A 60,948-nucleotide genomic window follows, 5' to 3' on the forward strand; every position below is an offset into this window, starting at 1 on the left:
GAGGAACTGGCTAAGGGCTTTATCCGACCCTCCACTTCTCCGGCAGCAGCCGGTTTTTTCTTTGTAAACAAAAAAGATGGCTCTCTTCGCCCTTGTATCGATTATCGTGGCCTGAACGATGTCACCACAAAATTCCGGTACCCCTACCACTCGTTCCCTCTGCCCTAGAACAACTGAGATCGGCAAAGTTTTACACCAAACTGGACTTACGAAGTGCCTATAACCTGATTCGCATTCGGGAGGGGGACGAGTGGAAGACCACGTTTTCTACCACCTGTGGCCACTATGAATATTTGGTCATGCTGTTTGGCCTTTCCAACAGCCCCTCAGTGTTCCAGTCCTACATCAACGACGTCTTCCGGGACATGCTCATGAGGTGTCTGATCGTGTATATCAATGACATCCTTATTTACTCCGACTCCCTTGAGGAACACATTTCCCAAGTCAGAACGGTACTGAAACGCTTGATCCAGCATCAGCTATACGCCAAGGCAGAGAAGTGTGAATTTCACTTAAGGGCAGTCGCCTTCCTCGGCTACGTCATCAGCCCGGAAGGGGTAGCCATGGATAGCAGCAAGGTCCAAGCCGTGTTAAACTGGCCTCAACCTAATACGGTTAAGGAGCTCCAATGTTTCCTGGGATTTGCCAACTTCTATCGGAGGTTCATCAGGAACTTCGGCACTGTCGCCTCACCACTCACTGCTTTGGTAAAAGGGGGACAGACCAAATTTCACTGGTCCTCCGATTCTCTTCAAGCCTTCAACCAATTAAAGGAACGTTTTATCTCCCCTCCCATCTTGCACCACCCCGACCCTGATATACCGTTTGTAGTAGAGGTTGACGCCTCCAACACTGGCATTGGGGCCATCCTTTCCCAGCGGCAGGGTAATCCTCCCAAGTTATTCCCCTGCGCCTTTTACTCCCGCAAACTTTCTTCATCCGAGCAGAACTACGACGTCGGCAACCGTGAGCTCCTGGCTATGAAAGCCGCCCTAGAGGAATGGCGACACTGGTTGGAGGGGGCCAGACACCCATTTCAGGTCTTTACCGATCATGGCAATCTTGAATATCTTCGCTCTGCCAAGAGACTCAACCCCAGACAGGCCAGATGGGCCTTGTTCTTCACCCGCTTCGACTTCTCGATTTCCTACCTACCCGGCTCCAAGAATGTCAAGGCTGACTGTCTCTCTCGACAGCACGAAGCCATGCCACAAAGCTCCACCGACGAAACCATAATTCCTCCCGGGCTGGTCCTTGCTCCTATTCAGTGGGACATCATGTCAGACATCACCCATGCCCACACCTCCGCCCCCCCTCCTCCCGAATGCCCATCCAACCGAACATTTGTACCTCACAGTCTGCGGGAGAGGGTAATTCGCTGGGTACATGACGCTCCACATTCCAGGCACCCAGGCACCACAGCCACTGTTCGCCTGCTACGGAACCGCTTCTGGTGGGAGACTCTGTCGGAGGACACGACCGACTTCGTAAGCAGATGTCAGACCTGCAACATTGCCAAGACCCCCAAACAGTCACCAGCTGGCCTGCTTCAGCCACTACCCATACCTTGACGTCCCTGGTCACATATCGCTGTGGACTTTGTCACTGACCTGCCCAGTTCTCAACATCACACCACAATCCTCACTGTCATCGATCGGTTCTCCAAGGCCTGCCATCTCATTCCACTACCCAAGCTACCCACAGCCCTCGAGACTGCTGAACAACTATTCCAGTACGTCTTTCGCTATTACGGCCTTCCAGAGGACATCGTTTCGGACCGGGGTCCCCAGTTCACGTCCAGGGTATGGAAAGCCTTCTTCCGGCTCCTAAACGTCAATGTCAGCCTCACCTCGGGTTACCACCCGCAGTCCAAAGGCCAGACGAAACGCTTGAATCAAGAAATAACCAAATTTCTCCGTACATATTGCCACCATAACCAGACGGATTGGAGTCGGTACCTCCCGTGGGCAGAATATGCCCAAAACTCGCTACTTAAACCATCTACCAACCTGACTCCCTTCAAATGTATCCTGGGATACCAGCCCCCCCTGTTTCCTTGGTCCGGCGAACCTTCGGAGGTCCCCGCAGTGAACGATTGGCTTCAACGCAGTGAGGCGGTATGGGACCAGGCCCACGTCCACCTACAACGGGCGGTGAATCGTTTCAAGGAACAAGCCGACCGTCATCGTCGCCCCGGTCCCAACTGCGCTCCTGGCCAATGGGTCTGGCTCTCCACCCGGGATCTCCGTCTTCGCCTCCCCTGCAAAAAACTCTGTCCTAGGTATGTGGGTCCCTTTAAAATCCTCAGACAAATTAATCCAGTTTCTTTCCGTTTACAACTTCCCGCTAACTATCGCATTTCTCCCACTTTTCATGTCTCCCTGCTCAAACCGGCTGATGGTCCGAGGGCTGAGGATGAGGTGTGTTCCGGGCCCCCTCCCATGATTGTGGGTGGCGAGGAAGCCTTCTTGGTGCGTTCCCTGCTAGACTCCAGACGACACCGGGGTCAGATCCAATATCTGGTGGATTGGGAGGGGTACGGTCCGGAGGAAAGATCCTGGGTAAATGCTAATGACATCCTCGATCCTAATCTCACAGCAGAGTTCCACCGAACCAATCCGGAGAGATCGGCCCCTCAACCCCAGGGAAGACCTCGCAGGTCGCATCTTCGCATCCGGAGCCGCTCACGGGGGGGGGCTCTGTCATGAACATGGAGAGCGCCTCCCCCCTTTCCCCATTCGCCGGAGTATTGACTATAGACTACATTTCCCATAAGACCACATACCTAGGTCTGATTGCTCCACAGCTGTTCCCTGTTTCCCCTCCACTATTTAATGAACTCTCATTCACACAATCTTTGCGAAGTCTTGTTTTGCTCCGGCTACAATTCGAAGCGTTTATCCTGTTTCCTGTTCTGTCTATCGTGTATCGACCTTGCTTTGTCTCAGTACCTCGTTTGTTTGCCGCCTGCCCTGTATTACTATTGCCAGTTCTAGTTTATCGATTGTTTGCTGCCTGCCCCGATTCTCTGCCTGCCCTCACTCTGATTCTGCCTGCCTCTTACATATCTGTTTACCTGTGCTTGACCATTGCCTGTACGACTACTGAGTGTTTATCATTAAACTGCTTATGGATCCCAACCTGCCTGAGTCTTCGTTACAAAAACAAAACAAAACAGCAGTGTCAGATGTTCAGCCCTGCAGCTTCAACGTAGAAGTTTATTTCACCTATAAAATGGACAAATAAGTTAGCGGCTAATGTACCAGAGCCAAGCGGTTAGCGGCTATCCGACAACAGCAAAATACCTTTGGAGCAGAAGTGTCCGATACCGGAAAGGGGGTGGTAATTTGACCGTGATGCGTGTGTCTAAGTGGTACATACAAATGTACCCCACGAATACACACTGATAGGTCACAACTAATGTCATTGTCATGACAACACAATCAAGCCACTAATCCAGGGAGGGTTCACCTACCTGGATGACATTTAAAACAGCGACAGCTGTTACTTGACATACTGATGACATCATATAAACTGATATAATGTAGAAATTGATGCAACTAAAATGATGAAAAGTGAAATAAGAAATCAATACACTCTTGTGTGTTAAGTCATTCAGTATGTGTAGGGTGTATGGGGTCCAGAGTGATTCTACCTGCACGTTTCCTCACTCTGGAGACGTACAGGTCTTGGAGGGTGGGCAGAGGGGCACCAATAATCCTCTCAGCAGTCCTGACTGCCTGTTGTAGTTTCCTTCTGTTTGATTTGGTGGCTGAACCAAACCAGACAGTTATAGATGTACTGTACACAGGACAGACTCAATGATGGCTGAGTATAACTGTGTCCTGTGGGAGGTTGAGCTTCCTCAGCTGGTGAAGGAAATACAACCTCTGCTGGGCCTTCTTCAAAATGGAGTTTATGTGGGTGTCCCACTTAAGGTTTGTAAGGTTCTCCTGATGTCCACTATCATCTCCACTGTTTTGAGCATGTTCAGCTCAAGGTTGTTGTGACTGCACCAGACAGGCAGATGATCAACCACTTGACTGTATGCAGACTTGTCACCATCACGGATGAGTCCAATGACCATGGTGTCATCTGCAAACTTCAGGAGCTTGACAGTGGGGTCCTTTTCAGGGCAGTCATTCATGAACAAGCAAATTATCGACATAAGCTTAATTAACATTGTGAGTTATTACATACAAACATACATAGCATTAGTATATTCCAGTAAAAAAAATAATAATATGAAGCACACTTATTCTTTCAATTAAATATTGTCCATACAAGCTTGAGCAATTATGAGAGAAGTTCTCTAGCGTTAATGAAGCACCTATTTACAAACTACCCAGTTTATCCAGCAGTGCATATTGTGTACTGCTCTGTGCTGTGCTTATTATTATTGCACAAAGATCACACCAAACTTTAAGAATTCTGAACAGCAATTAAATAATTGTTGTTGCATGTTGTGCACATTCAGTCAATCCCTGGTTCCACACCTATATGATTTCTTCTAGGGAACACAAAAGGAGATGTAATGCAGAATGTTTAATCTCAGTCACCATTCACTTTCATTGCATATTATTTTCCATATAATAATACTGAATGGTGACTGAGGCTAACATTCTGCTAAAAATCTCTTATTGTGTTTCACAGAAGAAAGTTATATGGGTTAACTTTGGAACAACATGAGGGTGAATAAATGATGACTAATTAACTTTCATTTTTAGATTAACTGTTCCTTTAAGTGACTTCAGATCATTTAAAAAACGCACATTCATGAGTGTGCATGAGAAGCTCGGGCACACTGGCTCATGCTTAAACCTTGCACATTCACATTTTCATGCAAACAATTGTATTATTATTATTACACAGATGTGTGTATTAATTGAGTAAAGAACCAATGTCCCATTTTTCTCTGAATTGAATGTAAACATTTAAAACAAATGAACAGATGTGGAAGGAAGATAATTTTCTTGTCATCATGTTGCTCTGTTTTGTTTTGGAAAATTCAATCCCACAGGTGCCCCAGGCATGGTGGGCGAATAGACCTTTAGTATTCTTCCACATTATCTTCCTATCTCTGGCTAAATGGAATGGCAGGCTGAAGGCTGGATAGCAGCTCAGTGATTGACAGTGTTGTAAATCACATGTTTCTTCAATCAAGTTTTAATGGAATTGTCCAGACCACAATTCTGTCATAATTAACCCATATAACTTTCTTTCATATTTAGAATGTAAAAGGATCATAGTGTTACGGTAAAATGATGGATCCAAAACAGAGATGACAGAAATAACAGTCTTTAATGGAGTGATAACAAACAAAGGCAGTCTCTTGTAAAAGCACACAGAGCTGGATGAGTAACTTAAAGAGGAGCGCTGCCTCTAGTCGCGATGAGAAACAGAACAGGGCTCCCTTGGGGCAGACTTGATGATCAGGGGTAGAAGTCTCAGCCAGAGAGAGAGAACCGCATAGGTTCACATGCAGCAGCAACAGCAGGGCACGGACGCTACTTTGAAGCGAGGCTGATCCAGAAAAACAGGACAAGACAGGGTAAGCACTTAACTGTGATGACATGAAGGTCGCGGAAATAGTAACGTGTAACATGCAACAATAATCCGACAAAGAATCTACCAGAACAAACACCAGATAAAGAGTGCGCACTTAGGGAAAGTGGAAACAGGTGTCAAAGCAAATCAGCGCAGCGCTGATCGCAATGACTGACAGGTGTGAGAGGAGAGGAAGGCCTGCAGAACGAAGCAGAAGAGAGAAAGAGAGTGTGTGTGGGTGAGTGTCTGCGTGTGTGTACGAGAAACAAAAGGGAAGAAAAACCTGACTCATGACAGTACCCCTCCCTCAACGAGCCTCTAGGCTCGAGGAAGGAGCCTGACGGGACCGGTAGAAGTCATCAATCAGCGAGCGGTCCAGGATGTCCCGGGCTGGAATCCACCGCTCTCCTCAGGACCATACCCTCCCAGTCCACCAAAAACTGGTGACCACGCCCCGAGGACCGAACGTCGAGGAGCCTCGCGAACTCTGTAGATAGAGGCCCCTCGTCAATAGGAGGAGGGGGAAGAGGGGGGCGGGCGGGCGCACGAATGACGGGTTTAATGCAGGAGACATGAAAGACCGGATGGACGCGCCGCATCTGACCGGACAGTCTAAGCTTAACAGCGACTGGACTAATGACCTTCACAATAGAAAAGGGTCCAACAAAACGGGCATGAGCTTACGAGACGTCTCTTGAATGGGTAAATTGCGGGTGGATAACCACACCCTCTGGCCGCAAACATATCTGGGAGATCTAACTCTGCGGCGATTGGCGGCTCGACGAGTACGTTTCCTAGTTTGACATAAGGCGGATCTCACCCTCCTCCAAGTGCGTTTGCACCTCTGAATGAAAGCCTCGACAGACGGAACAGAGGCCTGAGACTCCTGCGTAGAGAAAACAGGCGGTTGGTAACCGAGGCAACCCTCAAACGGAGATAACCCAGTAGCGGACGATGGAAGAGAATTATGGGCATATTCGCCCAGGGTAACTGATCGCACCATGACACGGGATTCTGAGAGATGAGGCTACGTAACATGCGACCAAGAATCTGATTGGTCCTTTCGGCTTGCCCATTGGTCTGTGGATGGAATCCTGACGACAGACTGGGGAAGCCCCTATCTGGTGACAGAATTCCCTCCAGAACTGAGAGGTGAATTGAGGACCTCTGTCAGACACAATGTCCGAAGGAAGACCATGGATCTTGAATACGTGGTCCACCATAATCTGGGCGGTCTCCTGCGCCGACGGTAATTTAGGAGCCGGAATAAAATGCGCGGCCTTGGAAAAACGGTCCACGACGGTGAGAATGACCGTATTACCAGCCGAAAGAGGAAGCCCGGTAACGAAATCCAACGCGATATGAGACCAGGGACGCGAAGGAATGGGGAGAGGTCTGAGAAGACCCGCCGGAGGACTGTTACTAGACTTGGTCTGGGCGCAGATAGAACAAGCGGAAACAAAACGCCGAATATCGCGCTCACGAGTGGGCCACCAAAATCTCTGACGGATAACAGCTAGCGTACCTCTTACCCCGGGGTGCGCGACTAATTTAGACGAATGCCCCCAGCGAAGAACCGTCGAACGAACGGCCTCGGTACATACAAAGCTCCCTCAGGGGCGCGGGGGTCTCGTAGTGCGCAAAAGAGCACGCTTAACCGCTTGTTCCACTCCCCAGACGGCTGCCCCGACCACACAGCTGGAGGTAAAACCCTCTCATCGGTCGAGGCACCCTCTGACGAGTCGAACTGCCGAGAAAGAGCGTCTGGTTTGAGGTTCTTGGAACCGGTCTAAAGGAAATAGAAAAATCAAAGCGATCGAAAAATAATGCCCAGCGGGCCTGACGAAGCGTTAAGACGCCTAGCAGAGCCGAATGTACTCCAGATTGCGATGATCCGCCCAGACAATGAATGGTACACTGGCTCCTTCAAGCCAGTGTCGCCACTCACCGACGCCAGACGGATCGCCAGGAGTTCTCGGTTACCAACGTCGTAGTTGAGCTCCGCTGGCTAAAGACGGTGGGAGTAAAACGCGCACGGATGAACCCGGTTATCCTGGGAAGAGCGCTAGCGACAAGATAGCTCCTACTCCAATGTCGGAGGCATCGACCTCAACGATAAACTGACGTACAGGGTCAGGGGTGACCAGGATGGGCGCGGAGGTAAAGAGCCTCTTTAGGCAGTCAAACGCATCCTGAGCCTCCTCTGACCAAGCAAACCTGGTCTTGGACGAGGTGAGAGCGGTGAGGGGAGCGGCAACCTGGCTAAAGTTACGAATAAAGCGCCGGTAAAAATTTGCAAACCCCAGAAATCGTTGGAGCGAGACTCGGAATCGGGACAGCCCAATCGAGAACTGCTCGAACCTTGTCAGGGTCCATACTAATCCCTCCGCAGAAACAACCGAACCGAGAAAAGTAACCGATTAGGCGTGAAACGCCGCATTTCTCAGCTTTAACAAAAGGCGATTCTCTAATAAACGCTGCAAAACACGGCTAACGTGTTGAACGTGTACCTGGAGAGATGGTGAGAAAATTAGGATGTCATCCAAGTAAACTGAAAACAAAAGCGTTAAGCATGTCTCTCAAGACATCGCTTACTAAGGCTTGAAAAACAGCGGGCGTTGACCAGACCGAACGGTAAAACCCGATATTCAAAGTGCCCGACAGGAGTGTTAAACGCGGTCTTCCACTCGCCTCCTCGTTGATACGCGACCAAATGGTAAGCGTTGCGCAAGTCTAATTTAGTAAATATCTTTGCACCCTGTAGGATCTCAAAAGCAGACGACATAAGAGGCAAGGGATAACGGTTCTTGACTGTTATGTCGTTGAGCCCTCGATAGTCGATACAAGGGCGCAAAGACCCATCCTTCTTCTTAACAAAGAAAAACCCAGCACCGGCGGGGGACGAAGAAGGAACAATGATCCCCGCGTCGAGGGACTCTGTGAGATATTTCTCCAGAGCCTCTCGTTCGGGTGCCGAAAGAGAGTACAGCCTACCGCGAGGAGGCATGGTGTCAGGTAGGAGTTCGATGGAGCAGTCGTACGGACGGTGAGGCGGTAAAGAAACCGCCCGGGAGCGACTGAAAACCGCCCGCAGATCATGGTACTCCTCCGGGACTCCAGACAAATCATCAGGCTCCTCCTGAAACACAGGAACAGAAGACATGGGGGAGACAGCAGATACCAGACAATTTACATGACAAGATAAATTCCATGAATGAATAGACCCCTTAACCCAGTCAATCTGAGGATTATGTTGGATAAGCCAGGGATGTCCTAAAACAACGGGGGTAAAGGGGGACTGAAAAACATAAAAAGAAATAGTCTCTTGATGATTGCCGGAGACCGTGAGACTAACCGGACTGGTGACGCCGACGAACTGAAGTGAGTTCTCTGCCATCCAGGGCAAAGACAGAAGCAGTCTGAGTCAAATCGACCAAAGGAATCTTGTGCTCACGGGCCCACCCTTCATCGATAAAATTGCCCTCAGCACCTGAGTCGATGAGAGCAAGACCAGTCGCAGAGAACCCAGCCCGACGGATAACAGCAGAGATCGTAGTTCGAGACCTGGGGGATGAGGAGATGACAGACACGCTCACCAGTACTCCTCCGTCTACTGGCGAGCCTTGGCTTTTAAACTGCAGGACGAAACAAAGTGACCAGCCGTACCACAGTAGAGACAGAGACGGTTCTTTATTCGCCGCTGGCGTTCCTCCGAGGAGATGCGCACGCCCCCAACCTGCATGGGCTCAACATCAGGCTGGTACAGGACGGGAACAGTAGCAGAAGAAAACTCATCACCTGATGTGGAAATGGGAGAACAAACTCGTCGCCTCTGCTCGAAACACTTGTCCAGGCGAATGGCCAGATCGATGAGCTGATCGAGCTGAGTTGGCGACCCCCGTGCGTAAATCTCCTCCTTAAGGTCTAAATTCAACCCTTCAAGAAAGCGAGCGATTAGTGCAGGTTCATTCCACTCACAAGTAGTAGCTAGAGTACGGAACTCAATAGCGAAGTCGGCCACAGATCTTCTGCCCTGACGTAGAACAGCAAGAAGACGTGAGGCTTCACTGCCGAAGACGGATCTATCAAAGACCTTTATCATCTCATCCTTGAACGACCCGAACCTGCTACAGCATGTTGATTGTGCCTCCCAGACGGACGTCCCCCACTCGCGTGCACGTCCCGTGAGGAGAGAGAGAACATATGCAATGCGAGCCCGATCCTCCGCATACGTCTGGGGCTGAAGAGAAAAAACAATCTCACATTGAATGAGAAAGGCTCTGCACTCAGTAGGCTCACCAGCATAACAGGATGGATTGTTGATTCGCGGCTCTGGGGGCAGCTGTCGGTTGTGAGACAAGGAAGACTCCTGGAGAAGTAAACGAGCAGACAAATCAGACACCTGAGCTGCAAGACTCCTCACGGCCTGATGAGCGGCGGCCAACTCCTCCTCGTGTCTGCCGAGCATAGTTCCCTGGAGCCCGACCGCCGCCCGGACGGGCATCTCATCTGCCGGATCCATGTCTGGTCGGATTATTCTGTTACGGTAAAATGATGGATCCAAAACAGAGATGACAGAAATAACAGTCTTTAATGGAGTGATAACAAACAAAGGCAGTCTCTTGTAAAAGCACACAGAGCTGGATGAGTAACTTAAAGAGGAGCGCTGCCTCTAGTCGCGATGAGAAACAGAACAGGGCTCCCTTGGGGCAGACTTGATGATCAGGGGTAGAAGTCTCAGCCAGAGAGAGAGAACCGCATAGGTTCACATGCAGCAGCAACAGCAGGGCACGGACGCTACTTTGAAGCGAGGCTGATCCAGAAAAACAGGACAAGACAGGGTAAGCACTTAACTGTGATGACATGAAGGTCGCGGAAATAGTAACGTGTAACATGCAACAATAATCCGACAAAGAATCTACCAGAACAAACACCAGATAAAGAGTGCGCACTTAGGGGAAAGTGGAAACAGGTGTCAAAGCAAATCAGCGCGAGCGCTGATCGCAATGACTGACAGGTGTGAGAGGAGAGGAAGGCCTGCAGAACGAAGCAGAAGAGAGAAAGAGAGTGTGTGTGGGTGAGTGTCTGCGTGTGTGTACGAGAAACAAAAGGGAAGAAAAACCTGACTCATGACACATAGCCCATCTTTTCAATGCAATAGCAGTGGATAGTGACTCACTTTACAGATTAAAAGGGCCCAAAAGTATCATAAAAGTAGTCCAATGTGGCTTTTGCATTAGATTTCAAATCTTTTGAAGGCATACAATGTTTTTTTTGGCTGAAGATCAATTAATTATTTTATTTCTTTAATTGACACTTTATTGTACTTGTTCACTGGGATTGGTCTTTGATCAACAAATTCACAATACAAGGCATATTTAAAAATCTTGAGGAACATTTTGTGTGCCTTTAAATAATTCTGGATGTATTTCAAGGATAAAGTAGAATAAAAGGCATATTTAAAATTCTTCAGGAACATTTTGTGTGCCTTTAAATTATTTTGGATGTATTTCAAGGATAAAGTAGAATATGGAGAGAGAGAGAGAGAGAGAGAGAGAGAGAGAGAGAGAGAGAGAGAGAGACGAGAGAGAGAGAGAGAGAGAGAGAGAGAGAGAGAGATTTTGCTCAGTGACTGTAGAGTGATAAGATTTTGATTTTTAAATACCCTTTTTATTACAAAATATTCACATGTCACAAATCAAACAAGATAAATAAATACAATACTGAACAATTCCAAAAAAACAACTAAAAAAAACCACCAAAAACAAAAACATGTTACTTAAAAAGGAAAATATAACTTTTCTTCAACAATTTCACAAATGACCCCGTTTAAACACCAATTTGCTTCAAAAGTTGAAAGATCATGCATTAATCTGTAATAATGATAGTCAATTAAAACTCTTGATTTGACTAATAAAAACAGCTTCTATACTACTAAAGACATTCTGTTCCACCTTCTCCTTCCTTGTAGTATATATTGCCATTTTAGCCTGACCCAGCAGGAAATTTAACAAAAGAGACTTCTGACTGTGTTTTTTAACATATTTAACACCACAAATAAACACTTTCATTGAAAAAATTACATTAAAAGAAATAAAAAACATATCCAGGATATTAAAAGAGGTTGTAACCGGTCACAGTGCAAAACGCATGAAAAATCGTCTCTTTTGTGAACAAAAGGGACAAGCTTCAGTAACATCAGTTAATCAAAGAAATAAAAGCATTAACAGCAATGGCACCATGTAACAATCTCCACTGTAAATCTCCAATTTTCTTGACCAATGGTGATTTATATAATACTCTCCATTCAGGTTTTTCATTAACAACAAGATTAAGAACCTTACGCCATGGAGTGTCACATTTGTTATTTAAAAATGTTTTGTTAAAAGCCTTCACACAACATTTGTACATGTCCTTACCCAGTGCAGAGTTTGGACCCACAACTATGAACTCTTCACACTCTAACAGTACACCACTGCACTCCCTAACCTGGGGACAGACTCAAATTGGGAAAAGGATCTTTACATTCAGGATGAATAGATCCCTTAGAGTATAAATCCAATAGTTCTGTTTCCTCTCCAGTGAGGGCTGATCTCCATTTCTCAACTGCTCTAGTAACAGTTCGGTGTGATTTAATACCGAGACACTCAGCGATGGCAGTCACATTTTTAAAAGCAGGGCCCGTTATTTGATGCAAGTGTTCAATTTGTACCACCTTTGCATTACACAAAGTCCTTTCAGGAATGGCAAAAGGCATCTCACGCATTAAGTCCAGTCGTGAGCCAATGACCAAAGGCTCCTGTAGTAGCCAAAACAAGGAGGATGAGTTGTTTTCTCTGCTTATTTGAAATAGAGACCATACTTTGAAAAGGTTACGGTAGAAAATTGGAGAATCACGCAGTTTAAGTCTCTGAGGATCTGACCAGAATAAGACTTTATCCAGTCCTAGTCCATCAATATTCCGAAGGATTGCACAGGCAGCACCAGTCCAACTTGAATCATCGGAGTACTTTAAGAGTCTTTGTACAAACTGCAGGCGAAAGGCAGCTGTTCTGCTCTGCAGGTGTATTAGTCCAAGTCCCCCTTCGTCTTTAGACAGGTACAGCACACTTTTTGGTATCCAATGCATTCTGTCCCAGAAAAAGTCAATTAAAAGGGACTGGATTTTTATTAAAACTTCAACTGGGGGGTCTATACAGGCCAAACAGTGCCAAAGTGCAGAGGCGACCAGATTATTAATTATCAAGATACGTCCTTTATAGGACATTTTAGGGAGCAGAAACTTCCACTTATCTAGTCGCCCTTTGACTTTTTCAATGACACCTTCAAAATTCTTTTTCACATAATTATCATCACCCAGAAAAACTCCTAAATATTTGAAACCATTCCTGGTCCAATTCAATCCATCAGGAAGCCTTGGCTCAAACTCTGACCATTTTCCAACTAAAATGGCTTCACTTTTTCCCCAATTCACCTTTGCAGAAGACAGAGACTTAAAATCATTTAAAATCTTCAACATCACACTGATATCATTACAATCACTGATTAAAACAATGACATCATCAGCTGAAATTTTAAAAGTATTGTCACAGTTGGGAATACACAGTCCATGTACATTAGCTCTTAGCTTGTTCAACAAGGGTTCTATGGCAAGGGTATACAGCATGCCTGAGAGTGCACAACCCTGTCTTACACCCCTATTCACCCTAAATGGAGAGCATAAATCACCATTGATCTTCAATAACGCCACAATACATAACTTTTAACATAGAAATAAAATCCGAATTAAAACCAAAAGCTTCTAAAACACTCCATAAATAGATATGTTCAACTCTGTCGAAAGCTTTTTCTTGATCAATTGATATCATTCCAAAATCCAAATCAAAGAGTTTTCCACAGTCTAAAATGTCTCTAATAAATGAAACATTATCAAAAATGTTCCTACCTGGCACACAATACGACTGATCAGGGTGAACTATGGACTCAAGCACTTCCCCTAGTCTAATTGCTAGGGCTTTGGAGAGAATTTTATAGTCATTACACAAAAGACTTACAGGCCTCCAGTTTTTTATATCATTTAGGTCCCCTTTTTTTGGTAGCAGAGTAATGATTGCTCTCCGGCAGCTTTGTGGCAGTTGTCCTTTTTCCAAACTCTCATTAAAAACTGCTACCAATTCTGGACCCAACTCGAACCAAAAAGATTTGTAAAAATCTATTGAGATCCCGTCAATGCCCGGTACTTTCCCACTCTCCATTCTTTTAAGTGCATCCTCAAATTCTCTTAAACTCAAAGCTCTACCAATCTCTTTATTGGCATTTTCAGTAACTTGCGGCAAATTTAAAAAAAAAAAAAAAAAACTTTCATCATTTAACTCTAAAATTTCATTTTTATACAAGTCTTTATAAAATTTGACTGCTCTTTTTCTGATCTCTATAGGTTTTGACAATAAGACACCAGTTTCAGACTTCAGACTGTGAATGAACTTTTTCTGCCCATTCTTCTTTTCCAGATTAAAAAAGAATTTTGAGGGAGCATCCATTAAATTAGCACTCTAAAACCGGGATCTAGTTATTGCACCTTGCGTTGTCAAACCCAAAATAACATTTAAAAATTTATTCTTCTTTTTGATGCACTCCAAAAAAGTGACATCTTTTGTGGAGTCTGCAAGCCCTTGCAACCTCATTAAATCTTCTTCTAAAACCCTCATTGACTTATTTATGTCTCTTGTAGCGTTGCGAGTGTATTGTTGACACAACTGTTTTATTTGAACCTTTGTAAAATCCCACCACTGCTGCAATGACAAGAAAGACGATTTCAAAGCTTTGGCGTTTTTCCAAAACTCTTTAAAAATATCTCTAAAACAAGAATCACCCAATAAATTATTGTTAAAATGCCAATATGCACTTTTAGATTTAACATGGTTTTTTTGCCACAATACATTTGACCAAACTATGGTCTGAGAAACTTACTGGAACTATTGAGCATTCCCTGAACATACATAGTTGATGCTTAAAACCATAAAATCTATCAAGCCTTGCCATTGATAGCTGGTTATTAAAAGCCTCTGCGTGCCATGGAAATTCCTCCATATATCAATAATACTGTGGGATTTCATTAAATGAATTAAAGTTTTTCTTGATTGCATGTGAGGTTCAACATGATTTCTGTCAATGCCATTTTCAGTACAGTTAAAATCCCCTCCCACAAATAAAAACTCATCAGCATTGCAATCATTTAAAACATTACCCAAAGTATTTAAAAAATGTATTCTCTCTAAAGCCGCAGTTGGAGCATATACACAGATAAAAATAAAAGTGCTATTTTCAAAAAAAGCTTTTACTTTCAAGAGCCTTCCTTTTATTACTTCTTCAATAGTGTAAGAATAAGGAGTGAAATTCCTTGAAAATAAAACTCCAACTCCGCCACTTAGAGAAGTGGAATGACTTAAAAACACTAAGCCATCGAACTCCTTAGCCCAATCTGCAGCATTTAAGACATCACTGTGTGTTTCTTGTACAAAAAACACATCAATAGTTTTACACCTCAAAATCTCGTATATTTGTGCTCTCTTCCTATAATCTCTTGCTCCGTTAACATTTAAAGAGGCGAGATTTATTTCCTCCATTAAAAGGAGAAGAAAAGAGCAACCAAAGCAATAAAGCCAAAAAGAATATCTTATGTTATCCATTTAACTTTGTGAGGATTTTCTTTAACCGGAAAACATCTTGCTCAGTGAACTCGTTTTTGCTTCTGAAAACTTTTACTTTCTAAATGAACTGTTTTATGTCAGGGAAATATTCCGCTATTTTTACTCCCCTCATATTTTTTGTCACATCTAGAAAGTTTTGTATTTCCTCAACAGTATATTCTCTGCTAGAGAAACCACTTAGGGGTAAACTAGCGCTAATGCTGCATTCAGACATCTCAGTTTCATTCTCACTATTTTTTCCAGTCCGGATGTCACAATTATCATCTAGTCGTTTAGCTTGTTTGACATTGTGACATCTCAACAATTTCCTTTTTTGGGGAGTCTTGAGAAAAACCTCTTTGTCTTCCATCTCAGGACTCTCCATTCCTTGTATCACCTTCACAATATTCATAGCTTCAACCTCACTGTTGCTGTCATCAGACTCACAAAGCTCTTTTTCAGCTCCCAACACATTTCTGATTTTTTCCTCCTCAGCCACAACTTTTCCTTCTGTTTCAGCTGTTTTATCTGTAGGAAACTCAGAACGATTTTCCAAACTTTTTGAGAACTCAGGCGCCCTGCTTGGGCCTCTCCTCATTAACTGCAACAATCTCCTGTACTTCAGCTACTTTCTCAGTTGTGACATTAACAACAGTTTCAGTTTGCTTATTTGCACTTTTTGGACATGCATGAACAAGAAGTCCATTTTCACCACAACCAAAACATTTCATATTGTTAGTTGTAGCGTAGATTACATAATTAAACCCTTCGTGACTAAAATTAAGGGTCAGATCAATTTCATTAACATTCTCTTTCAGGACCATATAAACAAATCGTCTAAAAGACACCACGTGTTTGAATAAAGATGATTTACTTCCTATTGGAATCATCTTTATTGGAGAGACCATTTTACCATATCTGGCGAGCATTCCAACAAGAACATCATTTTTAATAAATGGCGGAACATTGGACAGAGTCACTCTTTTGGACGGAGTGGAGAGAGGGAGTACACTTGCGGTAGTGTGAGAGAGAGAGAGAGAGAGAGAGAGAGAGAGAGAGAGAGAGAGAGAGAGAGAGAGAGAGAGAGAGAGAGAGAGAGAGAGAGAGAGAGAGAGAGAGAGAGAGATTTTGCTCAGTGACTGTAGAGTGATAAGAGGGAGAGCTGCACACGGAGAAGTGCACAGCTGAGAGACATACTACTGGACACGGGGTGAGTCGGGCATATTTCTATATTTGTTTTTATTTTTTATTTCTTTATTTCTAATGCCTCAACTTCTCAGTAAGGATTTGATGATTTTTGATAACAACTGTGTAGCCAAATAAAGCCGACCCTTTGTTTATTTACAATTGATGACATGGTTTCATGCCTGATTACCCACCAGCATTGAGCTCTGAATTCATTTGATTAGTGTTGGAACTGATTTCTATTCTTCTCATAATTGGGGATGTTTGCAGTCATTTAAAGTATATGTAACGACCAAATGCAACTGCACAATGTGACCAAATATCATAGGATTTTGTACATCAAAGCATGAGAGACATCCTTGCATTGTGGGAAAACAACGAAAATGTAAAAAACGTTTAGAGAATAGCTCTGAAATTATTCCAACCACTTAGTGTTGGTTGAGAAAGATTTCTGAATTTGAGTTTGAGGAAGCAGGTTGTATTTGTTAATTGGTTCAATTAAATTTAGAAATATATTATTGTCCATTGATAGTTAATAATGCATTCACCAATGGTAATGTTTAATGTTAATCCATTAATGTTTAATGTTAATCCATCCATCGATCGTCAACCGCTTATCCTGTGTACAGGGTCGCGGGGGGCTGGAGCCTATCCCAGCTAACATTGGGCGAAAGGCGGGGGACACCCTGGACAGGTCGCCAGTCCATCGCAGTAAATTAACATCAACAAAGTTAATTAAGAAAGTATTCTTTATTGTTAGTTCATGTAAAGAATTGCTAATGCCATCTATTAAATAATGTTAACATAAACAACCTTATTTTAAGTGTCACCAAAATGTTTTCCAATAAGGTCATAAACTGCAACTTTAAAATAAACGTCTCAGCAGTAAATTGTCAGAAAGGCTCCATTACGGCCACTTTAAATGAGCTAAATTTTTTTGAAATTCCTGTCAGACAGAGAGTCTCTCACTGACCTGATATGGTCATACTGGCTTCCTAAGGAGAAATGGTGCACAGTATGGTCTTGCAGTAATGCACTCGCACATTCTCACAAAGACAATTGCTGCTTTTTGTCAGTCATCTGTTAACAATCATCCCTGACTAAGATCGCTGTGATTTGGCCCAATGTTGTCCAAGAAGAGCAGAAAGTATTTAAAAAACGAAATGTGTATTTGGGCAGGAGGAGAGTATGGTAACTAAAATGACAAAACACTAAGGCATGGCACTGATTACTCCATTATAGTCTCTTAGCAACTTCATTTTTGAGCATTGTACCACAGCATGTCATTTTGTTCATTGTAAAAAAAGAATGAGTTGAAGAAATACTGCCCTTTGAAGTCTCAGAAGTCCATTTTCTCAGTGTGAAACCCCAATATAGACTTCTGTTCCCATTATCTCATATTAGTCTGGTTGAAAGAGGAAACTGGCATTGTCAGTATCTGATGAATGACCCGAAAGTGTCAGGTGCTGTTGGACAAGCTTGGGCAGCATTTTCATTTAGAGCAAGGGGAATACTATGACATTTTATAGTGATTTTGTCAAAGCCCTGCTATTAATAATAAGACTGCGGGATGCCAAATGTTCCAGTCTCAATTACCTCAAAGTCTTTAAGACCCCATCAAATCGAAATTGGAGGCTTGTGGCTTTCGTCCATGTCTACAAGCTTTGGGGTCATATTTTTATGCTAGAGTAGTACTTTAAGGAATAGTTCTTATAAGTAGTAAATAAAATATATTTTGTAATATTTAAAGAGACCCTTTTGTTCTACAGAAAGTAAATTGGCAATTTGAACTATCACCCATAATAACACCTGCACATTATTCTATTATGTAAACACAATTTCAAGCCTCGAATTCATATGCATATGCTGCGTTGCTTAGTGGTTAACGCACTCTACCATTAAATTAAAATTTCTCTCTGATCATTTATTCACCCTTTTTCCATCCCAGATGTGTATGATGTTCTTTCTTCTGCTAAACTCACATGAAGAATTTCTTAGCTATTTCAGACCATACAATGCAAGTGAATGGTGACCAAAACTTTGAAGCTCCGAAACTCAAACAAGTCAGCCCTAAATAAATCCACACGACTCCAGTTCTTAAATTCATGTATTCTGAATGGATATGAGTGGAACAGATCAATATTTAAGTACTTTTTATTATAAATTCTCCTCCCTGCTCAGTCAATCTCCACTTTAACTTTCACTTTCACATTCTTGTTCTTTTGTTTTTGGTGATTCATATTTTTCATTTGCCTACTGAGCAGGGAGAATAATTTCTAGGAAAAAAGTACTTACATATTGAACTGTTTCTCACCCACACCTATCATATCACTTCTGAAGACATAGATTAAACCACTGGAGTCTTGTGGATTACTTCCCATTGCATTTACATTCCTATGACCAGCAGATATCCTCATGTGTGGTGTTTGGAGTGCTTCGAATCATTTTGCAACACAACATTAAAGTTTCAATTATTTTACAAGTTACACAACAGAGGAGTTACCAAATTTCTAGTGAGAATTCTGGCATTTTGGTATGCTCATCAGTCAATGCATGAAAATGGGGTAACTCTGTGTCTGCTCCATTCAATGTATGTAATGGAGTTAGACAGGGAAGCATTTTGTCTCCCTTTCTCTTTAATATGTATATGGACGATTTATCGAAGCTGCTAAACGGCTGTGGAAAGGGTTGTATGGTTAGTAACACTATCATCAAGCACTTCATGTATGCAGATGATTTGGTGATTTTTTTTGTCCATATAGTGCTGGCCTTCAACAGTTACTGAGGGTTTGTTCTCAATATGGCTCAGACTTTGATATTAAATGCAATGCTAAGTAGAGTAATATTATGATTGTTAGGAGTATGAAGGACAGGAAACTGTCATTTCCGGATTTCTCTCTGTCTGGTATTGTCCTTAAAATATGTGATGAGGCTAAATACTTACGGCATTATATAACAGATGACCTGTCTGATGATAGGGACATTTACAGACAGTGTCGTATGATGTATGCACAAGCTAATATGTTGATTTGCAAATTTAGAAAATACTCAGGATCTGTGAAGACTACACTTTTTAGAGCATAGAGTACCCCTATGTATACTGCCCATTTGTGGCAGTGCTACAGCTAGAGCAGCATGCAGAAACTCAATGTAGCTTATAATGATGGAATGAGGCTGCTGCTTAAGGTGCCACGATGGAGCAGTGCAAGACAAATGTGTGTCAGTGTAGGCGTGCCCACCTTCTCTGCTGTGCTGCGCAATATCATGTACAGATGTATGTGTAGGTTATCAGATTCTAAGTTCAGTAAGGTTCTTTTCCAGTATGTGGAACCATTGTTGTTTTAGCCTATATGTAAATAGGTGATATTGTGGACCATGTCTGTTTTTGTTTTTTTGTTTTTTGTGCTTTGGACTGTGTGTGTCTTTAATAAAGCTTTGATTGATTGATTGATTGATTGATTGATTGATTGATTGATTGATTGATTGATTGATTGATTGATTTGCATATAATGTGATCCCTTTCCTCATGTAAACTCTCACTGTGGAATCAGAAGCCAGTCATTTTGACTGGTATTTTACTGGTATTTGTTCCAACTACTGAAATTTGCTGTCATGACAACCCCATTGTGGAGTGATATAAGTGCTGTTTATGACACAGCTTAAACAAGACATTGGCTTTGTCTACAAATTCTGCTCCAACACTCCAGAATCCAGAAAAGCACCACACCTCACTTTGATCCTCCAGTGTTACTAGGACCTTCTCAACACTCTGCTGCTCTTCTTCTGCTATGTATCTAATGAACAACATAGCCAAGGGAGAATATCCACTTGCCGAGCCACTAATAGAAATTAGAACTGAACAATTTATAAAAAGATTTTAAATATATGTACAGTACGTTACCTACGGCATTATCATGTCCTTGCACCATTCTAAAATTCGAATGCACAGTTTTTGCATTTGAATATAGATTTATTTAAGTTTGAATTTTAATTTGACAGCACCACCAGCCACATCTAAAGAAGGTGAAGGACATCTTACAAACTTGTGGGAATGATTTGAGCAAGTCTTTGTTGGTGATATAAGGCACAATTTACCCATCCGGTTTTCTGCAGCCTTTCCGGACGTGGCTGGACTATGAATAATCAATGATTATACACATTTTCCCAACAAACTAAGCATAACTTTTGTAAAACAGAAACAGGGAGACTTTTCAGGATTAGTAAAAATTGCCTTTTTTTTAACCAAATTTAATAACAGGATTGCAGCAGCAATCATGTCTTGGCCTTGAAGCACTGGGCTAAAGTGCATCGTAATTTTTGGCTTATTAGAATAGCCTTATACTGGAATGTGGAAGATATCTTCAGTCGATCAAGGCTGATCATCAGAACGTAGAGGGTGGGAAACAACCAGTTTGTCAATGGCTTTAGTGCCTAGGGTCACACACTCAATCAGGAAGGCAAATTCGACTGGACTGATCCTAAAATATTGAGATATTATTTCAATACAGTCAGTATCACCTATCATTTTATCTTCGTATGGTCCTGCACTGGCACTACTGATTGAACTACAGTATTTTATTTGTTCCAAAGCTGTCCAATAAAAATGTGAATGATAAATAATAATGCAATTACAGTTTATCAAACAGCATAAACATACTTACAATGGAATCTTCAACACAGAGCATGATGACCACCTCTATTTTCTCTTTGTTTACACAAAAAATCATCTTCATAGCCATGTATACATATTTCCACATGCGCTATTAGAGAAAATAAACAGTATTCCGATGACTGCCTCCATGGCAGCAGTGGATCTGTCACTCTTATTACAGAGTTTTGCAAATGTTCTGTTCAATGCTTTGCAAATGTTCTGTGCAACATTTGTATGAAACGTGCACAAGGATAGTGTTAAGGCAGCTGATACTCGAAACCTTTGTCTTGATCCTGTAGAGAAGATCTTCACTTTCCTCTTACTCATCATACAAGTGCATCAGTCTCATCTCCCGAGACGTTGTTGTTCACATCACTGGTTCACATCACTGATTTCACTCACTCACAAGATAATAAGTACAGCACAGAGATCCTTTCACTGTTGAGAGTTTCATTTGACCTCTCTTTTAATATCCTCGTTGTTCTTTACAGTCAAAAGTTGATCAGAAACAGCAAACACACAAAAAAAAGCACAGATGCACAAAAGAAGCCATTCGACTCGCTATTCTTAAAGAGGCTTAAAGAGAGTATGGTTTTAGCATATGTTCTATCAATGTAAATACTTGTAAATAGTACAAATTATGCATGTAAACAATAAACATGTAACTATATTTATACTGTATGTATGTTCTGTATCTGTGTGTGTGTGTGCGTGTGTGTGTGTGTGTGTGTGTGTGTGTGTGTATATATATATATATATATAAATATTATGTCTTATTTATGTACAGTCATTTATTTTTCTAACCCGAATTTTTGAGGAGGCACTGCCTATTTAGCCTACTCTGAGAAATCGCTACTGATATATATATATATATATATATTAGGGCTGTCAATCGATTAAACATTTTTAGTCAAATTAATTACATGGCATGTCGATTAATTAATCAAATTAATTGCAATTAATCACATACATCATTATTTGCTGAGAAAGGCCCCAAATAAAGATAATTCATATAAATAATGCATAATAATTTAAATATTTATAAAAATAATATTTAGAGCCTATTAAAAATATATAATACGGATTGAAATTCAGATTGAAATATACTGCATTATTGTGGCAGATGAATAAAGCATTGATTAGACAATACAAAAAGGGGCTAAAGAACTCAATATATTGTTTGTTTTATTTTAATATCATTGAACAAGCCTACAGATTGATTGTGTTAATGTTTTCACATTTTATATATATATATATATATATATAATTAATCGCATATTATATGCAAATGTATAATATATGCAATTTATTATATGCCAAGTGTATAAAATGAAATAAATTACAACATAGTAAAATAAAATTGCACAAAATGATTCTCAAGATATGTCTAGTTCAAGAGAGGCTAGGGGTGTGCTGCGAACCCAATTCTGTATTTGTATCTGCATCTGTTCATTTGACAAAATTATCTGTATCTGTCTCAGTATTCAGGTGTGGGCGGGGCTTACACCAGAAGTGCGTCAATACTAAATGAAATGCCAATTTTTAAGTATTACTCTTATTTATAGTTTCTGTTAAAAAAAAATATGCTTTGTATATGCCTTTTCATAATAACAGCCTAATAATAATTATTATTTTTATTATACAATAATTATTTTAAAATATATATTATTTGATAATTTGTTTCTTACCAAATGTGTTGTGGTTTCTCCTAGTATTTCAGATATTAATATCAGCATGAAACAGAATTTCTGTTTGTCTGTATGTATAACAACATTATTCTGGAGGCAGGAGGTGTCAAGTAAAATGTAAAATGTTAAGAACACATTTTTGCTGTGAATAATAAATACAACTTCAAACATTAAATAAATTAAAATTAAATCAATATAGCCTAAAAACAGACAAAAGTCTCATAAGTCTATCACTGATTTTTACAATAGGACACCATTATTTAGTTAAATATAACAATAATAATAATAATGTTACATTTATAAAGTGCCTTACCAGAGTTCAAGAACAGAGCATTTTCAAGAAGAAAAAAGAGCATGTTTCAGTTTCTTCATTTAAGGAGGCATTTTCCTAATAGATGAATTCTCTATGGAGCATTTAAACCTTTATGGAGCATTTTAACTTTTTCGAATAAAATCTTTACGAGTTAATTACCTTAATCGCTGATGTAAATATAAATGTGGTCAACTTTAAAAGATGGAAAGATGAGCTCCGATGTTAAATCACTTCAGGTCAGGAATTTAACATTGCGCTCTTAAATGAATATATGAGACTCATGTGTGAAACTTGTGATACATTAGCATAGACATTTCAAGAAGTAGAAAGTGTATATGTTGTATCTTAGTTCATTCTACACTTGACAAGCTCCAGACGTGCACAATTAACAGAAACCTCAAATTGAGCCCATCCAATCTGAAATCACACCATGCACATTTCATTCATTTGGATATGTTTATTTAAAATATCACTTTATCCTTGTGCTTTTTGGATAATCATCATACAAATATATTTGTATTATTCGGATGAATCCGTTATTTGTTTTGATGTCAATATTCGCGCCTTTCCTAATAAGGTATTCGCTTCGGGCACATCCCTAAGAGAGGCCATGTCTGTTTTCAGACAACAAATGTTTCTTAAAATTAGTTAGATAATCAGTTGCTTGGGTGGAGTTAAGATATTCATTCCACCAATGAGGAACAATGGAAGTGAAAGTCAGATTAAGTAATTTTTACCCGCTTTAATTTTAAGGATCACCTGCCAATTGCAAGCTTCTGGAGGGCACATAGAATTGAAGAAGTAAGTGTAGCTAGGGGGGTGCAGAACCAGTGGCTGTTCTGTATGTGAGCTCCAATGCCTTGAACTTCACATGAGCAAATATTAGCAGCCAGTGCTGTTCAATGAAGAGAGGTGTTACATGCGCTTTCTTGGGCTCATTGAACTCCAAACACACCACAGCTTTCTGGATCATTTGCAGAGGTTTCACCAGAGCCCTTCAAGTGGAGCCTACAAGCTTAGCCAAAAATAGCATAACGCGGTACTCCCACAGACATTTTATGGGAGGTACACTGCTGAGGAGACAAGAGGCCATTCTTTTTGTATGAGTGTCTATATGGAGGATGCTTCAGTGTGCTGAATAAACTGCTTTTGTGAGGAAACAGCTCATCACTTAATGAATTGACAGCCTTTCAGCTAATCTTCAACATGTTTTACACTTCACAGACAATTTTGTGACAGGTAGGTGTCACATTACAGGTCCCCCCATTCATTTGTAATGTATCTGCAAACAGTGAATTACTGTTGTTAACACTAGTTGACCGTTACACTCTCTACTATGATAGAACCACAGAGGTTGTTATCTCAGTAATTAAAAGAATCTCTAGTTTGACTATACATGCAGGAACTCCTGCTAGAATAGCGTTGCAGTAGTCCAATCAAGATTTGACAAGAGCTTGGACAAGAAATTGTGTAGCATGCTTAGATAGGAAAGGTCTGATCTTCCAAATGTGTTCCAAATCTGCATGATCTGCATGTGCTGTCTTTGCAATGTGGTCCGTGAAGTTCAACTGATCGTCAAACACAACCTCAAGATTTCTGGCTGTCCTGGAAGGTGTAATTTTTTACAAATCTAACTGAATGGTTGAAGTTATGTTGTAGTAATCAATTTTGTCATGACAGATAGTTTTTAATACATGAATGCAGATTTATAACACACTGTCTGCCATAATAAAACAAAAATATGTTAGCTACATGCTTTAGCACTGACACAAATCAATCATGCTTACTGAAATCCAACTAGACAGTGATCAAAACAAGACTATTTTGGTTTCATTTGCATGAAAATTGACAACACAATCAAAATGTTCTCTAGATTATAAAATATACTTTTGCACCCCCAAAACAGACTTTTGGGTATAAAATGTGCATTGGTGTGAAGAGGATGCTGATCTTCAGCATGAACAAAGGGGGTCTTATTGTGGATATGCATGTGCAGTGGCATTGGTCCTGTTTGGAGTAAAATGGAGTAAAAAAACTAGCTGACCTGTTACAACTGCCTCCAATCTTCTTTACCTAGTCAGGAGGACCCCTGTATCAAGAACAGCATTAGCTGAGATAGAATTTATTTCATATGTAAGCAAAATGGGCACTATAACTGAAGTATATCCATATACAAATCTATATCAAATATAATTGAAATCGGACACAAATCAAATAGAGAGTATGTGAATCAGAATTGAATCCAATCTGGAAATTTGTATGAGTACCCAGCTCTAATATTTAGGGGAGCTATAGCCCCCTAAATTTAATTTCAGCCTGCTTAAAAGCATGTGCCTAACTCCACAATTAGCACGTAAATCTGCAATTGTCTAAAGAGGCATTCAGACTACGCAACGAAGGAGGATATGATATCACATGGGAGAGCTTCTGGTGCAAGTAAATAATGAATCACAACTTACCAATATGGAGTTTTATGGTTTTGTCTGAAGCCTTACACAGTTGGCAGAATGAAACAATGTGTGTAACCGACTCAACCGTAGCCACCAGTATTAGTCACGTAACCGTTGCTTTGTGCGCGCAATGCCCCAGTGACAAACGTGCGCAAGCATCACCAACATATGACATAATGACACAGGTGCAACGAGACGTGAGCCCCTAAAAATAAATTCATCCGTTGTGGACAGTTCATGTCTTACTTTTTAGAATGGCAGCAAAAGTGGTTCAACGTGTGAAGTAAATGCATAGCATAGCTACTAGTTCAGGCACATTGTCAGAATCCTTCTCCAGGGATTCAGCAGGCAGAGGAAGACGAGATAAATTGATGAAATCTCTCACAAGCAAAAGTAATACTAAGCAACTCTTTTTCAATTTGAGCATACCTACACTCCGCATCAGTCATCGAATGTGAAGCATATGCAACTTTGGTCTAGGCTTTAGTTTGTTTAATTCAGTCTCAGAAATTATATTAACTTGAGCTGCAGTGTCGAGCTTAAACGCAACTGTACTATTGTTTATTTGCAGTTGTACAGTCCACTCTTTCTGTTCACCTCCACCGTCTACTACTACATCCACATGTATTTTTCCAATTCACACTCAGTAACTTGATGTTGATGTTCGTTTACTTTGACAACAACGTGCATAATGATTAATTTTACCACAGTTGTTGCAATATTTCCCATATGCTGGACATTTTCTAGGTGGATGTTGCATCCCACAATGATCACACGCTTTTTGAGGCTTATCAGTTACCATCCTGCTTCGTTCCTGTTGCGTTACTTGTTTTGCAGTTACACAAGGTGTCTGATACTTCTTTACAACATCCAAAGCACAAGTCTCATTCAACAATTCTTTCGCTTGCGTTCTTACAGTCTTTGCCGCTCTACAAAGTGAAAGAGCCTTTTCCAAGTCCAAATCTTGTTCTCGAAGTAACCGCTCCATCAATCCATTGTCAGGTATTCCACACACAATTCTATCTTTGATCAATGAATCTGTTAATTCTCCAGACTCACAAGTTTTACTCCTATGTTTGAGCTCCGTCACATACTGATCAATTGCTTCTCCAATTTTCTGCATGCACGTGAATAATCGATGTCTTTCATAAGTAACATTTCTCTTGGGTATGCAAAACGCTTCAAACTGGTCTACTATCGGCTGCAACTTCAAACTCTCTCCTTCTTCAAAAGTGAAATTATTATATACTTCCAAAGCTTCGTCGCCAACCACATGAAGAAATAATGACGCTTTCATTTTTTCTGACTTATGATCTCCATCAATCGCAGACAAATATAGAAGAAATCGTTGCTTAAATCGTCTCCAATTTTCAGCAACATTACCAGACAATTGAAGGTTCGGAGGTGGCTGCAATCCTTCCATCTCCACTATTTTCTCGTCACACGTGTGTCGGTAATCCTCAAACTTTCACTTCTGAAACCACTTCTGACACCATGTTTTGCCTGGGATGATCAATCACCAGACTTCTAGTCCATTGACATGTCATGTTTAGATTTATTTAGTATCTTTCACCACGCACCCTATGGCAATCAATCTCCTCTCCACATGCTCATGCGCAAACATATACTAGACAGGGTTGCCATCACTCCATAAAACCAGCCACTATCATTACAATTACTTCCTCCCATGGTAAATTATTTTAAGGAAAAATACTTTCCTGGAGACACAGTGTGCACTGTGCAGGATATTTTGCTATATATTTTAATCACACGATTCAGCTGCTTGCTTGCTGGTATTTTGAATACAGCTTTGCAATGAAACACTCCCTTTAGCAGCGTGACTCTTCCTATCTCATCTTCTTTTTTAGGAAAGTGTGGTACTATAAACCGTGTGCAAAACACAATTGGAACATGCACAATACGCACAGCATATTGTGGTGCCTGATATGCACACTTTTATAAACTACTTTTATAAAAATAGGCTTTATATATATATATATATATGTGTATATTTTAATACACTGTAAATGAAAGAAAACAGCTTGCTTCATATATTCAGTTCAGCAACAGTTAAGGGCTCACTTTATTATTCTTTATCATATATATTATAACTTTATGATTTAGCTGTGCAGCAATTGTAGTAATTGGACAGACCACGTTTAAGTTTAAAAAGTGAATATTTGCAAATATGTTTTCTTTTTGCAGAGGGGCACCTCAGCCCAGAAAGGCAAACATGAACTTGGCCCACCTTGAGAATTACACCTACACCCACCTTTCCAACTGTTCAGGCCACTCGGCAGGTCCTATGGCCCACCTTACCTCTTAGGGCTGGAGCCAGGCCTGATAGGATAGCTATCCACAATATTCTCAGCGAGTCCACTGTATTTCGCAAGGAGGGCAGAATTTACGGTTGGCTAGCGGAAGTGCGATTGGTTGCCGTTTTGTGTGTAGCTGGTCTCCGCTTGCTTGCATATCATGCGGTTATATTCTTGCTTTTTAAATGTTGAAAACGTCTCAAAAATGTCCCGGACAATGTGTGCAGTTAATGGTTATCCTAATAATCAAGCAGAACTAAAGTTTTGTCTAAAACAGCAATGTTATGATCAGAAACCACTCGCAAAGCACAGCGCTCCAGTCCCAGATGCTGCTTCCTCCATCTGCTGCCTACAGAAAGATTGACTGAGGAACATCTGTTTGAAAAAGCTTTGGAATAATTTGTTTGTGTGATCTTTTCACTTTATTGGCAAGAAGTCATCAGCGGGGATTACTTATATTATCCACCGTTATGGTCCGGCTACAATTGATGTCCAGAAACTGAGCGCAATAAATTACATAAAAAAATAGCATTATTGTGCTGCCAGATGGGTGTACATGTGCTGAAAGTTCATTAGACATTTTGAGAGTTTGTTCATTTCTATTTAGCATATCTTTTTGTGAATGCTTCACGTGATTTGAAATGGCATTATTACTGAGTACAAAAAGTAGCAGGTGTTTTTCCTGAACTGTCTGTGAGTAGTGACGATGTTTTAAACTGTTTTCATGCTGTGATGCTAAATTGATAAATTCTACAGTGAAAGACTTTATAATTATTAGATGAGACATGTACAGTAGTGAGATGTTTTATCACCTTTGAAATGAACTGTATTCTGATTTTCCTCTTTCCTGCCTGCAATTCACTTTCTTTTGAGTGTCTTTGCAGAATGTGCATGTCTTCTCTTAAGGAATATTTGGAAAACAGTGTGGACATTAATTCAGTATAAATACAATTTTATTTGTACAGCTAGTGATTTTAATAATACTGTAAGTGTAATTAGGAGACGGGAACAGTGAGACAGGTAAGGCTCTTTAGCTTCACAAACACTTCAGCTTCACTAAAACAGACACTGCACTCTAGTCTGGCTCTCCCTCACCCTCTGGCAGTGGCGTGGTCGTTTCTGTGCCACTCTCCCCATGCTCACTGGAATTGGAGACAGGTGTTACTGTGGCCACATAGCTTTTCAGATTCTTCCATCGATGGATAAAGGCTTCTATTTGTGATATTTGGCCATCATCCACAAACCCATAATCATTGACAGACAGGTGAGGAAGAACAATAAGTTGAAAAGATCTTTTGAACGAATAGTTTAATGTATAAATACAAACTGTTTCTGGTGTTTGTGTTACAGTATTAGTTCAGAGAGTTTTCTCCTACCTGCATATATTTCTGCAGTGTGCAGTCTGTTGAAATGCATATTGAATAGCGTTTATTTAGTATTTTTAAATACTATTTTTGTATTTGAGAATGTAATTTGGTTCTAGGAGAGCATGAATATCATGTTAGATTGTAAATTTGTAAACTACAATAAAAACTTTTGGCATTCACCAGTTGTCTGTTATTTCTTCAGGTCATTTTATTGTAAGATTAATTGAAAGTAAATGAACAGAACCTAGAGTTTGAAGCTGCTAATAGCACTTACAATTGAGCTAAATTAGCTTAAAATGCATATTTGGGTAAACAGAGACTCTTAGTGTTAAAACAACAAATGTAGAAGCTGGTGTGGCACAATATTTTAAGTAAACATTTATTAATGGAAGCGCATTAATTTGGCCATAGCCAGCTAAGATTTTTTAGGCTGCTTAAAATTCCTAGTGGAATTTGCTTAAAAAGTGGGGTGCAAAAATGATGCACTATATTTTTAAGCAAATCCAGCACATAATTTTTTTCAGTGTAAAGTTAATAAAATACACATTCCTCTTCACTGTATTATACCTTTACTGCTAAAAACAAATCGAGTTACAACTTGCTCTTGGTGCCCTAATGCAGGCATTTCACCTGGAAACTACAGCCGTGGCCAAAAGTATTTGCCAGTGACATACATTTTGTGTTTCGCAAAGTTTTCTGCTTCAGTTGTTGTGCTGTTGATTCACATTGTTTCTAGATTATTGTGCAGAGTGATCAGATGCATTTTAAATAATTTCAAAAATCTTCATTGGCCAAAAAAATTAATTATCACAAAAACCCAAATTTCACAGTTTTTTGGTCCTGGCACAAAATGACCAGCTAACATAATTTCACTAATCATATCTGCAGCACCTGGGAAAGTGTGAACGAGTACTAGTCAGGTGAAATCACTCTATCATTCTGATTGGATGATAAGAGCTGACTGATTGCTATAAAAGGAGGGAAGATGTGCTTCCAACCTTTGTGTTCTTGTTCACAATGGTTAAGACGTGCAGCCATCATCGCGTTGCATCAAAAAGGAAACTGCTGCAAAGAATATTGCACCTGAAAGAATAATTTACTGGATCATCAAAAACTTCAAGGAGAGAGGTTCAACTGCAGTGTAGAAGGCTTCAGGACATCCCAGAGTGTCCAGCAAGCGCCAGGACCGTCTCCTCCTGAGGAGTCAGCTACGGAATTGTGTCGCCACCAGTGCAGAGCTTGCTCAATATTGGCAGCAGGTTGGTGTGAGTTGTGATCAACTCCGAGCACTAATAAGGCAAGAATGGATCGCCATCAGTCAGGATTTGGCCCAGAAGCTGATATCCAGCATGCCGGAGCAAATTGCAGAGGTTATGAAGAACAAGGGTCAACACTGTAAATACTGACTCTTTGCACATATACATGAAACAAGTGAAAAATAATCTACAAATACTGAAGCAGCAAAATTTATGAACACAAAACACAAGCTGTAGAGCTCACATGTGACCTTACGTGCAAAAACACTTCCCGCTTTGTACACTGGGGGCAGTGCTTAAAATTTCAGCAAGCACAGATCAACATCCGCTCAAGAAAAGTCAACCTATTTATGAATTTAATGTGAGATCAGTCTGGTTTTCCAACACTGCACAATTTGTGTAATTGTGCATCCAATTTTCTTTATAAAACCACAATAAAAGTTTTGATCTGGATTATTGAGGCTTATGTTTTATAAGGCCATTCTCATAAAACAACAGTGAAGTCACGCCTAAAGATCGGATTTGAAAACTAAATCAGATTTGTGTGCGAGAACAAATCTTCACAGCAGGATCTCATTTGTACCCAAAATGTATTATGTATTTATTAATCTGTTCTGTTATAAATGAGGTTGGGAACCAAGAACTGGTTCTATTCTTTAAAAAAAAAAATGTAAATGCAAAAACAATTGCATTTCTCATTTCTAAATCTTTTTTTTTTTTTTTTTTTTTTAGTACTTAAAATAATTACTGGAAACGTTAAGGAACCAGAATCAATTTAGATAAAAAAATTAAGAGGAATTGAAACCGGAATTGTAAAATTACTAATGATTCCAACCCTAGTTATAAAGGACTTGCTGTTGATTTGTTAAAGTCCACTGCTGCCAAAAGACATTTTAAAGCAGTTAAACGCTTGGTAGTGAGGTGAATGAAACTGTAGACTGATTGTCATGCTGAAGATTGGGTAATTAATTTTTTTAATTGGGTATTAATTTGTAATGCTTGCCAAGCAGTTTAATCCATTGTGTCTTCCTGTAAGCAATAACACATTTTCAATGTAACATTTATATTACAATTGTTCCTTTGCATGCTAAGTAGCTTTCTCCATTATGTATTTCTGTCAACAGTATTTGGACTGTTTGTTTTAATACACATTATTAATCCTTATCCTTAAAGTAAGTGCATACCTTTGAGCAAACATATTTTTGTTATACAAAATGAGTGCCAATGTATAATACCAATCTTAAATTTTAATATAGCGAGATGAGCTTTGAAAACATACAATGGAGTCGAAAAGTCTGAAATTATTTTATTATTATTATTATTATTATTATTTAAACCCGGAATAAACAAAATGATAGGATTCTGAATTATTTAAAAATGTTATGAAATAAAATTAAAAGGATTTGTTTTTATTATCTTTTTTAAATATTCTGCTCTATGTTTAAAAATCTGTATGCTTTTTTTTTCTGTGAAACACAAAAGTAGATTTTATTATTGAATATTAATAGTCCTATGACTTGTGCGCTATATACCAAGTCTTCAGAAGCCACACAATACCTTGTGTGAGAAACAAGCCTAAACAGGCAAGAACACGCAAAATTAAAAGCACAGCTTTGGAATGATGTGAGGGTGACTAAATAATAATGGCAGAGTTCAAACTTTGGGGTGAACTATTTCTTTTAATTTTTGGACCACATTGCAATTTGAGTTGTTCTCTTGGAACTGTTTGAAGACATCCATTCTGGAGATAAATCATTTATAACAACTTCTTGACATCTTTTTTCAGATCACACTCATCTTGCAAGGACTGCTTGACTGTCCTTCTGTCACGCCATGGATATTCTGTTCACATCTTCCTTGCCTGCTTCATGCCAGCACTCTAGAGACTATAATTTCACAACGTTCTGTCCTGACAACCAAACTTTCAACTCATCATCTACTGGTCTGATTAACCCACCTGCTTTTGGAATGTCCTACTTCACTATGACCCTAGGTGCACTCTCAAACCTGATAGCACTAGCAATCCTTGCCCATTCCTACGCCCGCTTCCGGCGGCGAGCCAAGGCACCATTCCTGTTACTAGCTTCAGCCCTGCTTCTAAGTGACCTGGCAGGTCACGTGATCACTGGAGCCTTGGCACTGCACCTCCATCTAGGAAGAGTCAAGCATCACGGAGCGGCAATAATAGTGGAGCCTCCTCAGGGTTACTGCAAACTGTTTGGAGCTTGCATGGTATTTTTCGGCCTTTGCCCTCTACTGCTAGGCAGTGCGATGGCAGTGGAGCGTTGCATAGGCATTACACAACCTCTCCTGCACTCGACTGTTGTTACCGTAGCACATGTCCGCTTCACTGTTCTCTTGGTCACCTCCATGGCCCTTACTTTGGCGGGACTTCCCCTACTGAATGTGGGCAACTACAAACCCCAGTTCCCTGGAACTTGGTGTTTCTTACCGGTGAACGGTCAGCTTTCCATAGCCGATGCAAGCCTTGCTTTGGCTTTTTCAATACTGGGGCTCATTTCATTGATCATCTCAGTTCTATCCAATACTATAAGTGGGCTGAAATTGTTCCAGGCAAGGTTTAAGGACCAACGTGTTAAGTCAAGCATGGCTCGAAGACATGGGTCAATTTTGTCCTCGTCTCTGCATTCATTGGATGTGGAGATGATGACTCAACTGGCTGGGATAACGGTGGTCTCCTGTGTCTGCTGGAATCCTTTTCTTGTGAGTGTGATGGTATACATGTGATAAATAGGTGTTTCTTCAACTATCGTTTTGTGGACTTAAAAAATAAGCTGTATTAAAACAGTTTTTACCACAGGACAATTCATAATGTAATTAGTGCCAAAATTGTTGGTTTTGATGACAATAGCGCCACATCTGGCAGACAGACATAAATCATTTTCAATTAAAAGGCTATTAAAATGTTTTGTGATTATTTTACTATTTGTTAAGATTCAAATTTAACAATGTTTTTATGATGGATTTTCAGATTTAAAAAGTAAAGTCTGAAAAGTAGCCAAAATATAAATAAAAAAAGAGATAAAATAAATGGTAAAATGTTTCAAAACATTTTTAACCCTTAAATGCCTTGGTGTTTTACCAAATAATTTTACATACACAAATGGATCAACAAAATGCCAAGATAGGGTAACATTTTCAAAACATTTTCAAGACAATTAAAAAATAATAGAATAAAATATACAGTATATTTCTTTATATTTTAATGCTTTGTGTTTCATATGATGCAACAAATGATAGAACTGAATTCTTTATTACCATGCTGAAATATTATGAGACTCAACCAAATTCCATAAATTAGCTACACATAACACATACAGTACAGTAAGCTACACATACAGTAGGCTATGTAATTTATCAGGCACTTATTGAGTCTAAATAGAAGTACTACTTACAGAATTTCAGTAGTACACTCCAATGGCATACTAGTCATGTGTTGTACTTGTTATAGGTTACTTTCATATTGTTTCTTCATCAAATAGCAATGTCAAATGTAAACCAAGTCAATCACTGAAACATTAGCTCCAACTTAAGTAAAGAATGGCATGTATAATATGTATGTGTGCACGTATATGGTGTACTGATAATTAACCATCATTGCACTGAAAATCGAAATAATGTAGTAGACATTTGTATGAGTATAGTACACATTCCTCTTGTAGTAAACAAAGCAATAGATATCATGTGATAGTAAACTTATATAGATAATAAATATTCATAAAAAGTATTTATTGAGGTGCAAATAAATTGTGACACTATTATTTTTCAGTTTTTTGTTTGTTTGTTTTTTGAGGAATGTTAAAGGAATAGTGCACCCAAAAATGAAAATTATCTCATAATTTATTCCAGATATATATGACTGTCTTTCTTCTGCTGAACATAAAGGTTTTCATAATAATATTTCAGCTCTGCATGTCCATATAATGCAAGTGAATGTTGACCTTTGAAGCTCCAAAGCAAAAAAGTAACCCATATGACTCCAGTGGTTAAATCCATGTTTTCAGAAGCACTTTGATAGGTGTAGGTGAGAAACAGATCATTATTTAAGTATTTTTTTACTGTATATCTTTACTGTTTTTCCCCCTTTCTCGCCAATTTGGAATGCCCAATTCCCACATGGTGGCGTAGTAACGTGCCTCAGTTTGGGTGGCGGAGGACGAATCTCAGTTGCCTCTGTGTCTGAGATGTCAATCCGTGCTTCTTATCACGTGTTACCACGGAGACATAGCGCGTGTGGAGGCTTCACAACATCCTCCTCGGCATCCATGTACAACTCACCACACGCCCCACCGAGAGTGAGAACCACATTATAGCAGCCATGAGGAAGTTACCCCATGTGACTCTACCCACCCTAGCAACTGGGTCAAGTTGGTTGCTTAGGAAACCTGGCTGGAGTCAATCAGCATGCCCTGGATTCAGTGTCAGTGTCAATATTCGCTTAGTTACCCAGGTCCCCGTAAATCTTCACTTTGACAAGCTCTCCTATGCACGTTCACGAGAGAACCAAGTTCTTTTTTTAATTTGCATTCTTTGTGCATATCGCCACCTAATGTGCAGGGAGAAGAAAGAAAAAAGGAGGGATAAAGTAAAGAAAAAAATCAATAAGTCATATTTGCACAACAACCCTGTAGGTGGCGATGTGCACGAAGAATGCAAACTGGCAAAAAATAGAAGAACAACTCAGTCCTCTTATGAATGTTTATTCGAGTGCTGTTAGAAAAGAACATAATTATTGATCTGTTTCTCACCCACACCATCATATATAATATTTTATGTGATATTTGGAGCCTCAAAGGTCTGGTCATCATTCACTTGGATTGCATGGACCTACAGAGCTGAAATATACTTTTAAAATCTTTATTTGTGTTCAGCAGAAGAAAGAAAGTCATACACATCTGGGATGGCATGATGGTGAGTAAATGATGAGAGAATTTTCATTTTTGAATGAACTATCACTTCAAAGAGGTGGGGGCATATCTCCTGAACATGGATGAGGTAAAAGGGGTGAAATGAGGTCCTAGGTGACAGGTTACTAAAGAACCGAGGCATGCATTTAAGGTTTAATGTGACCTTCATATAACTAAAATATATATTTTTTCTGTTAGTTTTAATAAAAATCAACTCTTGTGGGCTTGGGTAGCTCAGCGCGTAAAGACGCTGACTAACACCCTTGGGTCACAAGTTCGAATCCAGGGCATGCTGAGTGACTCCGGCCAAGCACCAAAGTGGACCGGTTGCTAGGGTGGGTAGAATGGGTTGGGTAGGTTAACCTCCTCGTGGTCGCTATAACGTGGTTCTCGCTCTCGGTGGGGCACGTGGTGAGTTGTGCATGGATGCCGTGGAGAATAGCATGAATTAAGCCTCCACACGCGCTATGTCTTCGTGGTAACATGCTCAACAGGCCACGTGACAAGATGTGTGGATTGACGTCTCAGACGTAAAGGCAACTGAGATTCGTCCTCCTCCAGTCACATGGTCACTATACCACCACGAGGGCTTAGAGAGCATTGGGAATAGTGCATTCCAAATTGGGGAGAAAAGGGAGAGAGAGAAAAAATCAACTCCTGTGACATACAATCGTACATAGTTGTGGAAACACCCGAATGCTCATTTTCTGCATTTGTGATTTATTTATTTTTTTATTGACTGGTTAATGCCAAAACCTTTGCCTTCATTACACAGATTTACATCCTCATATCTGTGATCAAGTTTTATGAAGGAATCAGCAGACCGGAGCACCAGTGTGAGAAACTGCTTCTACTAGTCTTGCGCTTGGCCAGCTGGAACCAGATTCTGGATCCATGGGTTTATATCCTCCTGCGACGAGCAGTTCTGCGCAGAGTCCTTCAGCTGCTGCAGTCTGATGATAGAGTCATGTTCACACAAAGCAGCTCTTACACTGACTCTCACAGAAAGAAAATTAGTTTACACTGATTAGACATTTGTTTATGTTAATAATGAATATGTTTACATACAGTATGTGGTCAGGCACCAAAAAATATGTGGAATTTATGTGTTTATCTGTAGCTGTCAAAAGAGAATGAGAGAGTATGTAAAAAGGACTAAAACAAGTGTTTTTTGTATCTATTTACTGTTGCACAATTATTCTTTTAGCATGAAATTGTTGAGTTTACAAAAATTGTGTTTTCCCTTACAAAAATGTTCCATGGAAACCAAAGATTCCTCCAAAATAGTACAGTTAGTACACTGACTGGTACTTAAAGAACCTACTAGCTACTATTAGCCACCACTGTCATTTGTTCACCAGTAAATCTGGTTATTTACTGTTAAAGTCTTTTGAGCATGAAAAGATTGTACATGTTGCATGACTTGAATTTCCAAAATATAATGCAGCAAATGTACAAAGTGTGTTACGGCGTTATTTGTGAACGGCCCACAGAACGATAAATTAATTCTACGCTCCAAAAAACCCTGAATTGATTACACTGTTTTTAAATTTGATACATTTCAAAAAGTTAACTTAACTGCATCCGTCAAAAGTGGATGAATGCGTTCTTTTTTCCCCCAGATCTATAAAGTTATTCACAAAATACGTTAAAATGCAATTCACACAAATCTATTTCTTGAATACACCTTTACAATGACAAACATGCATTTATTTCCATAGTTTAAGATCACTTGGATTTTTTCTGGGGCTTAAAGTTGCTGTAAGCGATTTTTTTTCATTGAAAGGTATGCAAAAAATTGTACTACTCCCTGAAAGATATTAATGAAATAAGTGTTATGAGATATATCACTGGTCTCTGTGACAGCTGTAACAGACAGCTATGTGTCCGTGGCCATGGACAATGATGCTTTCTGCCTGTCAATCATTTTGTGTGTTCTCATAGCATTGTAGTTGCAGCTAATTATTGAGGCTTACTGCTATTTTATGCCATGTTGCTCCTAACAGTTGTCCGTTGAGGGCGCTATATTGCTTCTGTTGTATTTGACAACCGTTCGTACTCCTGTCGGTCTCAATAAAGCTCATTTGGTGTGCTTCAGTGCCCTTCCTAGCCCATGGACCAAATGTGAATGACAAACCATATGCTTAGAAACATGTTTACTTTGTTTAGAAAACACATAGCATAAAAAGTTATTCACAAAGCTTGAGTCACTCAAAAAAGCATTTATATAAAACATTTTGCAACACTGATCTTACAATTTATATTTAAACTCTTTCAAATATGAAAAAAACGGAACCCTAAACTTGTACAAACTAAATCTTTGACAGCTTTTCAAGTTCATGTAATTGCCTTTTATTAACTGTATTTATTTATTTTTGTTGTGCTTTGTATATTATAATTTGTTGAATTGTCATTATTTTTCTACATATTATCATTGCTGCAAATGCAAATAAAAACTTGAAGAAATAAAGAAAAAGGTCAGCTTTTTTCATAAAGGTTTTTTTAAATAATTTGGAATATGTCCAAAGGATTGTGGGTGTTTGAAGGCCACGAATGATACACCCAATGCATCCTCCAAAATGTGGTAAACGAAGGGCTGCGACATGAGGGTGCCTTCAAAGTGTCCTCACAATTGAGACAGTTGAGCCTTTGACGGTGCTTGACAACGTGGCAGCTGAGATATCCAGCCTAACGAGGATACAGCCTTCCGATTAAGAGCCACCCTTGGTATCTTGGAGTGTGGGATTTGGAAAAAGGGGCATGGCTAATCCAAAGACTCAGTTTGTGGAAATTCTGGAACGGCTAAATCGTAATAATAATAATAATAATATATATATAATTATTATTATTAGTTAATGATTAAGTTGTGTACCCTGATATGCGTCCAAGGTGGCTGAGTATAGAATTGCCTACTACCGTACTGCTCATGCTATTTTTGCCATAATACAGAAATGGCAAAAGTAGTAAAGATAATGCCATTCCGAACTAAGACACTTTTATTCTGAAAAAAGACCCACTTTCAGCCATTTTGAAGAGCTTTCTTACTGACTCTGGCTTCATGTTGCACTAGACAGCCACTGGCTGTTTGTAAACACATATTTATTTTTTGTCTAAACGTGCTGCACATAATACGATATTTACGCAGCAGTATACTTGTATTCATATGAGGCCAGTTTCCAGCGTAAACAATTCCTGGCCTTCTCCAAGAGCGGACACTCGTCTTATCTTCGTAAGGGACAGAATTTTGGACATAACTGTGGTCACCCTCTAACTGCACAGCAAGGTCGTCCCATGTCTTGATAGATCAGGGCTGGCTGAACCATATCTCTCTACCATAAGTAAGATTTATCACTGTTTTATGGCTTTATGACACCGCAGTTACACTTAAGTATCGAGTATGCAACACCAAGTGTAAATGTGCTTTGAATATTATCTATCTCCCGGGTCTCTTCACATCACAGTGGTTTAACGCTTGCAGAAGTTAGTGAATGCCCATGTTTGTCTCTCAGGATGCACTATGTGGCGAATGCCTCTCTGTCCTTTGGTTCCCTGGGTCTGCTCCGTCTCTTCGGGGCGTCCTGGTCCTGGAGCCTCGCCGCGGGTCTCGGGGTTTATCTGGGCACAGGAGGCTGGCGTTACCTGTATGTGGTAGTCCGTACAGCTAAAAGAGACCTCAAGTGAGTGACTGCTATTTTGCTTGTCATGTTACATATGTTGTATTAAGTTTAAAGGATAATATCGTCATCATTTACTCACCCTCATGTTGTGCAAAACCAGTTTGATTTCTGGGCTTGTTTTTAGAGATTCTGTCTTGAATTAAGTGTATATTTTTTTTAACAATAAATGTATTTGTCCTCTTTTAAGTATAAATACAACTTGACATTTTAAAAGTTTAGTGAGCTGTATGCTTAAAAAAACTATTTGATAATGGTGACTTGTTTTAAAGGAAAATTTCCAATTAGGGGCAGTTTGTAAAACAAGAAGCATTTACACCTGCCGAGTCAAGAGAAAAACAGCAACAGAGGTGTTACACCGTATTCTGCTATACAAGTTCAGGGGAAACTTTCAATGGTGGTAAACCAACTTTTAAATATTACATTTTATAAATGCAACAACTGGAATTGTTCGGTTGAAGGGGGTATCCTGAGCAAAACAGTTTGGTGAATACATGTTTACACATTAGCTTCACTCAGCTGACAAGCAATGAAAGTAACTATGTGGTTTGCTAGTTAGCTATAAGCAGGGGCGGATCTAGAAAAATATTTATGGGGTGGCGAGAGGGGGGCAGGAATTTTTGAGGGGTGGCAACATATGGCAGACTTATATATACTATATATATATAATTTAATCACGTTTAATCACGTTTATCACAGTTTGATGAGAAATAGTATGTACACTAAAAAAGGGCACAGGCTGCCATTTACAAACTCATACAGACAAACTTAATCTCATGCAATCAATGTCTTGCATTTGAGGTTTCATGTGAAACAGTTCATATTAGGAATAAGTGACTATACAATGTGATCTCACTTAATAGGAGATAGAAGTATGATTGAAGTAAGGGCATTATTACCGGAAAGGCATTAAGGTAAGGCACAGGTGATGACAGGCAGATGTCAAGAAAAACTTACACATGAAGATCTATGGACTGAGCTGTACTAAAGTGAGCATAAATACACTGTGGAAATAAATAGGTCACGGCACTCAAACGAGGTACTGGAGATCGCTTTAATTGTTTACACAGAACACACATTTTTCCAAACTGATCAGTCTCTTGCTGCTCTGGCGCCATCTCGTGCTCCATTCAGTGCAGTCGGACATTGGAGATTCGTGCTCGTAAATTGTCAAATTGGCCATAACTTTTAATTCTTTGCTGCCAACTGGGGTGGCAGCAGGGGTGGCAAGGTATTCTTTTAGGGTGGCATTTGCCACCCTATGCCACCTCGGTAGATCTGCCCCTGGCTATAAGCTTGTTGTCACGGAGAGTAAAATATGGACTTTATTTACTTTCCAGCATTGCGTCTCACCAACTAGGTAACAACATGGTGTAAAATGAACACTCAACAGACACAATCCATCACGGCACCGTTGTCTGCTGAGCTGCAAAAAGATGCTCTGATGTTTACCTTTCAATCTGCTGCATTACTGACTGCATTGACACACTATTGCTGGCAAACATAACAAACAGATGTGATAAACATGAGTGACATGATTGTCAGGGATTGGGTTAACGTTTTATTAGTTATATTGAAAACGGAAAATGTTCGGGTCATTGTTTATTAACTTTCCAGTATATATTTCACAAACTAGTTAGCAACTTACGAGAAGACACTGCTTAACTCTGCATGCTTAAAGGGTTATTTCACCCAAAAATGAAAACTATCCCATAATTTACTCACCCTAAAGCCATCCTAGGTGTATATGACTTTCTTCTTTCAGCCAAACACAATCAGAGTTATACAAAAAAATATCCTGTCTCTTCCAAGTTTTATAATGGGAGTGAATGGTACCTTACATTTTGAAGCCCCAAAAAAGCGCATCCATCCATAAAACAAGTAATCCTTATGGCTCCAGGGGGTTAATAAAGGCCTTCTGATGCGAAGCGATGTGTTTTTGTAAGAAAACTATCCATATTTATAACTTTATAATCACTGGCTTCCGGTAACGGCCATCCGCACGTTCACGAGAGAGTCGAGTTCCGGCGTATAATGTAGGCATAGCGTAAGCTCAGGTGAGAAGTGACGAACGCAGAAGCGCTAAGGATAGAGGAAGGCAGTGAACGCACGGATGGCCGTTACCGGAAAAAAAACTTTTTTACATTGAAACCTGTTTGAGCCAAAAGACCAAAAAGAGTTTCTAATTTCGATATGTGATTTATTGTATTTATTTATTCATTCAAATTTCAGCGATTTATCGCAAAACAGCACATTGTTAAACACAATGACTTCTGGCACGGACTGTTCTGATACCAGTCCAGATAGACAGCACCCTGGAAATTAAGTAATTCACTAAATAGGGAGCAAGGGAGCATCCTGTAGCTTTCCTATGCAGCCAATGCATTCACTCCTAACATCCGACCAAAAGTTCAGTTTCAGGCTGCAGATGATGTTTGCACCACTCAACATGTTTGGCAGACATGGGACAATAACATTCAGTGTTTAGATTCAGAATGTATAATGCTACATTTACAATGCTACATCTTTTAACATAATAATTAATTGTGCTCATTTCTGATTGGTAAAATGTTTCAGCACTGGCTGTCACTTGTTTGTTTGACAGTGCAAATAGAGAACATTAAGATTTATAAATAAGTATTTTTATTTGTATAGTTTTTTTTATTTGTGCTTTTCACAATACACATTTATAGAAAATCAGCTGTAATGTCTCAAAAGATGAATAACCAACACTCCTGGAAACATAATAAACAATTCTGACTTTCTATATCTTGTTATTATAAAAAATTTAACAACTTAGTCCCGCTGTCCAAATATGTGGACATATATTTTTAACAAACTATTTGCTCTAGAATTTATTTTTATTTTAATTATGTACTACTAGTTACAAATCAAAAAGGGAAATTGCACACAGCACTCCCACTCAGGCCTCAGGAGGATAAAAGTTTGGCCCCATTCACTTCCATTGTAAGTGCATTACTGTAAATGCAATCTTTACCTTCTTTTTTTTTAAATGAGGGATGTCAAAAAAAATTCTATTTTATTTTTGGTAATCATGACATGATGTCAGACTTTGTGATACACATCGAAGCCAAATCTCTGGTTCCAGTCGTCTTGATTTATAGCACTGACTAGGTGTATTATCTAATCTGGTCGTCATAGGAGCGGTCACACTGCATGACTGTGACGCAAAGTTTCTTGACACTGCCAGAACTTCGGCGGAGGCTAAGGGCCCAAACATACTTCACGCAAGTACGCAGACGCGAGCGTGTCGACAATGCATAGTCCCTTTGTACATACATTATTTGTGCTCTTGCGTTGCTCTGGCGGTTACAAACCTCAGACCACAAGGGGGCGAAAGTGTTTTTTTTAGGCACCACGAAACTGAATATGGTGAAGTCAACATGTTGACAGTTGATGAGTGTGCTTTTGTATTTGCTAAAAAGATGACAGAAAAATATGTTGTGCCCCTGGCTGTAATGCTGAGAATTCAGCATGTAGTTGCGTTAGGTTATGAATTTTGCTCTGACACATTTCCCGACGCATGAAATTGAGCTTGCGTAGCCAGATGCGTCTGCATTCATGTACTTACGTAGAGTATGTATGGGCCTTAAGATTCATCGCAAAGGCAATTAATCATCTGTCTGTGAGCATGTCACACTGAGTGATCAAAGACTGACGATTTTGACAAGAGAAGTCTTTTACGATCCCCAAAATTTGTGTCAGATGGCAAAATCAAGGCCACAATCATTCAGTGTGAGCCTGGCTTCTTTACATGCTATATTTGAATTTAACACAAGCATGACCGAAGTTTGAGAGCTACGACAGAGGGGAAGATTTTCAGTGAATAACAACTTAAATTTAAATATTTCCTTAAAGGAACAGTTCTCGCAAAGATGAAAATCCTCTCCTCATTTACTCTTTCTTCTGCTGAACACAAATTAAGATTTTTAGAAGAAAATTTCAGCTCTGTAGGTCCAAACAATGCAAGTGAATGGTGGTCTGAACTTTGAGCTCCACAAACTCATAAATGAGGCATAATGCTACGTTCACACCGGACGCGAATAGCGCGTCAAATTCGCGCCTACTGCGTCTAGTTATACGCTTGACCACTTTGAATCCATTCGCGCGTCAAGAGCGAAATTGACGCGCGTAAAAAACAAAAGTTTGAAGCGAAATTTACGCGCGTCGGAAGCGAAATCCGATGACGGCCATCTTTTTACAAGATGGCTGATGTTGATCGAGCATTCGTGGAGAGAGTCACCGCTCTGTATTTGCTCTGGAGAGCAGAACAGCGGCGTATGGGTCGTCGTCGCCGTACTTGGGTCCACCAGCGAGGGCCGCGGGACATGCTGGAGAGGAGCCACTGCCAGGTCTGGGTCGGGTTGCGGCCAAAAACTCCTCCAGAGAGGCACTCCGGGTGAGGGATGTCTTCATGGCACACTTCTCGGCGGAGGGAGCAGTACCATGGCAGCCGTCGGAGTAGCGTTTGAAGTCCTCCTCATGACTTCCCCACAACGGCTCTTTTAAGAGCCACCCACAAACCTATAAAGAGCTAAACTATCTAAAAATAGTCCATTATTATTATATTTTGTATTTTTTTTCCCAGATTGTCAGCCCCAGTTCCAGGATGTCAGGTCCACAATATGCACATTTATTAAGTTGAGGCTTTTTAAAAATGTCAGGTTTTCCATGGTAGTATATCAGGTTAAATTATTTATTTATTTTTGTTTTGATGATAAATGGAGCCAGCCTCCAAAAGTAATTAACCTGTCCTGTGTTTTTTTCCTTATTCAACACTGTCCAGACACTAATGTTCGTTGTCTTTACATTACAATAATAATGAAAGTTTACGTCACTTTACCTCCTGAGTGACAGCAGGTAGCTAGGCTCCTGATTGGTTAACGCAGTCGTAATTGACGCCAAAGTTCAGATTTTTCAACTCGGGCGGCAGAAGCGAATTGCGTCAAACGCGTGAATGCACAAAATGCACCATTCGCGTAGCACGCCAGACGCTCAATTGCGCCTTTCGCGCGAACAAGGCGTATTCAGCGTCTACCGCGCCGCTCTACACCTCATTCAGCGCCGCAGGAATTTTTTACGCGCATAACGCGTCTTTGCATTGACTTAACATTGAAATCACTCGCGCCTGACGCGCTATTCGCGTCCGGTGTGAACGCAGCATAAAAGTAAACCATCAAACTCCAGTGGTTAAATCAATGTCTTCCAAAGTGATCCAATAATTTATTTTGGTGAGAGACCAATATATTTTGGTAACAGACCAATATACAGGTGAAACTCGAAAAATTAGAATATCGTGCAAAAGTTCATTAATTTCAGTAATTCAACTTAAAAGGTGAAACTAATATATTATATAGACTCATTACAAGCAAAGTAAGATATTTCAAGCCTTTATTTGATATAATTTTGATGATTATGGCTTACAGCTTATGAAAACACCAAATTCAGAATCTCAGAAAATTAGAATATTGTGAAAAGGTTCAGTATTGTAGGCTCAAAGTGTCACACTCTAATCAGCTAAACACCTGCAAAGGGTTCCTGAGCCTTTAAATGGTCTCTCAGTCTGGTTCAGTTGAATTCACAATCATGGGGAAGACTGCTGACCTGACAGTTGTGCAGGAAACCATCACTGACACCCTCCACAAGGAGGGAAAGCCTCAAAAGGTAATTGCAAAAGAAGTTGGATGTTCTCAAAGTGCTGTATCAAAGCACATTAATAGAAAGTTAAGTGGAAGGGAAAAGTGTGGAAGAAAAAGGTGCACAAGCAGCAGGGATGACCGTAGCCTGGAGAGGATTGTCAGGAAAAGGCCATTCAAATGTGTGGGGAGCTTCACAAGGAGTGGACTGAGGCTGGAGTTACTGCATCAAGAGCCACCACACACAGACGGGTCCTGGACATGGGCTTCAAATGTCAAACGTCTTACCTGGGCTAAAGAAAAAAAGAACTGGTCTGTTGCTCAGTGGTCCAAAGTCCTCTTTTCTGATGAGAGCAAATTTTGCATCTCATTTGGAAACCAAGGTCCCAGAGTCTGGAGGAAGAATGGAGAGGCACACAATCCAAGATGCTTGAAGTCCAGTGTGAAGTTTCCACAGTCTGTGTTGGTTTGGGGAGCCATGTCATCGGCTGGTGTTGGTCCACTGTGCTTTATTAAGTCCAGAGTCAACGCAGCCGTCTACCGGGACATTTTAGAGCACTTCATGCTTCCTTCAGCAGACAAGCTTTATGGAGATGCTGACTTCATTTTCCAGCAGGACTTGGCACCTGCCCACACTGCCAAAAGTACCAAAACCTGGTTCAATGACCATGGTATTATTGTGCTTGATTGGCCAGCAAACTCGCCTGACCTGAACCCCATAGAGAATCTATGGGGCATTGCCAAGAGAAAGATGAGAGACATGAGACCAAACAATGCAGAAGAGCTGAAGGCCGCTATTGAAGCATCTTGGTCTTCCATAACACCTCAGCAGTGCCACAGGCTGATAGCATCCATGCCACGCGCATTGAGGCAGTAATTAATGCAAAAGGGGCCCAAACCAAGTACTGAGTACATGTGCATGATTATACTTTTCAGAGGGCCGACATTTCTGTATTTAAAATCCTTTTTTTTATTGATTTCATGTAATATTCAAATTTTCTGAGATTCTGAATTTGGGGTTTTCATAAGCTGTAAGCCATAATCATCAAAATTATATCAAATAAAGGCTTGAAATATCTTACTTTGCTTGTAATGAGTCTATATAATATATTAGTTTCACCTTTTAAGTTGAATTACTGAAATTAATGAACTTTTGCACGATATTCTAATTTTTCAAGTTTCACCTGTATAACTCCTTTTTCACCATATATCTTGACATTGTGACATCAATCTCGAGTACACTTCTTGAAATCATGAACGTTTCTAGAGACTGCTGTCAAGATGTTCAGTGAAGGAGTTACATTTTGCTTTGTTCACACCCAAAACCATTGGAACCAATTTCTGGCCACCATTCACTTGCATTATATGGACCTAAAATGTTCTTCTAAAAATCTTAATTTGTGTTCGGCAGAAGAAAGAGTAAATGATGAGAGGATTTTTTGAGGGAACTAACCTTTAAAGATCCTAATGATTAAACCTGTCGTATGGTTCCAGGAAACTTGGAATAAAGCGCACAGGTTTTGTGGACTACTTTTAGAGTGCTTTTTAGGGTGTGTGTAACGACATGAGGGTGAATAAATTAGGACATAAAATTTGGCAATACACGGCTGACTGTTGTTTAATAATCAAATACTCCCTTTCTTGTCCTTTAGTGGTCTGTACGTGCTCCTGAGGGTTAAACTGGCACTGTGGCATCATATCAGTCACCGCAACACCATACCCTCAATCTTTGCCCACACTGTAGCTCAGTACCCAAACAAGCCTGCGCTCGTGTATGAAGCCACTGGAGAAACGTGGACTTTCACCCAGTTAGATCAGCTCTCCAATTCTGTGGCCCACTGGGCGCTGAGCCAGGGCTGGACCTCTGGGGATGTGGTTGCGCTTTTCATGGAGAGCCAACCGCTCCAAGTGGCACTCTGGCTTGGCCTGGCCAAAGTAGGCGTGGAGGCTGCGCTAATTAACCTCAACCTCAGACGCGATGCACTTCTGCACTGCGTGGGTGTGTCTGCATCCCGAGGGATGGTTTTTGGAGCAGAGCTGGCAGACGGTGAGTCAAAACAAGAAATAACTTACCCCTTTTTTAACTATTTTATTGGCATTATATTCATGCTGTTAGGCAGAGGGGAGCTGGTCCCACAGTGAGTCTGGTTTCTCCCAAGGTTCATTTTAAACCATTATCCAACATCTTATGGAGTTTTGTGTTCCTTGCCAAAGTCGCCTTCGGCTTGCTCACTGTGTTTCTAAATACAAATATTATATAATAATTTATTTTTATACACACTTCATAACCATATTTTATCAAACTACACAATGATGACTAAAACATTGCAGTTTCATTTTCTGTTCAAGCTTGATTTTCTGTAAAGCTGCTTTGAAAGGGGCTATACAAAAAAAATGGCTTGACAGTTCACCCAAAAATTTACCATTGTCAAGAATGGTAAATTTCATAATTTACTACTCACCCTCATGGTGAGCATTATTGTGCACGTAAGCACAGCTGACACCACATAAATTATTTTGGACGGTCGAGCGCTGCATGCACAGGACGTGGTGCGGTGCCAGGCAAAAGTTTAAACAATGCTTAAGGAGAAAAGATGGAGGGAAAGAAATTGAACATATTGGTTCTTGTATGTATTGTCAAAATAATTTTTTATGTGAAACAGTGAATGATATTTGAGTACATGGCATGCCCTACAATTTGAGAACCACTGCTTTATTCCATTAGGAGCTGACTTTGATGTAATGGTCAGACGTTATTCTATGAAGGTAAAAGCTTAAATGAAGTTTCAAGCGTAAAATTAAATTGTCTGCACACAAAACGTTTTGTTAACATGTAAATCAAGTTGCAAGCATAAGAAAAAAAATATTAGAAATGTTTTAATGCTTTGCATAAGTTTAATTCGTGTCTTGTAAATTTGTAATTCATATGAACAAAAAATACATTTGATCTGTATTCTTCTGACTTTTGTTTTTCTTTTGCACTTATGCATTTTACTGTTTTTGCTCCTAAACATGGCCAAAAACATTGCAAACAGTGATGCGAAAGCAAATAAAGAGGGTCATGAACAGCAAAATGGATTGGCCACGTAGAAACAATCTATATGTGTAAAAAAAAAAAACTATTGCAGTTGTGTAAATGACTTGTGTTTGACATTTGAAAGTTATTTGTTTCGTTAAATAAAGCTTAACATTGTATTTGTGTTGCAATAGACTGGCATGTCTTATGGTCAATATTAGGTCAAAAATGGCAAAAAAGAAACTGCTTTCTCTAGAAACTCATCAGTCAGTCATTGTTTTGAGGAATGAAGGCTATACAATACTTGAAATTGCCAAAAAACCGAAGGTTTCATACAAAGGTGTACACTACAGTCTTCAAAGACAAAGGACAACTGGCTCTAACAAGGACAGGAAGAGACGTGGAAGACACAGATACATCTAAACAAGAGGATAAGTACATCAGAGTCTCTAGTTTGAGAAATAGACGCCTCACATGTCCTCAGCTGACAGCTTCATTGAGTTCTACCCGCTCAACACCAGTTTCATGTACAACGGTAAAGAGAAGACTCAGGGGTGCAGGCCTGATGGGAAGAATTGCAAAGAAAAAGCCACTTTTGAAACAGAAAAACAAAAAGAAAAATTTAGTGAGAAATGAAATACAGATAATTGGAAAAGAGTGTAATGGATCTTAAGACCATTGAGCTTTTGTATGATCAGCTAGACTGTAAGGTGTGTGAGAAGTGCTCAACAAGACTATGGCATCTGCTACAGGAAGTGTGGGGTGAAATGTCACCTGAGTATCTGGACAAACTGACAGTTAGAATAACAAGGATCTGCAAAGCTGTCATTGCTGCAGGTAGAGGATTTTTTTAATGAGAACTCTCTGAAGTAGTTTAAAAAATAAATAATTATAAGAAGAGACAGAAGCAATTGAGAAAGCCTAAATAGATAGAAGAACTGTGGCGAATTCTCCAAAAAGCTTTGAACATCCTATCTGCCAACAACCAGGAAAAACTGTCCAGTTTTCATAAATGAAAACAGTTTGTGGCATTATTTTTGAAGACATCCTCACTATACACAGTACTATAACATCTTTTATTTTCAACAAACTTAATATGTAAATATTTGTATGAGCATAAAAAGATTCAACAACTAAGACATAAACTGAGCAAGTTTCACAGACATGTGACTAACAGAAATGGAATAATGCATCCCTGAACAAAGGGGGGGTCAAAATCAAAGGTAGCAGTCAGTATCGTGTGTGGCCACCAGCTGCATTAAGTTCTGCTGTGCATCTCCTCCTCATGGACTGCACTAGATTTGCCAGTTCTTGCTGTGCATTTCTGCAGGGAATAGGGAACCCTCACCCTCTGATCCTACAGGTCCCAGACGTGCTCAATGGGATTGAGATCCGGGCTCTTTGCTGGCCATGGCAGAACACTGACTTCCTGTCTAGCAGGAAATCACACACAGAACGAGCAGTATGGCTGTTGGCGATTGTCATGCTGTCATCATGTCTGGATGAGCATGAAGGAGGAGGATGTCTTCTCAGTAACGCACAGTGTTGAGAGCGTTGAGCCTGCAATTACAACAAGCTCAGTCCATTGATGCTGACACACACTGCCCCCAGACCATGACAGACCCTCCACCTCCAAATCGATCCCACTCCAGAGTACAGGACATGGTGTAACGCTCATTCCTTCGATGATAAACGCAAGTCCGACCATCACCTCTGGTGAGACAAAACCGCGACTTGTCAGTGAAGAGCACTTTTTGCCAGTCCTGTCTGGTCCAGCAAAGGTGAGTTCATGCCCATAGGTGACATTGTTGCCGGTGATGTCTGGTGAGGACCTGCCTTACAACAGGCCTACAAGTCCTCAGTCCAGCCTCTCTCAGCCTATTGCGGACAGTCTGAGCACTGATGAAGGGATTGTGCATTCCTGGTGTAACTCAGTTGTTGTTGCCAACCTGTACCTGTCCCGCAGGTGTGATATTCAGATGTACCGGTGTCTTAGGCTTCTCGCAGTACGGACATTGCAATTTATTGCCCTGGCTACATCTACAGTCCTCATGCCTCCCTGCAGCATGCTTAAGGCACTTTCACACAGATGAGCAGGGACCCTGGGCATCTTTCTTTTGGTGTATTTCAGAATCAGTAGAAAGGTCTCTTTAGTGTCCTAAGTTTTTGTAACTGTGACCTTAATTGGGGCAGTGGGGCAGTGGTGGCTCAGTGGTTGAGGCTCAGGGTTACTGACCAGAAGGTCAGGGGTTCAAGCCCCAGCACCACCAAGATGCCACTGTTGGGCCCTTGAGCAAGGCCCTTAACTCCAGGTTGCTCCGGGGGGATTGTCCCTGTAATAAGTGCACTGTAAGTCGCTTTGGATAAAAGCGTCTGCCAAATACATAAATGTAAATGTAATTGCCTACTGTCTGTAAACTGTTATTGTCTTAACGACCGTTCCACAGGTGCATGTTCATTCATTGTTGTCAGGAACAACACGGGGCACCTTTCTCCCATTGCGATCTTGCAAAATCTGTGTGGGTGTGCCGTCTCCTAGCGTTGCCTCCTAGGCAGCAGCCTATATCGCCTATGCCAGGATCTGCTACAGCATTTAAAGAACAGAATTGTTTTTCTGATGGTGAGGAGAAACTTCGTTGTAGTAGCTTTCCATAGTGACAAATAAAGGTGTCCGTCAACTTTTTTCAACCTAGAACGGTTCCAAATGTTTTACCGGGTCTGTGGAAAAGGGGTATGTGATTTCTTACCTGCAACATATCAGTAATTGCACATGCCTCCCTGTCTATATTTAGCTGTGTCTGAAGTGAGCGCTTCCTTGAGCGACAGCATGGTTCGGTTCTGCACGGGTGACCTGAGACCAGACAAGATGGCCGCTCTGAAATCTCAGCCTTTCGACTCCATTCTGGCTTCTGCTCCTCGACACCCACCACCCTACACCCAGTCCAAGGGCTTCAGTGGTGAGATTCTCAGACTTTCAGAGTCTTACCTGTTGAGCAGAGGTGTTAAACTCCATTAAAACAATGGAATACAAAGAGTTTAATTCACTAGAGGCCTTTAAATTACATATACATTAAAAAAATGGTAATGAGAGAAAAATAATCAAAAACAACATTGTCAAGAAAAAAAGAAAATCACTCATTGCGCACAATCGCTCTTGCCTGGAAAACTTGAGGTTGAAAGCCAAAAAATGAACATTAACTCAAAGATAATACAAAAAAGAAAATAAACCGTACAATTAATTCTGAGTACAGGCCTGTTTCTCATTCAAACTACAGAATCACATGTACAACAGCACAATTGTGAGTGTGATATTGTTTTTATACAACAGTTCTAAAAACAAGAAGGTAATATAGAGTGACATTTCAGACTAACTTTTGCCAGCTATTTCATATAGTTCCACAAGAAGCCAAAACATCGAGATCCTAAATTGAGAGAAAACGAATGTAGTCCGACTTTAAATAAAACTTGCTCCATGTTTCAGGCCAAATCACACAACTCCACTTCCACTCCACAATGCTTCCATACTCTGGTCAGTAACGCCACAAACAAAGAGAAGCATAGTGATACAAACAGTGAAGCATCCCAGTACTGAAAATATCAGCACTCCTGGAACGTTGCTTGACCCAACATGTTTTAAGGTCAAAATTAACTGTTGCATAATTATGACCATATCATACGTACTATAATGTGTGGATTTGAATGATGTTTCAGAATAATTTCAAAGCAAATCATCCTGGCCAGATTGGACTCCTGTATGGGTCGTGTTTAAAACCCCTGCTTCATTTAAAGGTTCATTTAGAGCTGTCTCCATTGATGTGGTTGATTTACTGATGCATGGATCAGGAAGTATTATTAGCATCATTACGTGCACATTACTTTGACAATCAACTCACTAGAGTGTTACATTTATTTTATGTCTGCTGCTGCAGTTCCAGATCTCCGCTGCAGCAGTTTTGTAGCAAATCTTAGTTTTATTGGCCATTATGAACTTTTTTTCACTGGAGGTAAGTTCAGATAGCTGTAAAACTTCTAGACAGTTCAATTTGAATCCATACGGGACACCGAAAATATTATAATGATAAATGTGTATCAGTTTATCCCAATTGGTAGTTCTGTTTTTCATTTATTAGAATGTAAAAATGTATTAGATGTCCTCTTGACCAATTACAATGTATTACACTTCTCCTTGACTGTATTTATCCTTTCCTCTTTACAAATAGAGTGGATTGCATATTACAGAACTTATTATAAGCACACCTCATAATAATAATAATATAATAATAATTTTATGCTGAATTAGTCACAACTTTGAGTAACATTAATTAGTTTTAATTTGGATGTCACAGGGATGCATTAACTCGTGCATAAATTATTACTTTTCTGAAGCTATGCTAATCTTATCAAGTGGATCCCAGTTCTGTTGTTAAGACCTCTTGAAAAATAGTAGTAGGATACATTTGTCACATGACCTCATCACGTTGCATGTTTAATTCAGCAAGTGGCATCCAAGTAAAAAACGTATACAACAATGCAATGTGTTTTACTTGACATTTCATTTCATTCACAGGAAATCATTTAACCACTATTGTTTTATATATCTGTCCTGACTCATCATTTGATTAGATTGCCAAGAGTTAAGGGGGTAACTATAGTACTATACCATAAGTACTATATCATAATTATATCTGAGATGACAACTGAACTGCACTTGTTGAAATAAACTTGCAACATAATAAGGTTATGTGTTAGAGCCATGTTTAGATTCGTCTTAGTTAAACCATACAAATCGCTCTAAACCTGCAGACTTTGACCTCTGAGACATCGGTGTGCTATCCATTAAGGCTGCACGATTTATTTAATTGTTATATTTTTAATGCTATTATGGCCTTGCACTATTACGAAACCGCAAAAGGCTGTTTTATAGTCAGCAATACATGATAGAGCGGTGCCTCTTAGATGGTATACTGAGCAGTGCAGCAATATGAAATGATGTTTATCATACTATAATTCAAATTGTCTTGCCAGACAGTGAAAAACACATTTGCTAGGATTCGCTGTCCCCCTGTGCAGCTGAATGTCAACCCATACTTTCCTTACAAGCCTTATTTTGTAAGGGGTGTTTAAGTGGAAAGTGAAGGTGTATATTCCTATTTATCTTCAGGTCAGACTCCGTAATATGGGGCTGATGAACGCTGTTGTCTCTTCCGTTTTTTTTCTGTCGTGTTTTGTGATGTGAAGGTCAGACTTGATACGCTATAATCGTCAGACTTGATACACTATAATCACGTCCGGAGGTCGTTTGAACTGAGGCATAAAACTCTCGCAATGTCTCATTAGGTGCATTAATATAGAACGGTGATTAAAACTGACTGGTACTACCTTTGCATTAAACAGTAACAAAATCAAGTATTCGAATAGACCATGGTATAAAAGTATGTAATATATAAGTACAACACAGATGAACTGTATGTTTGCTGTCTAGAATCTGGAGTAAAAACATAAACTTTTAGTCACCTCTCAGTTAACACACACACACCACACACAGATTACTTTTAAGAAACTCAGATCCTTAAAACTTTCATATGATGGCAAACCACTGTTTGAGATGTTTATTATTACATAGTATCTTTAAAAAATTCTTCTTTCTTCTTTTAATGCAGAGTAAGCTGTACTCTAATATAAGGAACATTGCTTTGTCTTGTCAATGTTTTTCCTTTTCTCTTGAGATCCTTACAGATCGTTTGTTCTATATCTACACTTCTGGCACCACAGGACTTCCTAAAGCTGCTATAGTGGTGCACAGTCGGTAAGTCAGCCTGAAAACTACCAACTTCTCACAATTATATGGACGAATTTACTGAAGTATTATAGAAGCGTGCGTAAAAGAAAGTTTTTTTTTAATATTATTATTTTTAAATAGTAAGTGCAGTTAGTGTGACAAACAGATAAATGTATACTTTTAGGCTCAATATGGAATACATTTTCATAAATCACTGTTATTTCCTAGATATTACAGGATTGCTGCTTTTGGCTATTATTCTTTTCGTATGCGGCCAGATGACATTATCTATGACTGTTTACCCCTTTACCACTCAGCAGGTTTGTTATGCATAGGGGCCTTTATTTGTGTGAATACTTTATACATTTTATTGTTACTGATTTAGTTCTGTATCTATTGTACTTTACAGGTAATATTATGGGGGTAGGCCAGTGTCTAATTAATGGTCTAACTGTGGTGGTCAAGAAGAAGTTTTCTGCAAGTCGCTTCTGGGAAGACTGCATCAAACACAACTGCACTGTAAGTCACTGTGATGAGGATGACGACATGGCCAGGCCGTGAGGCTGCACGACCGGCACTGAATCAACTGATCAGCAGGAGAGCGAGATAAAGGGGAGCCGGAGACACCAGTTCGAGAGAGATAGATGCATGCGGCCTGTGTGTCTATGTTTGTTTTATGTTGAGTTTCTTATTAAACTATGTTTACTGTTCAGCTGGTTCCCGCCTCCTCCTTGACCATCCTTATCTTTTACAGTGGTGCTGAAATCCGGGAGGGAGGAGAGATGCGCTGTCGTAGAGTCCTCACCGCTGCCATCCGTGTGGGGAATAGCCGTGACTGTTTGCCTGGTAATGGAGGGGTCGCTGCTGGCCACCGAGAGCCGGAGGAACTGCTGTCATCCGCCGAAGAAGGGGAGCAGTGGTTCCGTCGCCAGGGGCCGGAGGACTCGCTGCCATCTGTCAGGGGAGGAGTGAGTTGGTGTCCACCAGAGGGCAGAGCAGCGGTTGAGGACCAGGTGACAGCGCGTCTGGGACAACAACTTCTCTCTCACTCTCTGTCTCTGCTAACCCTTTACCCATGCCTCCCCTCGTCTCTCCCCCAGGTTCACAAGAGGCAGGGTGGACCACCGGCTGACAGAATGGCCGGAAGGGCAGTGTAGGTCAGTCCGGTGGCGCCCCGGCCTGAATCAGGCGGGGACTGTAACTGATAAAGTACGGGTAAGGAGGAGGCGGGAACTGGCTGAACAGTAAACACAGTTTTAATGTCAAACTTTACTTCAAACACGTGCGTCTCTCTCTTGAACTGGTGCCTCCGTGTCCCCTTTATTTGCTCTCCCGCTGATCAGCTGATTTAGCGCCGGCCATGCATCATCACGGCCCGGACACGCTCTCCTCCTCGTCACAGTCACTAATATAAGACAAGTATAGACTAATGAGTAACTAGAAAAGGATGTTGACTTGACAAAGCCTTGGTTGAAAGTTTCAATGTGTTAAAGAAGCTTTGAAGTTTTAAAGTAAAAATTTGAAGGATATTTGAGATTGGATGGATGGATGGATTTTTGATTGTGTGCTATTGAAAAAAACACAAGTCTGATCAGTTAGAAAATCTGTAGGTCTGTGCCAAGTTTGGTGGACATAACATTGGAATTTTTTTTTCTGAAATGATAAAAGCATAAATCTGAGCAGTTAGGCAATAAAACATACCGAGTCGGAACAGACTGCAGAACTGTGATGCGCTTGATGGATGTAGCTTGAAAACTCTAGGAAGAATAAGAGACCGCAAAATTTTTACCTGAAAAGAAGAATGCAAAGGTTATAATTAAACATGAATTATGTTGGTCAAGCCAACATATTCCTCAAACTGTTCATCTGGTTTATTCTGTTTTTTCAACCCTCACCCTACAGGTTGTTCAATACATTGGCGAGATTTGCCGTTACTTGCTGTCGCAGCCTGTACGGCCATTAGAGCAACAGCACCGGGTTCGTTTGGCTGTGGGGAATGGACTGCGGCCCAGCGTGTGGGAGGCCTTCATGGAGCGTTTTGGGGTCAAACAGATCGGCGAGTTCTATGGAGCCACTGAGTGTAACTGCAGCATTGCCAACATGGATGGCAAGGTGAAATATGTGTTTTTCTGGAGAAAAAAAATAAGATGCATTTTGACAGGTTTTGTAGCTTTTTGAACAGTTAAACTAAAAATCAGTGCTAAAGTCAGTGCCATTGTCTACTCACCAGATTGGAGCATGTGGGTTTAACAGTCGCATTCTGCCAAATGTCTACCCAATATGTCTGGTGAAAGTGAATGAGGAAACCATGGAACTGGTTCGAGACAACCAGGGACTGTGTGTGCCCTGCCAACCTGGTGCGTTCACAACCAATGATGTTTCCAGCTTGATTTATGACTGTCCTTGCATTCTGGTTAGGGTTTGCTCTGGACCACTATCTCTAATTATAACATTTCTCAGTCCCGAACTCTTCAATGTACAGACTTCATTCAAACTTGTTTTTTTTTTTAGATAATTTCAGCCTTAAGTATGCTATCTGTTTTGTGTTATTTGTAAATGCTGAAATTTAGCAAGAAATGTAAAGTGATGAAGACATCTTGTTGACTTGATTGAGAAAATGTTCAAAATGACAATGTCAGCGATGACATCATAATGTTATTTGCTAACTGATATGCAATAAGCCTTATTATTTTTTTTACATGTATTAGCAAACTCAATGGAGATTTGTCTTGTCGTCTTTGCATATATTTTACCATTTATAGGCACAATTCCATTGCTAAAGAGTGTCATGACAGCAGCAAAGTGTTTAATTTTTGCAGAATCTTATCCAGAACTTTAAACTTATATTTTTCTGCCTTCCTTTAGGAAATGCATACAGTATCTAGTTTAAATAATTATATTCTAAAGTAAATAGATTTTCCTGAAAATAATTTTTATTTATCATTAAATATTGTAACAGTGAACAAAAATGTCATATCATTAGTTATTCCCTGCATGTATTACTCACAGGCGAGCCTGGCCTGCTGGTGGGAAGAATTAATCAGCAGGATCCTCTGCGGCGGTTCGATGGGTACGCTAGTCAGGACGCCACCAGGAAGAAGATTGCCCACAATGTATTCAAGAAAAATGATTCTGCATATCTGTCCGGTGCGCCCCTTAACATTCGACAAAGAAGTTCTAGTGTCTAAAAGTTATAAATGTGTGGAAGTCAAAATTTGTGGATTGTTTTGGAGTATACGAGTTTGTCTCTCTGTAAAGTTACAAAGCTTGCTTTTCCAATAAGTCTCACTATACTTTTTTCACTTTTCTTCAGTTTGTCCTACAGACATGAATACCTGAGCAAAGGTGTGCTGTTATTGATTATGCAATTTGGAAAATTAAAATATGTGAAAAAATCCCTTGGACTTACTTTGAGGGAAGAGCCAGAGACGAATCTATAGACCAGAATCTCATTGAAACTTGAGGGTGGGCTATTTTAACTTGAGCATTAATAATCAACCACCCAGAACACATTAGTGACTACCTAGAAACACCTAAGAACCACCCAGAAAACTCTAGCAATGCCTTAGCAATCCCCCAAGCAACCACTTAGCAGTGCTCTAGTAACCATCACCAATCCCGAAGCAAGGCCTTACAACCACCCAGTTTACCTTGCCTAACAACACCTAGAAACCTCCAAGCACAATGTAGCAACGAACCATCTAAACACAAAAAAAAACTTTACTGTTAGGAACACCCTCACTCAACTGCTTAGCAAAGCCCTTGTAACTGCCCAGGATATCCTAGCAACTGCATAGCAATGCATTGGCAACTACCCACAACACCCTGTCATCAGGGCAGCGAGTGAGCAAGCACCATTCACTTTTGAATCTAGTTTAACCGTAGCAATATATAGTATGTATAAATTCGAATTATTATTTTTTTAAATACATATTCCTCATTGTTTAAGGGACTAGGCATACCAGGCTTCAGTATTCATAGCACTACCCAATAAACTATGTTGGTCTGGTGTCTCTCAGGTGATGTTTTAGTTATGGATGAGCTTGGATACATGTATTTCCGGGACCGGAGTGGTGACACGTTTCGTTGGAAAGGTGAGAACGTCTCCACTACTGAGGTGGAGGGAACACTGAGCAACATGTTGGGACAGACAGACGTGGCAGTGTTTGGAGTAGCGGTACCAGGTGAGGGAAATAAAACAACGTTTGTCCTAAAGCTCCATGGACTCACAACTCCTCAGATAAATGTGTATATGTGTGCTGCAGGTACGGAGGGCAAGGCAGGTATGGCTGCCATCGCTGACTCAACAGGAAGCTTTAACTTTGAATCTTTCCTGAGAGAGGTTCAGCAAGCTCTGCCTCCATACGCACGGCCAGTATTTCTACGCATCTCCCCATACGTAGATACGACAGGTGAGGGCAGATTCCAAACATCTCTCAGATTAAAAATATTTTAACAGTATGTTCTGTGTATGGCAGGACTATATATTGAATATTCACAATGATTCTAATGTTCTTTTTTTATTTGATAGTGTCTCTGATTTAAAGAAATATTCCGGGTTCAACTCAAGTTAAGTTCAGTTGACAGCATTTGTGGCATAATGTTGATTACCACAAAAATGTATTTTGTATCATCTCTACTTTTCTGTAAAAAAGCAAAAATATGGGTTACAGTGAGGCACTTACAATGAAGTGAATGGGGCCAATCCGAAAACATTAAAATACTTTTTCAAAAGTATAGCTACAAAATATAAAGGATATGTGTGTAAACATGATTTTAGTGTGATAAAATCTCTTATTAACCTTGTCTGTGTAAACTTACTTATATCCAATTTTACAACTTCGTTGCCATGATGATGTAATGTCAACAAACTCTAAAACAACTGTAAAAATGAACATTTTAACAACTTTACAGCTCAAATAATTAACATGTTCTAACAGACAAATTTATGCAAGTGCTTTTATAAAATGATAAGCCTTAAAAGCCTCCAAAAATTGGCCACAAATGGTGTTGATTGATCTTAACTTATATTGAACCCGGAATATTTCTTTAAACTTCTGAAGCAAAAATGGTATAAGAGTTTATAAATAAGATTCATTTCCATGAATATGTTCAAACTGTCTATTTCAGTGAATTGATTTAAAATGCTGATTCAATAATTTGTTGTCATCACTCTAAATTTTAATGTTGGGACCTGCAGTTTTCAAGTATTAAATGTACGTAAAGTATGGATTATTTTTTTATTATTTTAAATATACATGATATAGTTGAATATGAATTTGTATTACTATGTACAGTACAGTATTTATGTATTAGTCAATATAAATGAAAATGATTAACTTTAAAAAGCCTGATGTGAAATAAAATTCAAAAGCAATTTCCAACAACTTTTTAATGGAACCGTTTTAACCTATTTAAATATTTTTGTTGAAAGTTATGTGTCAGGTTTTTTTTTTTTTTTTTAAAGCTTTGTGGGGTATTTTTTTTTTTTCATTGTGGTCATCATGAATTAAATGTAATGATGATTCAGAGATAACCCTTAAAAGCCTAAAGCAAGCACAAGTTGCTGCATACATAAACAATTACAATTTAAATGTTAATGTTACTTTATCAAATTCAGCAAAGATAATACATCATAATCACAATATAAGATAATACATCACAATCACAATATAAGATATTATATCACAATCACAATATAAGATATTACATCACAATATAAAGGTGCCCAATTTGGAAACAATATTACATGGTCTTCTACCACCAGAAGAGCACAGAAACTTTCACCATGAGGCAGTAGACATCTAGTCCATTGCATACAACATGTTTTCCAGCTAAATATTGATCATGATTATCTAGAGGCTTTAGAAAATAATGTATCGGATATCATATGTGTGGCTTTATAGAGTTAAACATCATTCTTGCCTTGTGTTCATATAGTGAAAAACATCCCTTTATTATGTTTAACTAGATTTTTGATGTATTAATTATTTTGAATGCACTTGGCTACATTGGCTTTGGTTTGGCTGAAGAAGAAAAAAGTACCTTTTATACAATTTCAGAGCAAATACATTTAGTCAAAAGGCTGAAACTATAGAGGTAAACTTGTTTAAGCTATGTGGCCAGTCCTAATTCTGTATCTGTTTTCTCGTATATTTTTTAAATGGTTTCTGTAGCATTATTTCCTTCACCCTTTCTTTCACAGGAACATTTAAAATTCAGAAGACTAGATTACAGAGGGAGGGATATGATCCACGGCTCACAACTGACCAGATCTATGTTCTCAACTCCAGAGCAGGCCGTTATGAGCTTGTGGATGAGCAGATGTTCAATGCTTTCGAGGAGGGCAGGATGTCACTTTGAGATGAATATCAGGTAGCCTGAACCCTCCTGATCATCTTCTAACATGTGACCTGCCCGTGCACCGAAATGCATGTGAAACCACTGAGATTTGTCCTGCTAGTATTCAGACACATGCTTTAATTAATAGTATAGCATTTGAAAAGGTTTCCTCACTTTAGTATTACAAGCTGTGCCTTGCCAATGACAAACTGAAATGTCTGATATGCAATAGATAAAACTGTTAAGAGTGAATTATTATTTTAATACATTATTCTGATTTGATGGTAGTGTACATGCTAATGAATACTCCTGGACTTATTTTACCAGTTTTACAAAAGACACTAAACCAGCAGAATGACCAATTCAACTCCACTAGAATTTCTGGGGTCTATGTACTGTAAAGATTTTGACACCATATACTTAATTTATACCACTACATGCTTGTTGATTCAGGACTGAAGACTTTACCTGGATAGATGATAATGAGTGTATGTTAACAGACTTGAGACTTTTGTTACTTAAACAGACATAACAAGTGCCTTAGATTTGACCTCTTTAACCATGTGTGAAATGAGATCAGTTCAGTGCCCTAATACTCATGATTTAGGTAAGTTTATTTAGATAAATAAAAACTAAGATATAATTAAGAGTTACCTTTTTTCTCTCTGAATGATGCAATGAACTAATAAAAGTTCTTACTCTTACAGACTCATTCTCATTTTTGTTTTCTAATTATCTGACCTTTACATTATTTGTCGAGTGAATCTCACAAAGAATTGTAAAGGCCATATTTGACCCTGAAATTAAAAAAAATTTAAATACGAAATTATCCATCATATTTTTTTATTAATATCTGTATAAACGTAATTTAGTTCAATAAATTGTATAAATACTGTGTAATAGAATATATATATATATATATATATATATGTAAATATTTGATTATATCTTTTCATGTGACAACACTGAAGAAATGACACTTTGCTACAATGTAAAGTAGTGAGTGTACAGCTTGTATAACAGTGTAAATTTGCTGTCCCCTCAAAATAACTCAACACACAGCCATTAATGGCTAAACCGCTGGCAACAAA

General features: G+C 39.8%; 2 protein-coding genes across 2 annotated transcripts; both read left to right on the forward strand.

The window, feature by feature from the left end:
* Positions 1-16,415: 16,415 nt before the first annotated feature.
* Positions 16,416-36,466, forward strand: LOC127648428 (prostaglandin E2 receptor EP1 subtype-like). Its single transcript, XM_052133102.1, has 3 exons — positions 16,416-16,446; positions 32,248-33,185; positions 36,165-36,466. Exons 2-3 carry the CDS (start codon positions 32,295-32,297, stop codon positions 36,414-36,416), a joined length of 1,143 nt encoding a protein of 380 aa, XP_051989062.1. The 5' UTR covers positions 16,416-16,446; positions 32,248-32,294; the 3' UTR covers positions 36,417-36,466.
* A 1,971-nt stretch (positions 36,467-38,437) lies between these two features.
* LOC127647704 (long-chain fatty acid transport protein 1-like) lies at positions 38,438-60,554 on the forward strand. The gene is made up of 13 exons (XM_052132126.1): positions 38,438-38,727; positions 38,899-39,066; positions 46,373-46,767; positions 50,529-50,693; positions 53,473-53,542; positions 53,744-53,835; positions 53,925-54,034; positions 55,418-55,627; positions 55,746-55,872; positions 56,525-56,662; positions 57,535-57,699; positions 57,781-57,927; positions 59,721-60,554. Exons 2-13 carry the CDS (start codon positions 38,900-38,902, stop codon positions 59,876-59,878), a joined length of 1,944 nt encoding a protein of 647 aa, XP_051988086.1. The 5' UTR covers positions 38,438-38,727; position 38,899; the 3' UTR covers positions 59,879-60,554.
* Positions 60,555-60,948: the final 394 nt, after the last annotated feature.

The sequence above is a fragment of the Xyrauchen texanus genome, chromosome 8, assembly GCF_025860055.1.
Source record: "Xyrauchen texanus isolate HMW12.3.18 chromosome 8, RBS_HiC_50CHRs, whole genome shotgun sequence".
NCBI lineage: Eukaryota > Metazoa > Chordata > Actinopteri > Cypriniformes > Catostomidae > Xyrauchen > Xyrauchen texanus.

Excerpts from the sequence above, each read along its gene's own strand:
- LOC127648428 (XM_052133102.1), top strand. The coding sequence starts at position 32,295 with ATGGATATTCTGTTCACATCTTCCTTGCCTGCTTCATGCCAGCACTCT. Across the intron at positions 33,186-36,164 it reads TCTGCTGGAATCCTTTTCTT|ATTTACATCCTCATATCTGT; the intron begins GTGAGTGTGATG and ends TTCATTACACAG.
- LOC127647704 (XM_052132126.1), top strand. The coding sequence starts at position 38,900 with ATGCACTATGTGGCGAATGCCTCTCTGTCCTTTGGTTCCCTGGGTCTG. Across the intron at positions 53,543-53,743 it reads GCTATAGTGGTGCACAGTCG|ATATTACAGGATTGCTGCTT; the intron begins GTAAGTCAGCCT and ends GTTATTTCCTAG. Across the intron at positions 55,873-56,524 it reads GTGTGTGCCCTGCCAACCTG|GCGAGCCTGGCCTGCTGGTG; the intron begins GTGCGTTCACAA and ends TATTACTCACAG.